Source organism: Pinus tabuliformis, chromosome 9, assembly GCF_031772625.1.
Source record: "Pinus tabuliformis cultivar Carrire ecotype Pingquan chromosome 9, CPIR1, whole genome shotgun sequence".
Taxonomy (NCBI): Eukaryota; Viridiplantae; Streptophyta; class Pinopsida; order Pinales; family Pinaceae; genus Pinus; species Pinus tabuliformis.
The window spans coordinates 555,303,370-555,366,635 of record NC_142307.1 but is presented as its reverse complement, the minus strand read 5'-3'; the positions used below and the strand labels follow the sequence as shown (position 1 = coordinate 555,366,635).

The 63,266-nt window shown below is 35.0% G+C and overlaps 1 protein-coding gene across 1 annotated transcript; it reads left to right on the top strand.

Annotated features, from left to right (window-relative positions):
- Positions 1-27,086: 27,086 nt before the first annotated feature.
- On the top strand, positions 27,087-56,639 carry LOC149149721 (protein STRUBBELIG-RECEPTOR FAMILY 8-like). The gene is given in 5 exon segments (XM_089442569.1): positions 27,087-27,536; positions 55,777-55,863; positions 55,985-56,118; positions 56,197-56,353; positions 56,511-56,639. Coding segments are annotated over 5 exon segments (957 nt in total).
- Positions 56,640-63,266: the final 6,627 nt, after the last annotated feature.

The following is a 63,266-nucleotide window of genomic DNA, read 5'->3' as shown; positions in this document are numbered from 1 at the left end:
TTTGAAACCCATATGCCTGCTCCTGATCCTTCTCTATTGATAGCTATATCAAATCTTAAATTCCATAAATGTTCATTTTGTTTATCATCTTCTATCATATATGCTTTTCATTCCTCAACCTCACACAAATCAATTTATACATTGGAAATTTCTTCATGTATGTTTCCATCATTGTACAAAATAAAAGAATCAAGGTCTCAATGGATTGAATATAAGGGATAATTGTGGGTTTTATCCTGACTAGTAACCATAAATTTCATAATTTTTTCCCTATATAGTCTTCTTTGCTGACAAAACACTGGAACAGTAGCATAGGTCATATCCATTTGGAGGGTCCCTTGGAGTTTAGCTCTGCATGAGCAAGATAGTAACATACCGTATTTAGGAGGTATGTCAGCAACAACTATGTCCATTACCAAGCTCTCGGCTGCTATTTGTACCAAGTTGACACATAAATCCTTAATGAGCCCAAGGCATTTTACTTTTCTTGAATCAAACAAATATAGATCCTTGTATCATCTAGTGACATCTAGTCCGAATTTTTCCATGATAACCTTAAACATGAGATTGTAAGAGGCCCCTGAGTCAAGAACTGTATCCTGTAAAATTTTATCATGAATGTTTAAATTAATGTAACAAGCAGGTACATCTCCATCTTGGATTTTTCCATCAACTTCAGGCCCAAACATTATTTATGGATGATCATCATATACATTGACTATATCTTCATCTTCTCCTATATTTAAGCCTTGCATCACTTGTGATCTGTATGAATTTTTATTCATGAGTTCTCTTAGAGGAATGGATATTTTAAGTTTTTCTAATTCATGTTCTATACTGAATGATGTTTGAGTTTTGTTTAAATTAAGGACATCTTGTTTTTCAACCAAATCCTTTTCGGAAATATATTTTTGTTTGCTTGGAGAGGGACTATCAGTTTGAGTTGCTTTGACTATAGTATTAGATGTTTTCTGTGTTGGAACATATGCATTCCTTTTAGCAAGAATGTTAAGATTTTTCTTGGTAGGGGTATAAGCTACCTTTTTATTTGGTGTATTAGAATTCTTTTTAATAGGATTATCAACCATTTTCCTACTTGTTACATTAATTTTCCTATGGACTTCCATAATTTCATTTTCAAAACCTTTATTTTAGTTTTGTTATTCCTCGAGATATACTTCATCTTGTGATAGTAGGAAAAGGTTTTGTTCCTCTTGAGTAATAAATGTAGAACCATTTTCATTTACTCCCGTTAAATTTATTTGAGTATCATTCACATCTTAATCTATTTGTCCCTCCTCATCTATATTTTTTTCTTGAAATGGTGGTCTAACCTGCTGATCTGGACCTTTTTGTTCCCTCTGTTTGATCTCGGGTGGATTTCTCCTAAAATTAGGATTTTTGATTTGAGGAGAATGTTGGTTTTCTCTAGGAAGTTCCCTATCCATTATACCTATCCTATACAACATCCTCTCGATGGTTCTAAGTAGATTATCTATTTTATAACTAGTTGCAGAGGAGGGGGAAGGTTCCTCTTTGATAGTGACCCTTCTTTCCGTTATTAACATTTCTTTTTTGGCTAATAAATTAGCCTCAACTTTAAGGGCATTAGCTTGAATTCCCTCTAATGTAGTCGGGTCTCTCTCTCTTCGCTGATATGCCATATCCACATCAAATTATTCAGGTAAATGAAGAAGGGTTAAGCCTGGTGGAGGTTTAATAGAAGGTGGATTTACATTATAAAATTTGTTAAACCTATCATAATATTCTTCCACAGTATCATTAGGTACTACTTTCAAGTTTTTAAATTCATTCAGAACTTGAAGAGGATTCTTTTTTCCCCAAATATTTAAGAAAATCTGATGAAAGGCATCAAGATCCGCTATACTAGCTATTGTTAAATGTTTAAACCATTTTATTACCTATCCACCCAAAATTTGGGCAAAAAGTCTCATCTTTACATAATTTTCATCCACCTCCTAAAGATCGAAGAAATTGTTCAGTTTATCAACATGTTTTTATGTAGTGATGGCACTCATGGCATCAAATTGAGGAATTCTAGTGCAATAATCTTAGGGCATATAATGTAATTTCCCAGGTAAGACCAAGGGAGCATAATGAGCAACTATGTTGGGTTGAATAATAGATGGTCTTATAGGAGGTATAGACGCAGGAGTTCTTGGGATAGATTGGGTCATTGTCTGTGATACTATTGGAGAAGTAGTGGAGATTATAGAAGGGGTGGGACTGACTAATATATATGAACAGATTGAGAGGAAATAAAATATGATGCAATAGTTAGGGAAGAAAATGTCAACAGATTGCTAAATATAGGCTTGATATATAGCTTGATCAACTACCAATACAAGATCTTCTAACTTAAAAATGTTTTGGAGGGTTTGTTGATCAAAATCAGGTTCAACAACTTGACCTGTGGATTTATAGGGTTGGAGTAAGGATTTACCAATTACTATTTCATATACAAAACTTTCAAAATTAGTCCTAAATAGACTATGTTCTAATGGTAAGTCAAACTGTATATCCTGTATGGTGAAAAAAATTTCTCGAAGAGAATTTTCCATAGAAAGGGAACTATTACTTCCTTGACTTTCAGCTAAACTTCCTTTCCTCATCAAATTTTCCAAATCATCTAAGATTTTGGGAGGTTTAGAATTAGGATGAGATCCACCATGAACTCTTTTTGGAGCCATATCTTAAATGTTAGACCCACCATTCGATTACTTACATATTTTAAAACCTTTGAACCTATATTTCTAAAATTAGAATCGTTAGTTTTACTGAAAAAAGTTTTCTAAAGTAGGGAAATGAATCTTGTAAAAATGAAATGGAAGTTTCTTCGTGTCTCTAGTATGGTGGCTAGAATGTTATCAATCTGTAATTTATGAGATTTTTAGAGAAACTACAAAGGTAACCACGAAACCACTTTGGAAGCTAGGATCTAGCCCTACTAGCTTCAGAGAGGGATCTCTTTGTAAAATTTAGATTTGTTTGTTTGTAGATCTCAGGATAGTTAAAAAGATTAAGGTTTGATTGGTAAAGTTGTTTGTATTGTATGGTTGGTTGATGTATACATTACCATTGAGCTATGGAGTCTCTTCATTAAAGTATGGATCACTTTAAGTATTTTGCAGATAGATTCCACAGGGAAAGGTAGCCAAACTAATTGGATCCTTTAATTTTAAGTGAAATGAATAAGAAGAAGAGAAAATATTTCAATTAAGTAAAGAGAAATTAAGAATTATTTTACCTAATCTCAGTTGAAAGCATTGAAATTATTCATATCCATAATCAGAGTGTACATCTAAACAATTTTTTTCCTTCAACTTTCTATTGAATAATTCAGATTAAAAAATAAATGTGTATGGTAAACAAAGAAAGATAAACACATAAGATGATAAAGGGACTTCACCAACAATCTGACACATGAATCCTATGAAGGAGCTTTATGTATTACTAATAATTCCACTAAGGGATGAAAAATATACAATGGATTTCTTCTGTACAAAAAACACCCCATAATACTTCAAAAGTAGAAGAATTTATGAGTTATTTACAAAATGTTCTATCAAAACTAATCAGGATGTATTTTACGAACTTCTAAAACAAATTCTATCTAGTTGTTACAAAATATAGGAAACTTAAAACTACTTATATTGGCAATGCTAGCTTTGTGGAACTACTGAATATCTGGCCATTGAATTTTTGTTGTGTTGTTGGTCCTTTGTTGAAAATAAGATCATCTTTTTACTCCAGTAACTCACACAATTTATCACAATGTTGATCACTTGGAATAGACATCTTAAGTACTTTTCTATAGACCTCAGCCACTTCATTGTATTTGGAAAAATTTCGCTTGGAAACAAAGATATACTTAATTTCATGTTGGATGTATAAATCATGTGCTAGTGCTTCTAGAAACGCATTCCTTGTTATGTTGTCCTTTGCTACTGTAAAATTATTATTGTATTTGGAAATGGTCATCAATTTCTAGCCATAATCAGGGCATGTATTGAGCTTGTCATCTATCACTAGTAAGTTGGGAAGTCCCTTTTTGTACAAGACTTCCAATTTGCTGAAGAACCTGTGTACACCAATGTCTAGAACTTGATCTTTTTCTTCCAACTGACTAATTAAGTTTCTCTTGTTTAGCACGTTTTTTACCTCTAGTATTGTCTCACTTCTATCCTTGATTTCTAGTTCTTCTAGCTCCTGTATATTTTTGGAATTAAGTAATTTAATAAAATCTGTAGCTTCAGTTGGTTTATCACCTAACTTGTCTTTGATTTGTTCAATCGATTCAATAAATCTCTCAATTAATTCCTTCTGCTCAAATATGATCTATATGGATGGCCACATTTATACCATGGCTTCATTTATCTTTTTCCAAATGTTATCCTTAACTTGGGCCAGGGTATTACCCATGGCAGTCTCCTTCTCTATTTGTTGCATTCTTTGGGTAAGTCTCTGGGATTTCTACACTTCTATTAGGAGATATTTTTCATATTTCGTTTTCTGCTCTTGTAGGGTCTTTACATCCTCCTGCAATTTTTTGATTTCTTCTCCTTGCATTCACATATTTTCCATTGAATGGACTAGTTTGATATAATCATTTGAAGTTGATGCAGGGGGTGTTGTATAGGTGGATACTCCTGTTGTTGTAGTTGATGTAGAAATGCATTTTTTAATTATTGATGCGAAAGGCACTGTATAAATATGTACTAGAGAAAGTTGAGAATTCTTCTTTGTTTCTTAGATGAGTTTTTCCATCTCTGCCTTCATTTTTGTTACCTGAGCATTATGTTCCATGATGAGCATGAGTATATTTTCTTTCTGACTTTCAACTTCTCATGTTTCCTTAGCTTGAGGATCTTTAGTAGGTGGAAATTTTAATTGTTTTCTGAGAGAATCTGTGTTAGGATGCTTCTTTCTGATGATTCCTTCTACTGACTTTATGTTACTTGGATCATACCCTTCTTTGATAACTATATCTTCTAAGGATTTTATCATATTATCCTTAGCCAAAGAGGATTTGTTTTCAAGTTTTAGCTGACATTGAATATTATTTAAAGATACTGCCAATATAGAAGTAGTCATTATAGTATGTGTGAATGTCGAGTAAACAATCTCTCTGGTTTTCCTATGCATGACCATCTGGTCCAAATGCTGGACATCCTTTGCTTCAAACTCAAATGTGTTTTCTTATAATTTGTTGCTAATTGAGTATGGGGGACCTATGCTTGCAAGAATGCCATCTACATTCTTCCTTTTCTATGTCGAATGCTAACATACACCTATGCTAAGTGGTGGAAGTTTTCTTCCAAAACTGTGTGTAGGTGTTGTGGTTAAGGGCTTCATTTATTCTCTTGATCTATTTATACTTTTCAAAAATGTTTAAATCTTTCTGCCTCTGGATAATTTATGATGCTAGAGAGGTTTCTGGATTGGCTTGTGAAAATGATGAAGTTAGGGACCCTCTAGATATATCCTCTGAATGTGATGGAAACAGTGGACCTTTCAAAACTATTATAAATGGTCCTTGTCCTTCTTCTTCTATTGAAAACCATGTTGTAGGATTCTTCTTGGTTTTGTTTGTATATATTTTAAACTCCTTTGATGAGACCTCTATGCATGAAGTTCAATCTTCTTCTCTTGGTATTTTCTATGTCTTTTCTTGAGGAGCAAAAGGATGTGAAGTGGTTCTCCAAAAAAGTTGTTCCTCTGCCTCTTATAAAGTTTTTTGTTCCCACTAAGCCTAGTTCATATACTTCTCAATTCCTAGTCTTTGAGTATGCACATATGGTGTACTCTTCTGCTCCACCTTAAGATTTGAAATTATCTGAAATGGGTCATATGACTAGGTAAAAATTAGGGAAATTTCATCTTTTTTAGAATCTACTCTCTTTCCTGGCCTGTTGTCCTGCTATTGTAGATAAAAGGTTCAACCTGTGTTTTTATACTGAATTGTGATTTATTTTTGGCTCAAACAAAATGAACCTCATCAGACTAGATCATTTTTCTTATGTACTCCAAGGAAAATATCCTCATTAGGAGATATCTAGGTAGATTATAAGGTGGTAATTCACACCCGTATACTTTGATTTCAGTGTAGTTTTGGTACATGTACCAGTTTCTTATCTTTACTTGCTCACAAGATGCAAGATCCTCTAGATTCCTTGACTAACTCTAGGCTTTGTGTGATCAGTCAACAAGTAAGTAGCTAGATGCACAAACTGATCTATGAAGTCCTTGAAAGCATATTTCTTTGAATTTCTTCTTAGAATGGTGGTCCAAAATATAACTGAGTGTGGCTCCGCCTGCTTATTGAGTTTCTGCACCGCAAATGGGAATTTGTCTGCTTGGAAGAATAGAAACATGTACATTAAAAAATAAGCATATATAAACATTCCTTGAGTTTGGAGCCTAATAAATTGTTCATGGATCCTATCAACAACAAATTGGCTAAAATTAAACATAATTGAGGGTTATTATTTAGTGGAAAATATGGACAGAAAACCTAATATGGGTTCATCTACTCATTCATCAGAATACTAGCCTAATAAATATGAAAAATATCAGACAGGGAGGGTTTTTCTTATGTAATTATGTATCCTCATCGAGAAAAATATGAAAAATCCTATACCTTTGGGGAAATTTTAGCTTTTGGTATAGTTCATTTAGGGCCTCTTTTGAGAAAGGAGAGGAGGCACTATTTCGAGGAATGTGCATCATTTGTTGGATGGACTAAGGGGTAACTGTAAAAAATGCCTCACCGGTGGGGGATATTATGGCTCTCTGATTAGGTATGTAGTTGACTCTACGTTTGAGAATAAATTTACGAAATTAATGTGTTTGGGAAACATGTAAAGGGATAAATTTGATTCCTAGAGGGAGATTTCATCACTTTGGTCAAGGTGAATATCTTTGAGCCAATTTTGCAACTCAAAAAAATCGAATTCTCACTTTCATTATGAAATCCTATAATCTTTGTCGACAAGGGGTATGTGATCCAAGTCATTGGGTGGAGGGATCATGGGGTTCTCAGCACTAGTGTCAGTCTTACTTTTAGGATCCATATCAAGAAATTTTTGGAATAGAGAGATAGAATAGTGGACAAAATTGATTAGAAAATCCTGAAAAGAGAAGGTTGATGGTGATGGTGAAGATGATATGGTAGATGGTAGTCCTCTACTCATATTCAGTCGAATTGGTTTGTTAGTTGTGAATTGTAATGATTGCAAAGTTCATAGATATTAAGGGGAACAATGTGGAAAATTACGGCATTCCTATAGTTGGGAATGCGTCCATCGTAGGCGTGGGCACATTAGAGGGATTAACAGTAGTTTAGTAGTGGGAAATAAATCTTTTAATAGATAGCGGATAGGGGGATGGGTGTCGCGGAGGGAGTGGTAGAATGGGTATGGGGAACATTGGTGGGAAGGAATGGTGGTTAGGTAGTTTTTCGAAGGGGGGCTGAGTGGTATGTGGTATGGTAGGTGGGGTGCGAAGAAACGAGAGGGTGACATGTAGGCGTGGGGTCAGATGAGGAATCAACCTTTTTAAACCCACCCTCCATTGATAAATATTGACAAGGTGGGGGGGGGGGAGGAGGTGGGTGAGGTGAAAGGCCTACAATGTTGTCGATCCACTTGCAAATGGCGATCCATAGCCTGATCATTGTAGAGGTTAACACTCCATGACAAGCAATTTTTTTTCTTATGATTTTATAACACGAGCTCCAAAATTTGGATAAAATGTATTTTGTGCGAAACCTAGGATGATCCAAAACATGAATTTTGTTTATTTCAACCTCTTTCCTTTCCATTTTCCCCTAGAGCAAGGTTAATTTTGACTGACAAAGGTTGCATTTAGAGGTGAAGACCCTTGTTTTATTTATTTAAAAGGGAAAATTATATAATCCAACTGCAACCTAACCATGCTAATTCATTGATCCAGATTAAACTGTTGGATCAATTTATTCACCTAATCTACCTAACTATTTTTAGCCAAGTTCTAACAGTTTGGAAAAATTATTTTCTCTAATCTAACATCCGAAATTGATATTTGTTTGAACATGATTAGACTATATGTTTAAAACAAGGAATGATGATTGTGGCATTTCTAATCAAGCTGCACACAACATCCTAATTTTGTTACCAAAACAAACTATTTCATTTCAGTGGCATTTGAATTTGCATCACTTTCACACATTATTTTTTTATGGGGTTATTTTATCATTCCTTTTTTTATTCTAGTTTCTCTTTCCTTTTCTTTTTCACATAACCTCTTTTTATATATATATATATATATATATATATATATATATATATATATATATATATATATATATATATATATATATATATATATATATATATATATATATATATATATATATATATATATATATATATATATATATATATATATATATATATATATATCCTTTGCAATATGCAATATTATTTACAATTGAATATACTAAAAGAAATATTCAATTATCATTTGATCCTATGAACCATAGGACCCTAAAATATAGCAAGATAAACAACACAAAAAAGTTGGAGGCTCAGTCATCAACAATCACCCTTAGAAATAGGGCCAACAATTCCAGTAGTTTGAAGATTTCTAAGTTTCTGTACTTTTTTTGTAATTAGCTATTAGATATTTTTAGGATTCTATCTTGTAGATATTTTTTAATAATTTCTATAAGTACTTTTTTATCCGAATTATGAAGCGTTGGGATTAGTTTTGCAGAAAGGAATTATGTTTTAAAGAAGCTCACAAAGATATCATTGATCATATTTTAGTAATACATCACAAGAATCACATCATTATTCTGTCAATTTCATTTGTGAAGTGCATCTTTCTCTGTTAAATGTTTTCATTGTTTTTCATATGTGTTTATGAAATCTAAATTATTCTAATAAGACTATCAACAAAATTTGTTTAAAAGTACACTCGGTATCTGGCTTATGAATAATTTCTACATTTTGTACTGAAAATTAAAAGCAAAATTCTTAATTACTCTATTTTTTAATTGGATCTCTAAGTATTTTCCTCTCCTTAACACCATAGATCTTTAAGGATCCAATGAACTTTCCTAACCTGCGCTATAAGTTTAGCATGTAAACTCTGCATTTGATCAATCTAGTCCTGTGACCCTATTTCCCAATGGCCTAATTCCACTATCCCAACCCACACAACACAAAATACCTAAACCTCAACATGATAACTAGCATAATATCATCAGTAAAGCAAAGCTAAATCATAAAGAGTGATCCGTCTCTGACACTAGAAGGGATGGATTCCTAGTTTCCAAAGTGGTTCTAAGTGTCACACGGAATAAGTCGATCTTGCGGACAAGATAGACCTTCCTAGAATCTAAAGAAGACCTAATGACAAGCAAACCAACCAGACACTATCTTTCTCTAAATATGCTTTGATTAACAATGGCAAACAAGTGTTTTTAGGGCCTACCTTAGGTCCAACGCAAGCTTGTGGATGCCCTCGCTCCTTCGATCCAAATGAGCTCCTTTGTCGCGAATCTGCAAACACAAACAAGGCAAACAAATTAAATAGCACCTGAAAAGCCAATTGCATAAAACATATTTAACATGAAAGTCAAGGAGTCCATGAAATAAATAACATGAGATACTTGTTGAGAAAAATGAGTTTGATTGTATTAATTCAAAAGAAGAAGAACTTTACAACCTTTGCCTTGATGCTGTACAAGCTCCTCCCAGGATCCAGCAAGAAGTCTCATCTACTTTGACAAGTTTCACTCACTCCCCAATGAAGCCAAAAAGGTATGTGATCTCTCCTCTTAAGCTCAACTAGGAAGTCTTGATTTCACCAGCATTTACCCTAAAAAATGTTCAGCTTCTAACCTCCTCAGCAACCAGCCCAATGCCTGTATTTATAGTGCAATGGAGGGAGGTTACTAGGTCCTCCTTCAAAGGGATAGCTCCTCTCATCAATGGATTAGCTCCTTCTCTTTTGGGATGCATGAACCACCTCAGAGCGAACAATCCACGTCAAAATTCCTTCTAGAAACCTCTAGAATTAACCCAAAGTGAGTTTTTTAAGATAAAACTTGCGCCTTTTGACTTTCACAGGGGTCCGCACCTACACTGTTAGGGACAGAGCGGGCAGGTCCGCAGTTTTTGTACACAGAAGGTGTGGGACCGAAGGTGACCGTGAGAGAAAGTGTGGAACGAGAGTTACATTGATTTTTAATGTCTTTCTCTCATTTTCAAAGCTTGACTTGAAGAGTTGAGGTCTGAGACTTGCTTAGGAGGACAGTACAAGTGATGATAGACCCATACTGACTGCAAATAATCATGATGACGATATTTTTGTGTAACAGATTGCCCCCTAAAGTGCGAAGTCTGTAGTAGATGAGGATTTCTTATCATTTAGGAAGAGTGAAGTACTTTATCATTTCGAGGATCATCTTGTGGAGAGCCTGGTTGGAACCTGTAAAAACATTCAATGCAAGATATATATATGAGATCATATCATCGCTGAGGTAGGCATTCCCATACTCAGATCAAAACTGACTAGAAAAACTAACTACTGCTCTGATATAGGAATGATCTTGTAAAACATCACAAGTAAAGACTCATGTGGACATAGTATGGACGCAGCCATCTATTTATGAATAGTCCATTATATAATGAATACAAAATTCTTCGCAGCCTGGATTGTGGAAACTAGATCCAGGGTCTTCATTTCTACTTCCCGAAACAGTACGATTCTATCCATGCGAATGAATGTGTTGATGTCGAACATGGTAGAAACCACTTGATTACCAGTCAATGATGTAAACTGTTAACAAGTGTGAGAGAAACCACCAGTGATGTCAATGGCTCTCAAAGTACCCAGTACAATCCATGAGATGTGAATAAATGTGTTGATGTCGAACATGTCACGGAATCCTTTGATCGAAAGTCAATGATGTAAACTGTCGTCAAAGGCGAGAAACCTGCCATTGAGGCATGCAGATCTCAAGGTACTGACGATTCCTAGATCATCTTTCTGGATAATGAGCTGAGGTCGATAGAAAGCGATCCGTCATAGGCGAGCCCACAACACGAAATCATAGATCAAGTTGAAGAAATTTAGTTTCAAGAACTGACTCAGGGATGGTCAAGATGGATGACAAATATTTTGCAGATGAATGGCTTATTAGCAGTGACCTCTTGAACACATAACGACACGACAGATGGCTTGGTGACAATTGACCCAAAGTTAATACCCAGAAACCGGCTGAAGACTTTCAATGTGGTTTGAACAACTGTTAGGCAAAGGATTTCCCAACCCAGGTGAATAAAAGTGTCGTGTTCAAGAGTGGTTACAAAGTATGACAAACATGCTCATTTTTCTCTCTTTCCCCCCACCATTTCTGGCAAGTACCTCTTTATTTTTGACAAGCTTGAGGAGGATAACATTTGCTTGATTATAAGCTCATCCTTCGGATGAGTCCAACTTAGTTTAAATTCAAACCCTAAGAAGGAGTGGTTCGTTCCTGTTTGTAATTGAACAGGTCCTTTACTGTGAAATTTTAACGAGTCCAGTATAGGAGAAACTCTGCGTTTTTCAATTTTAGAGAGTCTGAAAAAACTTAAGAAGACTCCAGGGTTGACCTTTTTTGTAAATTTGTGTCTTCCAAGCCCGAAAAAGTATAAAATAATACTTGAGAGAACCGCTTGATCTTTACGACCAAGGAGTACTTTTCGTAATTAGTGCCCTTGATCCGAAAAAGTAAAAAAGCGATCAATGACACGTCGTTTTATAACCGATATCGAATTTGAAACGACAAAAATCCGGCAATCTTTTCATGGTTTTACGGTCGGAAAAGAGTTGTAAGTGGACCGTCTTTTTAGTTCCGTTTTAACGAGTTTAAAAAGAAAAACTCAGCGATCTTTTCATGTTTTAGGAGTCAGAAAAGAGCTTAAAGGTGACTCTAAGGTTTCACTTTTTCGTAAGTTTTAACGAGTTCGAAAAAATGATAAAAATGTACTCATGGTTTCCATTTTTTCATAAGTTTTAGTGAGTTCGAAAAAATGATAAAGATCTACTCATATGGCCGACTTTCAATTTAATTTACGAGCAGGAAAAGACGGAAAGAACTCGGCATTTTCATTTGTTTTACAAGAATGAAAGATAGCAAAATAATCTCGAGATTTTCATGAGTTTAACGAGTCTTGAAAATAACTGAAATTGACTCGAGATAGGTTTCATTTTTACAAAAGCTTGAAACGGAGAAAAACTATGCTTCATAGTAGTTTCATTTTTTCATAAGCTTGAAACAGAGAGAAAACTGTGCTTGATGCCCCCTAAGCGTAACTGCTAGAGTGCATGCCCCCCAGCTTCATTTCATTCAACTAAGTACACTGCTGGTAATTAATATCTGGATGGAATGAAGGTTCATTTACGAGATCATTTGAAAGACTCGACCTAAAACTGTAAGAAAATTATGCAAAAAACTGAAATAACTAACCTAAATATACAACTTAACATTTATGAGATCTAGTCAAACTCTCGACTCAATTAGAGGAGGATGTGTTTCATTTTCTAACGAGCTTGACACAGGAAAAGCACTATGCTCAAGACTCCTTGTTTCATTTTTTAACGAGCTTGACACAAGACAAGGAACTATGCTCGGATCCAGTTTCATGTTTACGCAAGCTTGAAACGAAAAACTATGCTTGTTATAAGTTCGCATGCCCCCAACATAATGACACAAATCAAGGTACATGCCCCCCAAGCTTCATTGCATTCAACCAAGTGGATGAAACGAAGGTTTACTTTCGAAATCTTGGAAATAATCGTGGGATTTGTTTCATTTTTTAGTGAGGTTGACACAGGAAAAGAACTATCCTCAAAACCCTTGTTTCATTTTTTAAACGAGGTTGATACAGGAAAAAAAAACTGTCCTCATAGACACTGATTCATTTTTTAACGAGGTCGACACAGTAAAAGGAATTTTCCTCGAAACAACTGATTCATTTTTTAACGAGGTTGACACATGAAAAGAACTGTCCTCATGACAGCCTGTTTCATTTTTTAACGAGGTTGATATAGGAAAAAATTATCCTCGCCTCTATTAATCATGGCTTCCAACTGGAAGAAAGACATGTCAATGGACATACCTTGATCATGGCTTCCAAGAGGTCTTCATCAGAAGGAAGAATAGTTCTCTGGAAGGAACACATGTCAAGGGACTCAAAAGGGATAAGAACATCGCATTCAAGTAATCCCATAGAGTTTTCCATGTCAGTTACCAGATCTAAATCAAAGGAAGATGAGCAAACAGTGAGAGGCTCACTTACATCGGTAATTGAAAACATGGGACCAGTTGCCACATAATTAACCCGTGGCGGGATAGATACCACTTTAGAATCAGGAACATTTAGGGGTGTCATATTATTGGTAGTTGAAACAAGACTAGGGAACGAAAGCTGGTCTACAGTCACAATATCGCCATTGTGAGGGAAAGACATCACGCGAAAGAGTGTCGATACGACAACTTTCATTTCATAAACATAGTCTCGCCCAAGGAGTAAATTGAAATCCAAGGGACCTCGAACTACCATAAGATCAATACAGATAGTTTTACCTTCCAAGTTAATAGAAAACTTAGGAAGGATCCCTAAAGGTTCACTAATGGTTCTGTTAAAAGCTTTCAAATTCTACGTAATAGGCGCAAGCTGAGGGGAACCCAAAGCTTTCCAAGCAATTGAGGATAAAATACTAACAGAAGCACCTTCATCTACCTGTGTGCGATGCATGTCCCTACCACCAACCTTGACAATGATTTGGAAAGGGATGGAGGAAGGAAGACGAGGTTCTGTCAGTCTATTCCAATCAAAGGAAAAGACCTCAGTACTTGGAGGGGGTTCTAAAGAAATAGGTGAAATGCCCCCCGGCATAGAAGAATCTGATGTAACAAAAAGAACTTGAGCGGTATGAAGTTCACTCTCTAAAGGGAAAGTGGGATGGACCAAATGTGAAATTGAATCGATCGCTTGATCAACTAATGGATCATCAACCTGAGTGACATGAGTTTCACTCTCCAATGGAAGAATGTGATTGACTCAATCACTCCGTCAGTTGACGGTAGGTTGGGAGAAAGTTTACGGTAACCAGTTGGAAATTCTTGCTGTGGAACAGTAAGGTTTTCCAACAATTTTGAGGCTTCATCCATGTGAGGGCAAATGTGAGTTTGATGACTCCCTTTACATAACTTACAAGGAAACCTAACTTTACTCTTTTTCCCAGGAACCTGACTATCACTGGTTGATGGATCAATGGAAAGTTGATGAGATTTTTCTGACCATACTTCCAAGACCTTTGGAATACCAGGACAATTGATAAGGAAGTGGTCACCCTTACAAAGCCTGCAAGGGTATTTGGGTTTATGATGCATGTCAGAGTTTTCCTCAATACAACTAACACTTACAACCACGGTTGGTTGGTTGACTTCTTTCTTATCTTGCTTCTTCTTCTTCTTCTTCTTCTTCCCTTTCTTCTTCTTCTTAGCCACCTGGTTACTAGCATCAAGGCTTTTACCAAGCGAAGAGGAAGAAATGGAGGAAGAAAAATTAGGCGAAGAAGGTAAAGGGTCAACAGAAGGTTGGTGATGTTGAGATGGTGAACTCTGTTGAGGTGAAGCATTCGGTTGAGGTGGAAAAATTGGAGTATTTGGGGCCAACAAAGTTGAAAATAACCATATCGGTAAACCTATTGTGAATCTAGGTAATGACAAAGTAGCCATGTAAGGAGGACCAACATTTCCAAAGTAAGGAAAAGTATTAGAATTCTCGTTAAGAGGGGTTCCTTGGTTGGTAAATTCCGGAACATTTTCCATTATATTCAACTTCAGTGAATTTTATTAACAATTTAAAACTAAAATTAACAATTCGCAATTCACACTTAACAATTAGAATTCACAATTCACACCTATGGTCTCTAAAAGTAAAAACAAACAAATTAACATGCACTATCAAATCTAGGAGTCAAACCACACACAAACAGTAACTTTCCATACTGAAAACACTAGTTGGTGATGAAATCCAACGTCGTAGAATTCAATACAGAAATGGCAGTTGGAACAGTTACCCCGACAACCTGCTTAATGAATAGACTGGCACAAGTTCCTCCACTAAACCGTCTCGAGTGAAGAGAACCCCCCAGAAAATCCAAGTGAGTCTAGCCGACATCTGCTCCAGGTACAGTGGGATCTTCCCACCACTGTCACCTCAGGAAGAATCCTAAAGAATATGGCCACTAAGGTTACCAATTGAAACAAATATACCTGGGGGAACAGTCTACAATCCGATACGCACGCAAGGGCAGAGTAGCAAGCTCAATCCACTTGAAGGCTCCTTGACATAATCCAAGGTTTACCAACAAGTGACCCTAGGCTCCTCGACAATGGTTAATCCGAGGTTTACTTTTTTTAATACATGAATATCTGGCGTCGTTCCCAATGAGGAAGGATTGATTCCCACACTGGTTTGGACACGATCTCGTGCTTCTCCTTTAAGAGGAGCTTTCCTAGAGCATAAATGCAACAATTGGATTTCTTCCCTATCACAAGATACAGCTACTTGTTTGTTTTTACTGTCTTGGAGAGTTAACTAAAACCTATTCCAAGACACTAGCCTAAGCTAGATTGGTGGAAAGAGCCCTAAAAATGTAAAAATTACTAGATGAATTTTAATTAAGCGCTGTGTTATTTAGGCTGTTATTACTCAAAGGGGTAAATGGATATGAAACCAATGGTGTTATGACCCGACTCAAAACTGAATGCAATCGAATATGATAATGTAATCCTTTCAATTCAATGAATCCTAACTAAAGTAAGGGGAGAGTTTCCATTCACTTCCAACAATGCAAAAAATTGATCACTAAGAGAAAATATAACAAATTCTCTAATGCACTAATTTCATCAAGAAAAACTAATGCAAATCAATTCCAAAAGTGTTTTTTTATTTTTATTTTTGTGTAAATTCAAATCAAAGAAAACTGATCTAAATCTACAATTGATTTTTCAGAATGTAAACTATGCAATTGTAATCTATGCACAATTCACTTGAAAAGTATGCAAATGTAATCTATGCACATTTTTCATTCATATTCTGAAAATGAGAATTCTAATTATGCAAATGTGATCTATGCAAGAGAATTCTCAAACACAAGATGATTCTAATGTAATCTAAGAACCAATCAAGTGCAAGTCGAGAAAATTGGGTGAGAGTTCCAAAGATCAAAAAATAAAAACACTCAAACACGATTAACACTCATACACAAAAGCAAAAAGATGCAAAATTATGAAAAGACTGAGACAAAACTCCAAGTAATGACCAAAGGAAATCAAATTAAGAATTTCTCAAAAAAGAGACTCAAAACACCCAATTGATAAAAGCTTAAAACAAGAATGCCAATGGAATTAACCTAAGAAAAGTTTCTAACAAGTCACATGTAGGTCTGGGCAGGGGAAAACAATACCTAAACAAAAACTAAGCTGACTAAAAGAGAAAATATTAAGTTTTCCAAAATTTTGACAGGGTCCGCAGGCCCACAGTTCACACAGGTGCGGTACCGCACTGTGTGAAAAGCAAAAGTGCAGATAGGTCCGCACTGTGTTGCAAGCCGAGGGTGCGGTCCTCTCCCAAAGTTATGAAAAACAAAAAATAATCCTAGATCTACTAAATCTACCCAACTCCACACACAACAAGCCAAAAAGAGAAACAAAAACACAGTTTCTCAGGTCAAAGTAAAAATAAGGAAAAGATCAAGTCCCCAGTGGAGTCGCCATTTTGTCACACGGAATAAGTCGATCTTGCGGACAAGATAGACCTTCCTAGAATCTAAAGAAGACCTAATGACAAGCAAACCAACCAGACACTATCTTTCTCTAAATATGCTTTGATTAACAATGGCAAACAAGTGTTTTTAGGGCCTACATTAGTGATAGCTCCTCTCATCAAAGGATTAGCTCCTTCTCTTTTGGGATGCATGAACCACCTCAGAGCGAACAATCCACGTCAAAATTCCTTCTAGAAACCTCTAGAATTAACCCAAAGTGAGTTTTTTAAGATAAAACTTGTGCCTTTTGACTTTCACAGGGGTCCGCACCTACACCGTTAGGGACAGAGCGGTTAGGTCCGCAGTTTTTGCACACAGAAGGTGCGGGACTGCAGGTGACCGTGAGAGAAAGTGCGGAACCAGAGTTACATTGATTTTTAATGTCTTTCTCTCATTTTCAAAGCTTGACTTGAAGAGTTGAGGTCTAAGACTTGCTTAGGAGGATAATACAAGTGATGATAGACCCATACTGACTGCAAATAATCATGGTGACGATATTTTTGTGTAACACTAAGGTTACCTCTCTAATTTACTTTGCAGTGTCAAAAACTGCGAAGTGATAACATCCTAGTGAACATACTAGGGAAAAACATATCTTCATTTTAAATTTCATTTCCCTCGTTAAAAAAAACTTTATTTCAACAACATTTAAGACTTATTTTCAGAAATACATGTTTTCAGGCTGTAAAATTTGTACATATTTGAAATTTTTTGTTTAATACTATATAGATTTAGCTGCTAAAATAATTCACACTAGAGCTCATCCAGATCTGAATCCTCCCAATATCCTAGATAAGCCTAAGAAATTGATAAGGAAGAAAAGCTTGTCTGGAATTCAAGGAAGTAATAGTCCTCTACCTAGAGCCAATTATTTTCCATAGAGTTTTGTTACCATAGAAAATATTCATTTTAATCTACCCTTTGAACTCAGCTTGTTTAGAACTAAGCCTGAATGCTATGCAACTAAAACTGTCATTGATGAGTTGATGTTAAGACCATACGTATCTAAAAATCAATCTATAGACCAGGATTTTGACAAATAAGCTCTCGAGCAGTTTGAAAAATTATAAGACCTAGTGATAGACCTTCACCAAGCTATCCACAAAGCCTACATCTAGAAATCAGTTGAACTTTCATCTGTATCATTCTTTTCTCTTCTCCCATCACAAAATATTTACATCATGTTTCCACTAGTTCCACCTCCTAAACAATTTCCATTACCTCCCCATCAACATCACAAAGTGTAATACAAAGTGTCTTAATCCGTTCCACATGTACACCTCACACAGGATCATCAGTTGTTCATCCCCATATACCAGTCATGGCAGCTTGATATGCTCCCCTAGTTTTACCTACCCAATTGCATAACATGCCTCAAGGATATCAAAGTAGGGTTCCTCAATTTGATGGCACTGGTTCCATCACTACACAATAACATGTAAATAAAATGAATGACTACTTTTACCTTCAGGAGGTTAATGAAGATGATGTGAAGATGAATCATTTTTCCAAAAGCCTTAATGGAGAGGTAAGAAGATGGTTTAAATATTTACCAGAATCTACCATTAATGATCTTGCTACCTTTCATCAGTCTTTCCTTAACATATGGGAAATTAAAAAAAAATCCCCTCTCGGTTTTAAATGAATATAAAAATATAAAAAGAGGGTCTAATGAGATTGTTGAAGAATATTGTGATAGGTTTAATCGAGTTTATAATTTGCCATTCCATCTTCTATAAATCCCCCACTAGGGTTATCCCTTATTCATTTCCAAGAAGGATTTGATGTTAACATGGCCTAACAATTAAGAGAAAGAGACCCTACCACACTTGTAGAAATGCAAAGTAACATTGTCAAAGTAAAGGCTAATTTAGCCAAAAAAGTAAAGCTTAAAACTAAAAGAAGGGTTACCATCAAGGAGGAACCTTCCTCCTCTTCACCAGACTTAAAAATAGACAACCTAGTCAAAAGCATGGAAAGAATGATGCAGAGGATGAGAGTGGTTGATAGAACCCCTCCTAGGAATAGCAAAGAAAATTCTCAAAACAGAAAGAAAAATCTCAGGAGAATTCCACCTCTAATAAAATAAAGAGAATAGAGGGGCCCTAATGATCACCAAATTAGGCTTCCTTTCCAAGAAAACTATGCCAAAAAGAAGTGGAACCAAAAGAATATTCAAAGGAAAACCAAATTAATTTGTTTCGGGAGACATAAATTGATCATATCTTTTTTATAAAGAATAGAAAAATCAATTTTGGCTTTGACAGCTAGAAACAATTCCATTAGAGTATGAAGAATACAAACAAGGTTATCAGAATGCCATAATGGAAGTGGATAGGAAACATAACCTTAGGAGTATAAAAACGTTTCATACTCCTATGAAGAAATTCTCTTATACTCCTTCCAACAAGACTATTCATAATCAACCAATCAAAACTTAGGTTGATATCCCTTCTTCTAGTCAAACTAAATATCTTCCTTCCTATAGTCAATCCAAAGAAGATAATAAAAAAGAAAACCTGAAAAAAAAAGGATCATAACACCAAGGAAATAGAGAAGCTGCAAACCTCTTTCAACATAGAAAATGAATTGGCTAAAGATAAAATTTCAATCGTCCTCACTAAACCGATGAATAAGAATTCATACAAGACATAAGTAATGAGAGCCTTAAAAGTAGCTGAAGGAATGCATGCTATAAACATCATTGATGACAATCCTAAATTGTTGTTTGGTCCAGAGGTAGAAGGTAAACCCTAATATGGAAGTGTTCTCCCTTTCTACATCAGTCTCAATATCCTTTATAAAATTCTTCACGCTTCCATGCTCAACTCTCATGCTTCACAGAATTAAATGCCCTAATCCATAATGGATAAATTGAATCTTGACAATACTGGGCCATATAAAGATTTGTATTCTTTTAATTCCACCAAGATAAGGTGCCTTGGACTCATTGAAGACCTTTGTTTCACCCTAGAAAAAATTCCCGCCAGCAACATAGTCATGGATATGGTAGTGGTAGTCATATGCCCAAAGTATGGAATGCTACTCTCTAGATCATGCGGGCAAAATATGCAGGGAAACCTGCAAATGGATATAAGATATTTACCATACCTGATTTTGGTGAGCCTAGGAGACATTACAGATAAACCCCAATGAAATACATGGTTAGAAGTCAAGATAGACCAGACAACAATCCCTTGTATTCAGTCCATTTAGACCTAGACTCTTTTATCTTGTATAATGATGGAGTTATAGAAGAAAAATTCCCTAACCTAGAAATTTTTTAGTGTGAGATGGAATAAAATAAAAAGATATTGTAAAACTTGATGAAGAAAATGAGCCTTTATGGAACATGGATTTTGATGGGGTTGTAAGCAATGAAGGATTAGGAGTAAGTGTGTGGGTTTTCAGTTCACAAACTAGAAAGGTTGAAGGGCATTCATATAAATTGAGATTTTAATGAAGCAATAATATAGCTCAGTATCAAGCCTTAATAAGGTTGCAGTTTTGGAAAAAATTGGGTTCCAAAACAATTTTAGTTCATGGAGATTCTGAACTCAAAATTAAACAAATGAAAGGCAAATATTCAGCTAAACATCTAAGGTTAAGAGCTATTAGGAATGTTGTTCTAGATTTCTTTGAATGTTCTGTTGAGTATGAGTTATTTGTAGTTCTAAGAGGTCAAAACATCATAGATGATGGTCAGGCTACTTCATCTAATACTTGAAAAATGCCTTATCTCCTGAGTCACCAGTGCACAGTTGAACTTAAAAACAAACTAGATGTCCCAGATAATATCAGGTATTGGAAAATTTTTGGTAATGTTGAACAAATTGAATGTTTTTTGTAATCAAAGGATGAATTCGAGTGTGCCAATATAGACATAGATTTGGATGTAGATAATAATGTACATAAAACAATGAATAAAGTTGAATTGAATGAATAGGATAAAGATCAAGAAGAATCATTAATTTTGCAGTTGAAGGAAAATGTTTTTCCTAGAGGGTTTGTTCCCTCAGAAGAGTTATTTGATTTTATTGATGTGGGGAAAAAATAAAATAGAACCTAATGGAGACGATGTGGAAGAATGTAACATAGGAACCAAAGAAAACCCTAAAATAGTTAAATTTTCCAAATGTTTGCCTTTAGCTGAAAACTAGAAGTATATAAAGTTTTGCAAAGAATTCATAGATGTATTTGCATGGAGTTATGAGGATTTAAAGTCCTATGGCAACACCATTATAAAAGATAAAATTGGTATAAAGGAGGACCATAAACCTTTTTAATAGAAACTCATAAGGATCAACCCAATGCTTTTGCCCCTAGTTGAGAAAGAAATCAAAAGACTATGTGATGCCAAAATAATTGTACCCTTGCAGTTTTCAAAGTTGGTATCACACTTAGTTCCTACTAGGAAAAAGACTGGAGAGATTAGTCTATGTATTGATTTTAGAAATATCAATAAAGCTTCTATGAAATACAACTATCCTTTGTCAAAAATGGATCACATCATGCAGAAGGTAGTTGGATCAACAAGAATTTCCTTATTAGATGGATTTTCTGGTTATAACCAGGTTCTAGTATATCTTGATGACTAAGAGAAAAACACATTTACAACACCATGGGGCACTTTCATGTATGTGAAAATGCCTTTTGGTTTGATGAATGTTGGGGCTACATTCCAAACATAAATGGATTTTTCTTTTGCATATTAATTAGGTAAGTTTATAGTCATTTATTTAGATAACATCATTGTTTTCTCAAAGACAGATGAGGAATATTTCCTCCATTTAAGGAGTTTTCAAAAAATGTACAAAATTTGGTATCTCTCTTAACCCTAAGAAAATGTTATTTCACATAGAAGAAGGAAAATGTTTAGGAGATATCATCTCAAAGTATGACATAAAAATTAACCCTAGTAGAGTGGAAGAAATATTGAAAATAAATCCCCCTAGGAACAAAAAATACGTCGAATTCTTTATTAGAGAAATAAACTTCCTTCGCAGATTTATACCAAATTTGGTTGGAAACTTAAAATCAATAAATGACATGTTAAAGAAGGATGCTCAAATCAAATGGCATAATTACGCAAATGATTGTTTTACTAAGGTCACTAAAGCTTTAACAATGACACCCATTTTAGTAAGTCCTAATTTTACAAAACATTTCATGATATTCTCTTTTGCATATGATCATAAAATAGTAGTTATGTTATTGCAGAAGAATATTGAAGGACATCAACAACCAATTGCCTTCTTTAGCAAATAATTGAGAGATGCATCTCTGAAATACAACATTATGGAAAAATAAGCATTTTTTTTTTTCTGTGTAAAGACTAAGCTATTGTATTAAAAAGATGAAAAAGTATTTACAAAGAGGACATAGCCTCTGAGGATGCATAAGGCCACCCTCTCTCAAAAGAACAAAGCAGGTGCGCGTAGCCACCTGAATTACAAAGATAGAGACCATAGAAGTGAGCATAGGCGAAACAGTTGCAGGTGGCCCCCTGACTTACAAAAGAGATCCCTTCAGCAGAACAGCAGTAAGCAGATTTGACGAACCATTGATTCATTGCTTGCATCTTGTGGCTTGCTGCTGGTAGCATTGTAACGTAGGAGAGTAAAGAGACCATTGTTTCCAGAGTTCTGGAGACACCACGAACTCTGAAAGGTCCCCTACCCAATAACAAAAAACTGGGCGCCGCGGATAGAGATGAAACCCCACCAAAACTCCAAAACATGACCATTAAACAGCAGAAGAAACAGGAATTAAGCCTTCGGAGGCTCACCTTGTGCATTGTTGTCGACTTCTGGCGGGAGAGGAAGCCAGTCAGACATGGCAGCGTCTTCTATAACTTCCAGGCGAATTTCCGGTGGATGAACCGGCTGCGGATGCGTGTCCAGACCAACAACAGGCTCCACAGGATTGATGTCGTCTGGAGGAGGATCTTCAACATTACCAACCTCCGCAATCGCCCGGGCATTACGAGTTTGAACATGCTCCCCATCGTCCTCCTCCTGGCTGGCAGAGTCCTCCTCTTCCTCCGTAGCAATTACAGTTATCAGGAATGAGACAAGTGATTGATTTCGCCTGCACCTGAAGGTGAAGCGGGAGGTGTGAACTTGGCTTTCAGAAGGATCCGACTCCTCTGAGGGAGAAGAAGGAGGCGCGACTATGGCGAGCGGCGGAATTGCTCTGGCTTGAGCCTCCTGCCGTCTTCTTATCCCCCACACACCCCCTCTTCTCGGGACTCCTCTTTGTCGCGGTGCCATGAGCAGGGGAGATCTCGGGCTATTTACACTGAAAGGCAAAGTGCCAGTACGCAAAGCCGTGACTCTTCCACACAGGACAACCTTAAGAGAAGCCGAGACAGAATTATGGAACCTCCCGATCCCCTTCACAGCCGAGAGCAAAGAGAGCGCACTCTGGACGGAGGTGAAACCTCTGCAACTCCTCACAAAGCCAGAGATTGGCTCCTCTCCACCCTTATCATCAAACATCATAACAAAATTCCACGCATACCAAGCCTGGAGCCAATGCTCCATTAAATAGACCTCTGCTTGGAACAATCTGGATCCAGACAGAACAATTCCCATCGAATCAGGGTACAGGGCGCTTAAAGTCGCCTTGCTTGAGCCCATCTCCCACCTGCAATGCCGTCTCCTCAGCATTTAAAGGTTTTAATGCTTCGCAGAGCCACCGACTGATGCCGTCCTGGCGAGCCACCGTATGACGCCAGCTACCCAACGCAACAAGCTCAAGCGATCCTCAAGCTGCCACCCACATCCGGGTGGAAAAATAAGCATTTTCATTGGTAAACACAATTAAATATTTCAGGGTTCATGTTTTGCATTCACATATTATTTCTTTTGTCCCAAGTGCAGTTTTGTTGTGCTTGTCAACAACACCCCCATTTATTAATGTTAGTAGTAAAATATTACTTTAATAAATAGGGACCCTTTCAAAAAATGAATATACCCAAAAAATCAATTCTAGCATGTAAGTATTTCTTTTATTTTTCGAATAAATAAAGATATCAAACAAAACCTATAAAACCATTAAAATGCTACTTTTTCTTATTTAGCATGAAATGCATCACAAACGATACCTTTCTAACCCACCAGGATCTACGATGAAATAATCAAAAAAGAAAATCTATATTCAAAAAACGGTCATAATGTTAGAAAGTACTTAAAACTTCTAAAGTCTCGCATCACAAATTATAAAAGACTTCCCTTGAGAGGTTACCCTGAAATATTGCAATCTAAGAGATTACGATCTACAAAACTTCGATGGTATAATAGCCTTCTCGCATGGCATTTCAATCATACGACACAAGCCTCAACCTATTATATGTCGATATTGTGAAATGTGATGTCAACCTAGACCAACCTCTTAATCTTCCCACCAACACATGCGGAGGTCCATTATTCGTTAAAAAGAAGCTCGACAAGTGATGATGCTTGTTTCTCGCATCTCGCATTTCACACAAACTTAAAAAAAATGGTAAGTTAAACAAAAATGAGTTATGCGATATTGCTTTGTAAATCACAAAATCACTATTAACGCAGTTTGAAGGCTCACCACCCTAGGAGATTGTTTCTCGATTTACGATGTGAATATTTATGGATATTCAAAGGATAATGGATAATTAGTAGCCATTTATGAAGAAGTAACTGCATTAATGTGTGAAAGGTATTTAGAGTGATTTGATATCTTTTTACGTGATTTCAAATAAAACACCTTTATCACTTTTACTGGTTTTCTTCATCAATTCATTCCTACGTTAAGTATCATATTTATCCAAAAAATTGTTACTCTTGAAACTTTTAGGAAAAAGCCACAGAACATGGACCCGAAAGCAATGTTGAAGAAAGGGAAAGCAGTCGCCTCTGAGAAGTTGAAAATAAATCCTATGTTCACAGATACTACATATAATAGGGAAGCATGGACGTCTACGTGGGGGGCTATGTATCAGTTGCTAGAGGAAGAAAAACCAAGGATTCTTGAGATAACGATTATAGTTTATGGGTGCGATTCCTCTGATTCCCATAACTGAGCTTACATGCTCATTTCTGCACCGAATAGTCACAGGAACAAAAATAATCCCATATATCGACATGGTTAAGTGGGTCATTGACGACGCTGATATATATGATAGAGAATTAAAGATAGGAGCCGAGGAAGTTATGGGATCTTTCACTCTAGATAACCTAAGGCTTATGTAGCACTTACCAAAGCCATAGGTTACCTACAACAAGAAATTTGTTGAGAAATTCATCAAAGAAAATGAGGACCTGGCGGACTGCACAAAGGATTGGTCAAATAATGAAGAAAGAATCAAGAAAAATAAAAGCGGTATATACGCCACCGCATCTATTTGTTTCCCTTTTTGTGTTGCTGCAACTATGCTCTGTAGACTATTTTGCAAACCCGAGAGTAGCAAACTCTCCTTAGATTGATTACCCTTAATAGATGTGACCGTTAATGCAACAATAATAGTTTGGGAAAAAATCCTGTCTGATAATTTAGCTAAAGCAATTATAGATTATAGAAGGGAAAGGAGCATTGCTTCGAGAGTTTACCCTCCATTTTTCATGTGTGATTATGTTATGGATGCTATTTGTTTTGGTACTAAATTCCCTCTTATGGGATGGAAGTGGACTATTCAAGATCCACTTCCTATTCACATCCACCACAAATACATGTGGGAATCAAATTTTGAACCACATTTTTTCAAGATCTGTCACGGGGTTATGCTTCCTATCCATAAACGAATTTGTAACATTGATGCCTCTAGATTCTCCCAAGAAGCCAAGATAGACATCCTCTCGGTAGCCTAATGGTTTAGGGAAGAGACATTTACATATATCAGAGTATTTGGTAGCATTGCCTCTCCACATGTTCTGCCTTTCTATGTCCCAGATAAATTAATGGCCAGAGAGATAGCCTATCAGACATGTAGCGAAGGAGGGATGAGCAAAACATCGAAGGAGTCAAAGAAGGCCATTTGACCTCAATTTTCTGTATCACGTGGAGTATTTTCATTACGTGACCTTGGACATGCGTTCAAGGAACTAGATAATATATTGTGTCTACGATTACATAAGTTCCCCGGAAGACAATACGACCCATTCGATATTGTCAAGGATTTTACTACTATTGTCAAAATAAAGATATTCAGCCATGAGAATGACACATATGATCATGTTATTGTACAAAAGAACACCTTCAAAGAAGTGAACCATATGGCCCAGATACTTTTTGATTGAGAGGGTTTTGAAGCATTTTATAGCTACAGAGAAGAGAGATTATCAAATGTCCCATTTGACGAATTGTTAATTGAACCAATTAAGGAGCCCACTCCCAATGTAAGCCTAGATGGTGACTCTAAAGGAAAATCTAAAGCTAGTTCTGAAAAGGAATCCCGAGAGAAATCTGCAAAGGGATCTAAGAAGTCATCAAAAAATAAGGAAAGTAGGAGCAAAGAATCAATCCAGGATACAACCCAGTCTACAACAAAGATAGATGAAGAGACTTCAACCATCAAGCAAATTGAAACCCATACTCCATCTATATAGCTGATAAAGCCTGAGGTAATTAATTTGTAAAAGGAGTGGGATAATTTCAATAGAGAACTCAACACAAAGGAAAAAGCGTTGGATATGCAAATAACACATCAAGAAACAACTCTGGAAATTATAATAGGGGGAATTGTGAATACTCAAGAAATAGAACACATTCTTGTTACCCCCACCTTTGAGATTGTTTTAAGAATAGAAGAAATTCCCCCTCTTGATTTATTTTACAGCCCACAGCACAAGGCCTTTGTTAAGAGACAAAGAAAGAAGAGAAAATTGGAATCCACAACTGCTATCACTCTAGACAATGATTTGATTGATGTCCTCTGGAAAGACTCATCCATCAACCCATCGGCCAACCTCACTAGGCTCTCATAGTTCACAGGTGCATATGCTACGACAACCATTGACAAAGCAATAGAAGTACAACTATTTATTAAAGACAAAGAAAACAAAATTTTGTCACTAGAATAGCAGTTACAACAAGCCAAAACCAACCAATAAGCAAAAATAAAATTGGCTAAGCTACAACAAGAGTTCCAACAAATGAAAATAGAACAGTAAAGGAGCTTGGCAGGAAAGGAAACACAGATACAAATCATAACAGATATGCATAAGGACGACCCAAATATCGATCTGTTTGTCATCGAGGCACTCATCCTCAACTCCCATCTCACACACCAAAAAGAATTGCTATGCCAAAAGATATTGCAGTGGAATTCTCACTACGAAATAAGCGATAAGTTAACAAGCGAAGTTGTGGAAATGCGACTTGAATATGACGAAATTATTAAAAAGGTTTTAGATTTCATAACTTGGCCAAATTCTAAGAATGGGAGAAGAGCCGACATGCCCAAACTAGATGAATCACATAAGATCTTATTTGCAAGTTGGAGTTCTCATCTCAAGGAGGCAGAACATGCAACAGAGGATGCAAGAGTAGTGGAAAACAATGTCATTAAAAGTGTAAATGAAAATTTGCATAGTGCTAATCTTGTGGCAGAGACCACTCCTGATTTCCTTCGAAATAAAAAACAACTTGAATTACAGTGGAAACAGGTAGCAGAAGAAAGAACAGAAGAAATTAGGCAAGTTACCAGGTTAAATTGGGAGACATATTTGAAGTAGTTGGTAAAACCACACATCCAATGTATGACGCTGAAATGCCTAATTGTTTCTACCAAGAAAATGGTGCTAGCGCTCATCAATGCCTTGTTTACAGGACAACTGAAAGCTAAAGTCATCGAAACTACACTCATCAAGTCCCTGCTAGATATTTGCGATCTGAAGGATCAAATGTAGGATTAGGCATTATGCACATTTCTATTTTGGTTAAATTGAGGCAAGTCGTTTAAACCTCCTCAATTTTTTTTGTAATAATCTATTTTTAGTTTCATAAGTTAGTATTTAAACCCCTCTCATGCATTTAGAGAGGCGCTAAGAAATTTTATCAGAAACATTCTTCAAAACATTCACTTTTGTCCCTTTGAGGAAGTTCTCGTGAAATTAATGGAACATGATTTATTTTCTACTTGAATTTGAAATCTTCTACTGAAATTAGACTTCTTTACTCTTAGAGGATGTTAGATGATTTGAAAGTAGATGAATACTCTTGGAGAACATGAGTAGAACATATTATAAATGGTACTTTTATCTCTTAATCCTTTTTTACTTATGCACCAAGAAATACATTATATTCAAGTTATTTATGTATGAAAGTGTGAATTTATGATTGCCATTATTGCACTATTTTATAATGATGTTTTATAGTTTATGCTAAATACATGGATGAATTTTTTATGCGATATATATATCTCATATCGTTTCGGCTAACTTTTATACGAAACAATCATTTTTAAATGGGTTCACTTATTATTGTAATTGAATGATCTTTATTATCAATTGCTTTAGGACATTATTTTAGAATGCATATATCATGTTACTCCCAAGATAATTATAGTTAGAAAAATATTCATGATTAGGATAAACTGCATTTTATTATTAGTTAAATAGATTAGTTTAAGGATAAGTATTACTACAAAATCTCAAAACATCATTCTGTTAGCACAAGCATAAAAATAGATTGCGAAACTGGTCCCATCATCCCTAGTCAGAGTCACTATTTCGAGTGGAAAACGAGTTATCCCAAGGTCCGAACCGGGTGGTTATCCTCCTTGTCCAGGCAATGATTTCCCAGCCTTCAACTAATTGGCACTAGAAGGAGGGCCATGACTATGACTGGCAGGTAAATCTAAATCTACAGGCCACTCTCAGAGTAAAACGCCCTCACCATCACCTCCAACTTCTCATTCACATTCCAAATCTCCTATTCCTAATTGAGTAGTTGAAAAGAAAAATACAGAGCCCACTGCTGAAATCCTAAACAAGCCAGGCAATTCTTCTTCTGAACCCCCTGAAGTACAATCTTTGATCCACAAATTGTAGGGGATTTCATTACCTCAAGAAGAATCTGATTTATCCCAAGGTAGTGTCACTTCTTAATATACCCCATTAGAACTGCTAACTATAGAAGAAAGTGAAAAACTTGGAATCCCACCATTTTAATTCCCTCTACCAAGTCATAGAAGGGTTAAGAAGACACCATCAGAATCTCACAGTGAGGTTCTTTCATCATCATCATCCATTCCATCCATATCATTGCAAGGTCACACACCCACTTCCCAACTCCAGATCGTGATTCACACAAGTAGAAGACTTGAACCATCCTCTACCCAACCAACTTCAACCACTGCTTCAACCTCTTCTACGAATATCCGAACAATGGCACAAAATAAACCACAAAATCAACCTCAACTAAGGCCATGGGCCAACATAGGAGCTATTAGAATGGCTGGACCTTTGTCCAAATTTCCAGCACATCCAGAAAAATGGTTGCCTAAATTTAATCCTGATAATGGTATGTTAGATGAAGAACATATAAATAATTTCATGTTGTCCATTAATTTTAATCGAGTAGCAGAGGAAGACCCAGTTGTAAGATTATTCCCATATACTCTACACGGAGTAGCGTGATCATGGTACTTTTTGTTACCATCAGTCTCTATTAATACCTGGGATACTTTTCAAGAGAAATTTTCAACTAAATTTGGAGATGATGGGTCTACAAAAACTTTGATAAATGACCTCTCCAATTTGAAAGCGGACCAAAAGAACTCATTAAGGACTTCAACTCTCATTTCAATAAGTTATTGAGTAAAATACCTACGATGTCCAAGCCTAGTGATGAGGTCCAAAATGAATGGTACATTTCTTCTCTACCTTCAGACACAACCATCATCATTGATAGCGTTGCCAAACAAATGTTAGTAGAAAATATGAAAGAAGCAATGGCTGTTGAAAAAGGTATCTTGGACATAGAAAAGAAAAATGCATTAGAGGAAAGAAAGTCCAAGAAAGTAACCTTTAGAGATGATTCTAGGAAAAAACCACAAAAGGATCCTATTTATCTGGAAGGGTTACAAAAAATCCTCAAGACCATGTCTCTGAAATGATTGACATAAAAAAACATGTAGCAAAATCTTCTTCCAAGAAACCTTTTAGGCCATATAAAAGGAATGCCCTAACTGACACTAAACCTCCAAATGCTATATCGAACACTGAATCAGATGGAGATGAGGAAGAAACCTCAAGTGAAGAACAAACAGATGATGAAGAAATAGTGGAATTATAAGGAATGTGGGATTTTATCCTTCCAAATGATGAAGATCAAGAAGCACTACCTGTTGGCACTAAAATCAAGAATCAGCTTGATCCACCTCAATCAAGTTCTAAATAGAAAACTTCAATGCCACCTTCCAGAGATAAATTCGTAGGTAAGAAATCTTCACCAAAATATACTCAAACAAATCCTAACCAATCAGATTCTTCACCTTCATCCAAAACTCTGATAATTCCCAATGAAATCGAATCCAATATTGTTGAGGATATGTAGAAAACTATGACAAACATCACCTTTCATGATCTTAGTAAATTAAAACATCAGCAAAAGCTACTTTTCAAAGAACTCAAAGTAGTTCCCACTACCCTACTTCTTGCCATAGTAATATCACAAGCAGCTCAGGAAATGGGAAGCCCCCTAGTATTTCTATAAACAAAATTGATCCAATCGACATCGCTCTAATTGGATGAATATCTAAATCTCATACTCCGCCATTTCTCCTTACTTTTGAAGTCTCTAATAAAAACTTAAATAGATTTTTAGTAGATTCTAGTGTTTCATCTAACATTTTTCCTAGAACAGCCTGTGCTAAGTTAAACGTCTAGCCTCATAAATCTGTCATATGAATGGTACAATTAGATCAGTCTCAAGTCAAAGTTGTCAGAGAATTTAATCAAATAACCATTAGAATTTCATCAAACCCAAATTTTTTTCAAGTCATTAATATACTTATAGCTGATATTCCTGAATTCTATGGCTTAATCCTTAGTAGGGACTGGTCAGAAAAGCTCCATGGTTATTTCACAATCGACTGGTCCCACATGTGGATTCCTTATAACAAGAATCCAAATCAGATAAGGGTTGATCGAGAGAAATATCAAAAATATATAGTGACAGAACTAGAAGGACAAGATGAGTCGGTAGGATATAGAAATAATATATTCAGAAACTATTTTGTTGAGTCATTCCTAAGGAATTTCAATGCTCATACTTCACCTTTCTTAAAAAAAATTGTTGTATCTCAAATAAAAAATTATTCCAAAACAAGTACCTCTAAATGTGTGAATTTTGTAGATAAACCTGTACACAAATATTTATTTTGGAAATTATTTTTTGATGGATTGAGATCCAATGACGGAGAAGGGGCAGAATGCATATTAGTTAGCCCAGAAGGAGAAAAGACTCTACTAGCATGTAGAATTGAATTTTATTGCACAAACAATATTGATGAATATGAAGCATTGGTTCAGGGTTTGCACAAAGCAATTGGTCTTAATATCAAATGCCTCCAAGTGTTTGGCAATTCTAAAATTGTCGTTAGGGAAGTAAGGAATATTATACATTGTCTATTAGGACATTTGAAACACTATCAATCATTAATCCAAGACCTGACCTCACATTTTACAGCGTTCAATATTTCCACTATCCCAAGACTCCAAAATGCTAGTGCTGATCTCCTAGTTAATGCGGCTTCCAAGCTTATTCCACCAGAATATTACATCCTAGATCGATTCTCCATTGAAAAAAGTTTTAGGCCATATATTCCTGATAATACCACCAACTGGAGAGTCTTTAACAATGATCCTGATATCGTAAGCTCCCTTAGTTTAGGAGGCTCGTGTGATGACTAGATAGTTGATGAATACCAACTAAAGCAAGAAACCAACAACAACACTACACCAAAATTTGTAGTTAAATTGGAAGATTTATACGATCTCAAACATAGACTAAAATGATCTACTAATTCAAAACTTCAGAGTTTAACTCTAAGGTATGAATTAATCAATCTTGGAACTGACATGAAACCACAAAACATCAATTTAGGTCTCAGACTCACATTGGAAGAAAAATCAGCTTTTATACGTCTATTGAAACAATATAAGAATGTCTTTGCTTGGAATTATGACAATCTTAAACCAATAACACTTGTATTATTCAACATAATATTCCTATGAACTCTAATGAAAAACCTGTTCAGTAGAAATTAAGTAAAATTCATGTTAATCTAGAAAGCCAGATTAAATCCGAGTTAAATAAACTAGTAAAAGCCAAAATTATTTTTCCTGTCAAGCATTCCAGGTGGGCCTCCCATCTCATCCCAGTTTGAAAGAAAAACAATGATATTCATATTTGTATAGACTCTCACAATCTCAATAAAGCCTACCAAAAGGACACTTTTCCTTTGGCTCCTATGGAACAGATATTACAATCAGTTGCAGGCTCAGAACTAATGTCCTTTTTAGATGGTTTCTCAGGTTACAATCAAATTTTAGTCCATCCAAATGATCAAATGAAAACTATGTTCAGAACAAAATGGGACACTTATGCCTATCAAAAGAGGCCATTCGGACTAATTAATGCTGGTGCCACGTTTCAAACAACCATGGACATCGCCTTCAAGGGTTTAGTAAATAGGTGAGTGGCAATCTACTTAGATGATATAACTATATATTCCAAAAAATGTAGTAATCATCTAAAAGATATAAAACAAATCTTTGAACATTGTCAAAATTATGGGATTTCCCTTAACCCCAAGAAGTATTTTTTCACGTTAAGTGAAGGAAAACTCCTTGGATTTATTGTTTCCAAAACAAGAATTCATATTGACCCTAAGAAGATTAAAGAAATTTCTGAAATACCTTTTCCTGATAATAAAAAATCGATGCAATCTTTCCTTGGTCAAATAAATTTTGTCAAAATATTTGACCCAGACTTCTCAAGAATTTTATTACCCCTTCAAGCCATGATAAAGATAAATTCTCTATTGAAATGGGGTCAGTTGGAACATGAAGCTTTTAACTTGATAAAACAAGCAATCATAAATGCCCCGTCTTTAGCAATGCCAAATTTTTTTAATCATTTCACTTTGTACACTTTCACTTCCCACAAATTATACAGAGCCATATTGACTCAAGAAAATCAAGACAAAGCCAAAGCCCTAATTTCTTTCTCTAGTTCTAACTTATAGGGAGCTAAATTGAATTACTCAGATGTTGAAACATAAGCTTACTATGTTTTCAAATCAATAAAACACTTCAAACCTTTCTCAAAACTCACACCAAGGTTATAGTACCATTCCGAGGAGTAAGAAATCTTCTAGTACAGGGGATGTGGGTGAAAAAAGAGAAAATTGGGTAATGGCTATTCAAGAATATGAGATTGAAATCAAACCAGCAAACATTATGAAAGGTTAAGGTTTTTGCAGGATGTTGGCAGGAGCATCGAATATGTCAGAATTACGGCATTTAGGTGATGAGGTATGAATCGATGAGGTAAGACTTACTAACACTGAATCAACATATTTTGATATAATATTCTATTTAAAAATTGGATATGCTCCTCCACATTTGAATTATAGGAAGAAAAGAGCCTTGAGGTTTAAAGCTAAACAATATCAAATTACCAACATTGTGTTGTTTAGAATGAATTATGATTCTATTTTTCTTAGATGTCTCGAGAAATTTGAAACAGAGAAAGTATTGCAGGAACTTCACAATGGATTGACTGGCAGTGACATTGCAGGAGACGCTACAGCACATAAAATTCTATGTGCAGGCTATTACTGGCGAACCCTATTCAAAGATGCACATAATTATGTAAGGAAATGTAAGATATGTCAAACAGCTGTCGGAAAACAAAAGAAGCTAGCATTACCATTACAACCATTCAACATTGATCAACCATTGGAACAATGGGGATTGGAAATAATAGGTGATATTGTTACTCACTCTTCTAAATAGCATAAATATATCCTTACAACCACTGATTACTTCACCAAATGGGTCGAAGTAGTTCCACTCAAGGTAGCCAATTCTTAGAATATTATTGAATTTATAGATCAATTTATCATCACTAGGTTTGGTTTACCTTTTGCCTTAATGTTTGATAACGGATATTACTTTTCAGGCAATGTTATGATAGATTTTTCTCTTAAAAGAGGCATTAAATTTAAATACTCTACTAATTATTATCCACAATGAAATGGGTTAGCCGAATCCAAAAACAAAACCCTATCAGGATTATTAAACGAACTATTGATCAAAGTCAAAAGAACTTGCATAAATCTTTAGTGTTTGCTCTATGCGAAGATCGAATAACTCAGAAAACCTCCATCGACACTTCTCCTTTTAATCTGGTTTATGGGAAAGAAGTTCTCTTACCAACAAACATACCTATTCCCTCGTTTTCCTTAGTTCAATTCATCGAAAAACTCCTTCATCGTCTATGAAACTTAGACAATTACAAATCCTTAAACTTGAGGAGGAACGAGAAAAGGCTAGAATCACCCATGCACATCATCAACAGTTAGTCAAAGCATCCTTTGATTCAAATTCTGTATCTTCAAAAAAATTTCAACTCGGAGACTTAGTGTTGAAATGGGATAAAGTCCACGAACAGAAAGGCAAGCATACTAAGCTCGAACGAATGTGGCTTGGCCCATTCTAGATTGTCGAGCTAATAAGCCCATTAACTTTTCTATTACAAGATTTAGCAGGTAAGAGAGAACCTCTATGTGTTAATGGGCAGGACCTATAGAAATATTTTCCATAGAGGATAATCTCTTCTGATCACTGTATAGAATATTCTTTAGTTAATTTGTTTTGAAATAATAACACAAGTTGATAACATTTGCGTTTGGTTTTACTGAAGGATAGTTTCACTTTTTATTTTTTTTTTATTTTTTTTTGTATAAGTAGAAATGGTTATGAAAATTAATCTTCATTCATGAAATAAATAGTTGAGTGCCCGGCACAAGCAATCCAAACTCTAGATAAAATTAACAGAGCCAAATTGCAAAGTGAATCCATTCTTCAGATAAAACCTATTTGCAATTGCAAATTCTTCAACCAGACAAGTATCGATAAAACCTGTTTACAGATTACAAATTCTACAACTCGGCAATAAAACATAGGATAAAATAAAATATTTTTGCACAACATTAATTAAATACATCGGTCAACACAAATTAATATAAATTCAACATCGAATCGATCGCTATAGGGTCGCAGTGTGGATTTACTGTGCGCAGTTTCCGCATCACCATTTCACACATATTACGATATGCAGTTAATAAGCAGCGGCGAAAAGGGATGGGGATGAAACGGATGTAACATTCATTGAGATATACAGGTCAAATTGAAACAACCGAATAAGTCAAATCACATGACTTTAGACAGAGTGCGGAGGAATCCATGATTATTTGAAAAACGACCACGAGAGCCATCATCATCAGCGTCACCATTTGAAAGCAACGGCGTGTAGTGGCTGTGCTCGTAAATCTAACGAGGAGGCTGCATGGATGATGGGATGAAGGGAATGATGCCTATAAGCCCTTCCACTATTCCCTTCACACTTATTTTAACTTCAACTGCCCTTAATCTATTATAATTTTAAGTCTTCCTCGTATATTAATTACATTTAATAATATAATTATACATATAATTAATAATTTACTATTGTAATTGTGATAATTTTAAAATTGATATAAATCGAATTCAATTATTTTTCTTTCTAGTTATGGTTTAAGATAACATTGCTCCAAAAAAAATTCAATGACTGCTCGTCTTTAACTATGTCAAAGGGACATATCATTACGTTTACCTCACGAAGCTTGAAAATGGTTCAACTCGTCGTCTCTTCCAAATTATATTGAAGAAATAGAAATTCTTTCCACAAATGAGAATGTTTCGCATGATGAAGGGAAATTTCTTTTTATTACATAAATAAGGTGGTACAAATCTCGGTGGGAGAAATTCAGCATGAAATTGTGGAGTTTAGTCTCCCAGGTATTAGCTAACAGTTTTTTTTTTTTTTTTTTCTCACTTCTCGTAAATTTTGAATCCACCTTTTAATAGGACACTCTATATTTGGGAGGTAGATAATCGTGTAAATATTTTGTTTTTCCATCCTTTTACTATCATCTTTTTTGTATCTGCGTGCGGTTTATTTGCAGACATCTTCAAATATAAGTTATGATTTGAGATGGTACTTGGTCTTATTCTATCCCATTGGGGGCTTAAGATTTCATTGTGTACTACAGGGATATAAGTGATATCATCAGTGTCTATTTGATATATGGTCTCCCATACACTATCTGCCCTATAATGTATATTCTCATCTTATATGAATATAATGCAGCCTTTTTTCTTACTGAAAAAAATTATTAAATATGCTTTATAATTGTGTATTTTATTTTTAAAAAAAAAAATTTATAATTCAAAATAAGAAAATGTATGATATTTTTTTTTTAATTGACACCCAGGTTAATATCCATAGTAAAAAGATTTTATTAATAAGTGAGCATTTTTACATCGAAGCTGATGTTTAATTTTATTAAGGTTTGCTGCCAAATTTATTCATGATATATTTGAAAGCAAATTAATAAATAAAAAGTTATTAGAATGTTGATTATAGATAAAATAATATATTTAAAAGTAAATTAATGAATAAAAAATTATTTTAATATTGATTGTAAATAAAATAATTAGTAAATACTAAAAAATTATAATAAGTTTGAAACACTTATTTTATAATAGATTTCACATTATTAAAATTTAAATAATAATAATAATAAATATTAAAAATTTATTTTAAATTATCATTATTATTAATTATAAAAAAGAATTAATATATGAATATAATATATATAATTTTAAAAATAATATATAATAAGAAAAATATGGTAAGGCGATAATAAATAATAAGAATGGTATATCATAGATACCGAAACACTTGTAAAAATGATCTTTTTTCCAATTATATTAAAAATTGAAATACTTAAATCTCCACTATCTATATAATAATTATTAATAATTAAATTAAAATTATGAAAATCTTATTTCAAAATCAAATATCTTTCATAACATCATATTTCAAAAATGAAAAATAAAATTATATCATAAAAATATATAATTATTTCTATATTTAACATAATATTGACCTATAATAACCAAAAACATTAATAAAAAAAAATATCAATACCAATTTTAAATAAAATATTAAAACAATAATCTTAAATATAAATATTATTTTTTTAAATTATTTTATTAAATAATAATTTATATATATTTCCTCCAGTATCCTTTAAATTTCAATTCCAACTTTCCAAGTAACAGAACATGAGCAAAGAATTGAAATGAAAACTACCATATACCCATATGGATTAAGGTAAATAAAAACGTGATAAATTAGAAAATATTTATAATCATCTACCGCTTCCATAATAATAATAATTATAAACTCTATATTTTTTTTGTAAGTTGAGTAAGACTCACACCAAAAAGATTATAAACTTTATATTAAAAAAATTCAAATTAAAAATTTTATATTAAAAATATGTAACTATTTTCATATTTAAAATAGATTTTATAAATAATATTTAAAGATATTAACCCAAAAAAAAGGAACAAGGAAGTTCATCGATTACTACAGGTGTTACTAAGACTCACACCAAAAAGATTATAAACTTTATATTAAAAAAAATTCAAATTAAAAAATTTATATTAAAAATATGTAACTATTTTCATATTTAAAATAGATTTTATAAATAATATTTAAAGATATTAACCCAAAAAAAAGGAACAAGGACTACAGGTGTTACTGCGCTTTCTTATATTTCGCAAATTCCAAATCCATTCCCTTCGTGCTTCCATTTCCAGAACCTGGCCGGGACTACATTGTCCGGCTGAATTCTTGGTCTGCTGCAACACGCAGTGGCAGAGCATGTGCAGCGTGACATGACATGTCTCGAGTCGTTAAAAAACCTTTACGGTGACCATCCGTGAAAGAAATGTAACGACAATGAGCATGTGCATCAATTTTGACGAGCTCCTTTCATGCAAACATAGTTTTGTTTGCTTGCTTGCCAGCTAGTTAGTGTTTTTAGATCTTGTGGTAATGGTTTCACATGATGAAAAGTATGTATTGTGGTAAATCAATGTGATTTATTAAGTAGTTTGTTTTTCCATTTTTATTATTTTGTTTGAGAGATACACAAAACCTCTTATAGAGTAGGGTAGAGTAATGTAATTTAAATTAGCGGTTTTCATTGTAGTTTTAGTGCTTTTGTTACAAGGATGAGGAAAATTGAGTATTATTTTCTTAATGATATACAAGTGGGTTAATATTCTTTTATTGTTTTTAAGTATTTCTATCATAATTTTTTGTGTGCTTTCTCTTCTTTTGCACCATTGTAATATCAACAAATTTAACCAATCATTGTGTATGCATGCCTAAGCATCCATGATCTTGCTAGCTTCCTTAGAGTGGGGCAAAATCATGTTCTTATATCACTGCTAGCTCACTTACAGTTGGCCAAAATCATGTTCTTATATCACTATAGTGTTCCAAATAAAAATTTACAGCAAATTACAGAGACACAAGGAAGTAATGATAATCAAAAAATTTCAAACATGCACATCAAAATACACATGAAATTGAGCCAAACCACTCGACCATTTTATTAATACATAAAACTAAGTACATAAATGACAAGGAATGATAGAATCCAGGGTTGCTAAAGCAAGCATGCAATACCTAGGGGAAGATCTAAGCAAACTCTAATTGAAATGGCTCAATTAGTCACAATGCATTGCCCATAAAAATTCTATTGTTTTTGTTGCTACTGGAGATGAACTGTGATTTATACTATTATTTATACCATCAAATTTGTTCCAAAAATTTGCAAAACTAAATAGAGGCTTCTCTCACCCAAATCTACCAAACCTAGAAAAATCTTGGGCTAATTCTGGCTGCCTCAAAAAGCCCCAAAATGTGCAAATTGCCCAGAAAAAATATTGTTGCTAGAAAAATCAAGAAGAATCCAGAAGAAGTTTGGCCTAACTCCAAGCCAAAATCAAACCCACAATATGATGCAAACTGCCCACTAACAAGTAATACACCCTACTATAAGAATGTATGGTTCTGGCCCCAATACTACTCGGAAAATTTTGTAAAATTATCTATAGACTCCTCACACCCCAACGAACAAAACCTAGATTTTTTTGCGCTGATTCCAAGTGACCCATAATGCCCAAAATAGAGAAAACCTCTCAAATACACACTTATGCACCAAACTAAAAAGAAACTAGTGAGAAATGATAAAACTCTCCTGCAAATCACTGGGAAATTGTGCACAAATATCCTCTAACAAATAGTTATTACTCCCAACTAAAAATTCCCAACAAATATCAATCCCAAACACTCACGAAAAACTTTGTTTTCCAACCCCTACACATGCTCTATAAGAGAAATTTTAGCCCAACTAAAAAGATACATGAACACTTCTGAAAAATGGTGCCAAAATTTTAGCCCAACTAAAAAAATACATGAACACTTCTGAAAAATGGTGCCAAACTCCTTTAACTAGTAGAAAATCTCCTACAAATACCTGAAACTTGAAATAGAACAATGATGCTTTAAATAACTTCTAGAATTTGTCTTCTACGCTCAGAGATAATGAAGTTCTAAATGAATATTCTGCAATAAACTTTCAAATCCTCTCCTAAAGTGACACTCGAATTTCACCAAAAGTAAAAGTAAAATTTCCGCTTAAAAATTCCTTGTACTAGTTGACTTAACTACGCTAATAAAGAAACATACATTTCGTTCACTTTGCTTTCTTGGTATAAGTTGGTTAATTAAGAAACTTATATTTAGTTATCTTTAATATTTGCTTTGCGATCACGTAAGCTGTGGTTGTGATTATATAAGAAGTTTGAAAAACAAGCACACGGCCTGTCGGCCACATTTATTTAGTTTAAAAGATGGTATGAGTTTGTGCCTATTTTAAGGCTTGCGGAGGGAATCGTCGTATGAAGAGGGTTCACCATATTTTTCTATGTGGTTATTATTTCCTAGTGACACGATTAAGATAACATTGCACTAAAAGGATTCCATTAATGCTCGTCGCTAACTATGTCAAAAGTATATGTGACGTATATTTTACTCGCAAAGCTTGAAAATGGCTCACCTCACCGTCTCTTCCAAATTATATTGAAGAAATACCTTTTACATAAAAGAGAATGTGGAAAATTTGGAAATCCAATTCCAAAATCAACACTAGGATTAGTATAAATATTTGAAAATGAAAAAGAGAAATATTAATAAAGTTAATAGATTATATTTAAAAATATTGAATATATATGTATGTATGAAGTAGGTTAATATTTTTATTTATAAAAAGATATACATATTGTTCAAGGAGATTTAATGGTTAAAAGTATGTATTTTTTTTAAGAAGTTATGGGATTAAAATCAAAGTGTAGAGTATTTATGCCTTACTAACCTTAGTAGTCAAATAGTCAAATCACTAATATAGAGTCTCATACAACAAATGAAAATAATCATATATATATCTATATATATATATATATATATATATATATATATATAACTCTAAAAATGTTAACATAATTACATAAAGAATCTCATAGTTTATCTAAATACTTTGTTCTAATAAACATTAAGACATTAACCTAATTTCAATGATACATTATATATTGTCAAAAATATTAAAAATAATCATAAATTTTTACTAAATTATAATTTTATTTTAATTTTGATTTTTTGTTTGTTTATTAAATTGTGTGAGTCTTGAGATGATTACATGTTTAAAATTTGGCTTCATAAATCTCAACTCAGAGGCATTTAAGTCATAGCTCTAGGATCTCATCTCCCCTCGGCCACACCAACACTTAACATGGTTGGATTTTTTCTAGTAAATCTAATTTAGAACAGAAGACCTTCACATCATAAAATACCTTAACAATACAACCCATCTCCATCTATTATATACGGGGAAAACTTTATTTTAAATAATTATTATTAATTATTAAAAAGTTATATATTCACAATTAAAAAAAATAAATTTTTTATAAAAAATAAAAATAAATGAAAATCAAATTTAATAATATTTTCTTAATTAAATTGAAAAGAAAATCATTACTATTATTATCCACTTAATAATTTAATTAGTAATATTTAAATTAGAACTTTGGAAACCAAATTTTAAAACCAACCTAATATTTTAAAATTAAAAAATATTATTTCAAAAAATATTAATGAACTTAAGATCTAGTATCTTCAACAAATATTAATTAAAAAAACATATATGCCCATGAATGAAAACATTATTAATCACATGTTTGAACTAAAAGTAATAATTATAACAGGGATAAAATATTTCAAAACTAAAAAATGTTGAAGAGATATGTAATATGTTAATATTCGGTATAATTTTTTGGTTAACTATTTTCTCTAATTATGGTTTTTTATTTTAAATATGTAAAAAAGATTACAATTTAGATTAAATATAATTTAATTAAACTAAAAAACAATAAAGATATAATATTTCATAACAAAAATAAAATAACTAATAAAATATTATATTGTTGTATGTTTACAATATAATCTTCATCTTTTGACTGAACCTGCTCATTGGCTTTAAAATGATCATTCATCCTAGAAGCCATGGTGTCCACAAATCGATTCCATTCTAGACAAGAATTCTCTAAATGTCGTCCTTCGTGGAACTTACTAAAGTTATCCTTCACAATTTGGTCTGTTTGGAACACAACATTAGAACTCTGCATAGATTTAACTAGCTACCTACTACTGCTACCTGATGTCACATTCTTCTTATGCACAATTCTGGGAGGCCTGTTGTTCACTGCTGTCTCGGTTCTCCGTTGCTTGAGTTCTGCTACTTCAGTTGTCATGGACTTGAGGAGATGAGTAAGGGTCTCAATTTCATTTGTTTCTTTTTCTTTACCTTACTCACAGCAGTTTAAGACCTCCTGCTCGTGTCTTTGGAGTCCTTAGTCGGTTCATAATCTAAAATGACTCCAATCACGTGCAGGTCTTTCTCCACATCAATTTCTTCATGGCAATTTTCTAAAAGTGTTGGTTTCGTAGCTTGCTTGATGAACTGCGCAATGCTGGTCGACAGTGCAGATGTTTAGTAGTTGACTGTGATGGAGTAATGAGGTTTAGTGTCTACAGTGAACTTGTTCAAAATACGGTTAAACCTCTGGTTAAAATCATTCACTTTTTCTTTCTTCTCCATCTTAAGACTACCTAATTATTTCAACAACATGGCGGGGGTTTTGTCATCAGCAAATTTCTCAAGGAAAATTCTCTTGAACATCCGCGAGTTCTGAAGGGAGTTGAAAGGAAGGTTGTGGTACCATACAACTGCTATGCCATCTAAGGTACATGGAAACAGTCTACATAAAGCATTTTCATAACGTACCTCGAGTGTCTACAGATTTAGGTAGAGTGTGCCTAGATGGTCTTCTGCCTTCACTGCTTTGTCAGGGCCATACTTCGTTAAAATCTTCTCTGCGTATCTTAGCATCTTGTACAAGACACCTAGGAGTGCCAATGGGCCCTGTGTCATCCATTCCAGATTTTAATTAGCCATATTGTCCTCTTCTTCATACTCCTCCTCTTCCTTTGAATCAGACAGTTCAACCTCCGAATTTGTTGGTTCGTCTCCACCTCCGCCGAAACCTGAGCCAAAAAGTACGTTGTTAAATTCTTCTCCTTCCAAGAACACATGAGGTTCCTCTTCATTCTCGACAACTTCTGCCATCTCTTCAAGAGTCGTGAGGATTAATTCTTCAACAAATGAGACTACCACTCCTCTGGGTGTATTCTTTTACTTCCTCTGCGAAGAGGGAAGAATGTGTACTCTTGGAATCAGTCCAACGACTTTGGAAAATTGACGAGTGATGGGATGAACAATGCGAAGGTGATGATATGAAGTTTCTTGTTTGGGTCTGGGAGTTGAGGAGTATCCAAATTCATAGTTGCGCATGGGAGAGAGGGAGTTTGTGTTACTGCCTTGACCAAATGATGGATACATGGCGTTAAGAAGAAATTCAACCATAAACTACTGGTGGACCTCCTTCTAGCACCAGAAATGTTGACAGTGCTAGACCCACCAATATTTAAGGGATCTCCCTGGTATGACCTCAAACTGTTTGGTGTAGAAGTCCCATTTGGTACGATGGCCTGGTTGCCATTATCTTAGAAATTTTCCTTAGCTCTTGTTGTTCAACACATGAGAGTGTTATGCTTGTAACTTCAACAAAGTGAGGTGAGTGTGCACGGTGAGTGCGTGATGTAACTCTGTGTCTAGGTTCTCTTACTGTCAAAAGGGGGAAGTAAAGTGAGCCTCTTGATGAGAGGGAATAGTCCCAACCCAGGAAGAAACACATGCGAACAACAACAAGGGTTTGTTCAGCACCTAGCCGAATAGTCCACAATGGATGTGATAGTAGTGAAAACCAAAGTTCAAGGGAAAACACGTACACCGTCCAACGAGTAGTCCACATGGGTGTGACGGTCGTTAAAACCAAGAAAACACAAAGATGTTCTGTCTAATGTCTGGCGGAGTAGTCCACACAGAAGAGACAATAATGATAAACAATAAAGCAAATATTCAACAATGTAATAACTAAAATAACCGAAGTAGTTCAACTATCTTAGTACACCTTAAGAAAACATGCATTACACACATTTAAAGAATAGTCTTACAAATGGATAACAAACATGCGAGAAAATGTGCTCACTTGAGACAGGCTTCTGAATTAAGTAAAAGTTCCAAGACACATATGTACACCATACATCACTAGTCCCAGTAGTGGGACATTGGAGCCACTCCTTGCTCCTCAAAGAACAGAATTCAGACTCTCAAGGCTATGTGGGAGGAGCCAAGGTGAAAAATCCTTTGTTCATACAATGAGGGCGTATATATAGCCAAGGGGGGATAACTAACCCTTGTGACTCTTCGACTTCCCTCATGCCTATTTGACTTCTTATGAATTTTCAACTTACATGAATATTTAACTTCATATGTGCGTCTCTTGGACTTTCACATTACATTACATTTGATTACAACAAGTATGACCCATAGTAGTGATGTGGTCGAGACAAGTCATGACACAACCCGACATGACACTGTTGACATGTACTAGCTGACTGCGGTGTCTGTGTAGAGATGGTATGTTGTTGAGTGATGGTATGCTCTCTTTGTAACATGTCTTCACCTCCGCATGGAAAATTGTGCAGGGTCTTCTATGGTATTGGTATTTTCTTGATGGTGCATGTGTATGTGTCCCTTTCGCTCGCAGCTTGATGTGCTTCATGTGTTTGTTCAACTATGAGAAAGTCTTCTAGCATGCACTCCTTCTTCATCATGTTCGTCATTGTGCCATGTTTCATCAATGTACCTCTTCTTTCAATCACTCATGAAGAGACAACATCAAATCCAAAAATATTCTAGTCTAACATGATGCATTGTTTTTCGTTTCAGTGCAGGTGATAGGGAGAGGGACAAGGTACTGAAACTGCGTAGAGCACAACTCAAGTCGGGATGCGAGGCTCTGGAGCACTGTCAGGAAAAACTGTGTAGATGTCACTGGGAGGAAGATTTGTGCAATCCGAGACAATAGTGACATCTAAATGGCAGGACCCAACTGACAGGAAAATTGCGCCATTTCCGGGAGGAGGACTAGGCAGGGTGTCGGGGAACTGCTAGGTAATTCTACACATTTTTCAAGGGGAAGACTATGCAGGTCATCCGGGGGTCCATCTAGGGATCTGCAGAGTTTCTCCGAGGAGGAAAAAGCGAGTAGTAGGAGGCACTGGAAGATATTTCTGTGCAATTTTCTTGAGGAGGTTAAGATTAGGCTATAGGAGTTACTAGTCAAAACTGCACAATTCTAGGAGATAGTCTGGGACAGGCAGCGAGGGCTCTTGGACATAAACAAGCAGTTTCTGGGCTGAGTGTAGAGGGGGGAAGCAGGGAAGGTGACAGTCAAAACTACATAATTTTATGAGGGAGAGAAAAGCACACCAGTAGGGGGCCTGCTTGTTAGATCTGCGCAATTTCCTGGGATAGTACAGTAACATGTAACAAAGGCTTGTCCCACATGTTTGTGCAATTTTTGCAGGCAGTACAAGGCAGGCAGGCTGGAAAATTTCTGCGTAGTTTTTGAGATCAGTGCAGCCCTGGGTCACAGCTCAAGTCAATTTTTCCAGTTGATCAGAGGGAGGTTTGATGGGTGATCTTGCAGGAAGCGCAGATTAGAACGGGTTTTGGGACAACTTCTATGCAGTTTTGGGAGACAATCGGTTGGATCACTTCTAGGATTGCGTAGTGCAGGTTTCCCTAGAGGACGAACTCAAGCTCTGCACAGTTCTGGGTAGCAGAGCAAGGTCACTAAGATCGACGTCCAGTTGAAGGAGGGTTGTCTAGTTGACAAATTTTCAGGAAAATTGACTAAGTGTGAAAACATGGGAACTTGTGCATTCATGACATTGTGATTACACACTTAGCATGACTCTACAACAAGACACCTCAAACCAACAATACAAGCATGTGCTTAGTGAGACTGACTCGATGGTTAAGAGTGACAAGTGTGACACTTGAGATAGATCTTCGAATGACCGTGATGACACTTGCGCGAAAGTCATGAAACTTTGTGTGTGAGTACAACTGATGTTCACAAAGCAAAAAAAACTCATGCACACAAATACAAACCTTCAAAATCACCAGAACAAGATCGCAAGCATGAAATATCAATCAAAATGCCAAAAGACGAATGGGGGTCGATTAAGAAAAAAGGGTGTAAAAAATCGACAAGAGCTCACGGGATGAGCCCGACTGTTTGCAATCATCAAGGGGAAAAACAAAGGAAGGCTCTAAAATTTGGATGCAGGCCAAAATTTTTGAGGGTGCTGCAGTCGCTACAACATAAGCCTATGGACACACCTGTAGCTACAAATTGGAGGATGAAGAATACTACTTCAGTTGAAGAGGTCGATGCTACCATTTATAAACAACTTGTGGGGTCTTTGATGTATCTTGTGAACATAAGACCCGACATGTACTATGCAGTAAACAAGGCTAATCAAACTATGGTGAGGCCTACCAAGCTGTATTGGAAGGCATAAAAGAATGTTTTACGGTACCTTAGAGGCACTACAGAGTATGGATTACAGTATAGGAGGACAAAGGGAGTGAAGCTTCAAGGCTTCACCGATACATATTAGGTAGGGATTCCATTAGACAGGAAAAGTATTTGAGGTGTTACCTTAAGTGGTGGGTCTGCAGCTGTTTCCTAGTACAAGAAGAAGTAGAGGTTTGTGGCACTTAGCTTAACAGAGGTTGAATACATGGATGCAAGTCAAGCAACATGTGAGGCCATATAAATGAGGATAATGCTTGTGGGTATTTTCAGTCAGGAGATGGATCCGACAATGATATATTGTGATAATCAGAGTTGCATTAAGCTCTCAGAGAATTCGGTATTTCATGTCAGGTCCAAGCACATTGATATCAGATATCATCATTTGCGAGACCATGTACAGAGGATAATTATGTTGCTACAGTACATTCCAACTGAGGAGAAAGATTATGACATCTTGAAAAAGGCATTGTGAAGAGGTAAATTCGAATTCCACAGGTGGAGGATAGGGGTGGTGAAAAATCCGTTTTTACTAAGGGGGAGTGTTAGAAAATGTAGCAAGAAAGGCTCAATTTAAGTTTAGCCTTAGTCAAATTGAGTAAATCAAATTTCTACTTCAACAAGACATCTTGGAGGAAGTTAACTAGTGTGACATGACTCTTATAACTCAATTAGCTTAGTAATTTTGAGTTAGGGGTTTGGAGTTCAGTCACGCATGTGTTGATTTCTAATTTTAGCAATCTAGTTCAGTAATTTTCAGTTGTATTTAGTTAACTCAACTCTAACTATTGATAGAGTCAGTTGAAGGTCAGTTGTGCAGTGGGACAATAGTCTAACTTAGAGATATGCCAGTTAACTAATCAATTAGCACAAACTAGCTCATATATGCATGGAATTTGAATTGCTCAGCTGAGGTGGAGAAGACAAGGCTAGTGTAACATGAGTTGTATACTAGTTGAGTGTACGATAGTTGCATGTAGTCAGGAGATCAATTCCTTGGGAATTTTACTAGGAAATAGGGCCTTCCTTATTGTTTAGCAGCTCGAATTTGCTCATTTTTGTGCAAGGAAATAAGAGGTCGGTGGAGCAGAAAATTGGCTAAGTGTCGGCTAGAGGCTCTCATTCAGTAGAGAGAACAATTATTCTTTTGTAGGTTGTGCTCAGAGATGGAGAAAATAATTGTAATAGTTTCTCTATTCAACTGATTAATGCAAAGAGGCTTGAGGGGTTTTTCCCATTTTTGTTCCCCTAGAAATCACTGTGTACTTGTGGTTTTTATTTTTTCATGTCTATGCATGTTTTTATGAATTGTGATTTCTATTCTACAGCTTAGTAGAGTAGAATTGTGTCTCTTTTTTTTAGTTCAAAATATTGAGCATTTACAATTTCTATCAAATTTCTACAGATTCAACCAACCAAGTTATTGGATGTTTTAGTATGCCTTGAAAAGGCTAAAAAATTATTCATTTGTCGTGTCACAATATTTAACATTATTTATATTTTACTTCTTTTTTATACTTATAAATTACTCATCCGCATTATTGGATATTTTTTGTTATAGATTCTTGACTGTTTCACAAAATTTTGGTTAATAACTCTTTCATTTCATAGTTTTTTTAATATACTTTGGTTTGAGAAAGTTAGTTTGAAGAGGCATAAAGGTTAAACATTTTCATAGTATGTTGGGAAGCTATAATGGCATGTACAAATATCTTATTATTAATGTCACAAAAATCATATCTCTAAATAAATTTGGAAATTTTTATTATACCAATATATATATTTATAAATATTTATTATAGTATTAATAATATTAATTTTAAAAAGTTTTACAATATTGGTTTCTCTTAACAATTAAGTTATCCTTTCAAGTGAAATACACAACTAAAGTTACCGTTTTTTTTAATTAAAGCATTTATATTACTAAGAAAACATGTTTATATAGATATTCCAAAAGGCGCGCTCATGGGTTTGATATTTCTTCTCCAACTTTTACAAATGAGGGACAAGATTCTAAGACGAAAATGAAAAAACCAGAAGATAAAAAATGAACTAAAGTATGTGCCCAAGCCAACACCAATATGTTCACTCAATTCCATTGTGTTCTTAGCCTAACCAGACATGAAAATATCTTATATGAAATCAAAGTCAATACATTACAAAAACACAAGATACAAACACCATGATGCCACTATTAATACATCAAATACAAATGCCACAATGAAAAAGGGCCCTTGGCTTTCTATCCAAACGATGCCTTATGGGTTACCAAAAATATGCGAAGGAAGGCCTATGATAAACCACAAATTAACTATAATGTTAAAAAAAATACTACCCAAAGTAAATAGACATTAGAATTCTGCCAAAACTAGTCAAGGAAAAGGCCACAATATTCATAGTCACATGCCATGAACAAACATCGACAAGCCAAAGGTAAAACACCGTAGTTCTTACTGCCGTGCCTAAAGACATTGGCCAAAAAATTAGCCATTGAAACCATCCTGCATTCTCACTGGTTATTTTCAAAGGAGAAATTTGGAGGTACCCTTGCACTAGAACCAGGGGGGTCCATCAATTATCCATTGTTCAAGTTGAAAATGATATGATTTTTTATGTGTTTTAGTTGAGAATCAAACCTATCTAGACAAAACCTTCAATTCTTGATCATCCTTTTGATGTCTTCCAGGGAGGAGAAGACATGATATCTTTCTACTTGCTTAACTTTCAAAACGAGGCCCAAGAGGGTCTTCATCATAAAGTATAGATCCACCAAATTAACTATTGCTTCTTCCTGCCCCTAGTATGACCAAGGATAGGAACCCATGTCGACATATATTCCATAATCTCTAAACCTGAATGAGATTGATGTTCAATCCCTTTCTAAGTCTCCAACTTGCATATTTCTTTATTGGTCTCTAGAAGAACTGCATTGAAACCGATGGAAAACGAGTGATGGGAAAAGAGTCTAGATCCTTGCTAACTGTGAGTAGTATTGCCACCTCTGCCCCTCTTGCATCTCATTCTCTGGCTCAAGGACATGGCTTCTACCATTGCAACACACCTTGAGTAACTACTATAAACTCCGTTTTCTATAAAGAAACAAGAGAAGGAATTAGACTCTCCAAGTTATAAATTGAACATGGATAAAATTAGTGTTTCATTTATTATTGCCTTCAAATCTTTAAAATACCGTTGCTATTATCTCTTGCACTCCCCCCTTACCCCTCCCACAATTGTGATATGAAGTGGTGTATATATTATTAAAATCAAGACAAGAAACCCTTTGAAATATTTGGTTACTTCCATGTTTCTTGCCTATCTTTTGCTAGCAAGAGTCAACCACATATGCATGGATTCAATATTCACTCACTCTATCTTTAATTGTCCTCCATTGATGATATGTTTGAGTTAAACCAAGGACTACTTATAAAACCCACACCTCTTAATATTATCCAATTGTATTCATTTTGAGTGTTCGTAGAATCTATCATAGATGTGAGAGAGACTCTTCCTAAGTAGACTTGAATATCAATATGTCTTCCACATAGAATTCCAATAGTTTAAAAATGAATACAACACAAAATTTATCAAAGATATAAAAGTTCAAGTGCATTACATAATCCCAAAGGGTAAATTGTGTGTTCATATGAAACCTATCATGTTTTCAATGTTCTCTTCCATGGTTTCCCTTTTTATTTCACATTTGGTCATAACTAGATTGGTGGTCCAACTTTGTGAAGTATCTTCTCTGCTCAAATTGGTTCAATAAGTAATTAGTGTTTTCTAAGGGATAAATTTCTTGATGGTTGTATTTTTGTAATGTTGGTGGAGTATAACACTATTACACTATAGTGTTTTTACATCATAACTTTGGGTTATAAATGCATTATAAATATCAACTTACAATATAGTGTTTTTACATCATAAATTTGTGTTATAAATGCATTATAAATCTCAACTTATGAATTTTTCTTAGCATTTGATAAATAGTTGTTTCTTTTGTCTCATTTTTTCCACTTTGCGTTATAAATTTGTTGCAAAACTCAATTTTTGTAATGTTTTCTTAGCATTTGAAAAATATCTTTGGCGTTTGTTTCATTTTTGCAAAATTGGAGAATGCAAAACAATTGAACAATGCAAAACGCAAAAATAGTTGCAAATGTAATTTCCATTTTTCCACTTATGTGAACTTTTCATTCTAGCTACATCACTTGCATCTTATTACATCATATATATATATATATATATATACACACACACACACACACACACACACACACACACACACACAAAATATTATAAAACATGAGATGCACAAATATATGTTCCAATATCATATTGTGTTTCTATTTTTCTTATGTCTTTTTGGCATTATAATAATAATAATATGTATATATTTTTTAACATTACTACCAACTCCAACTGTGTAAGAGACTTTTTTTCATATATGTTTTAGTAATAATAATTGAGTCTAAAGGTGTATTCTACAATCCAGCATAGGGGTGATGCATGATTCCATATGTGTTCAATGTGGAGTTGACACATGTTCCTCTTAAAATAAAAATAAAATATTTTCTAAATAAAATGTAATATTGGCTATAGTCAAAAATAAAAATGAATATGCAATTAAAAGTATTATAAAACATCAATAATCTCACTATGGTCACCCAATTTGTTGTTGATATTACAATCCAATGGGGTAAAAATATTTCACTCACGGACTCTTAGTAATAAATAAAATATTTTGATGTTGACAAGATGTGGTATAATTTCATAACAAATTTAAAAAGAGATAAATTAATTACAGTTAAAAAATAGTGTGAGTAAGATGTTTAAACCTTATACTTAAAAAAAATCAACACAAGATTTAAATAAACTATTTGAAGATCTATGTTTAACTAATTTATGTCAATATCAACTTGGTCTAGCTGACCTAGAAAGCCCAAAAATGTGTAAATTATAGAGAAAATAATATTGCTCCTACTACTGCTAGAGAATAAATTGAAATTCTGACCCCAATAATGCCTTGATAGACCTATTGAAATTCTGACCCCAATAATGCCTGGATAGACCTGAGATAGACCTGAGATTGTAGCCATAGACTCCTCTCTTATAAACAAGTAAAAACCAGAAAAGGTTTGGCTTAACTCCAAGACAAAGTCAAACCCACAATAAGCTGGAAACTACCCCCTAACTAACAATACCCCTACTATAAGAATGTACGATTTTGGCCCGAATACTACCCGGAAAATTCTATAAAATTAGATATATGTTCCTGACACCAAAACCAACAAAACCCATAAATCGTTTGGGCTAATTCCAAGTGGCCCATAATGCCCAAAATAGAGCAAATCTCCTAGCTACATAATTTTACACCAAATCAAATAGAAATTGCTGAAAAATGATTAAAAAAACTATGTTATCCAACCCTTGCACATGCTCTATAAGAGAAAATTCGGCCCAACTAAAAGGTACATGAACATTTATGAAAAATGGTGCCAAACTCCTCCTCTAACCAATAGAAAATCCCCTACAAATATAAGAAACCTGCAATAGAACGATGATGCTCCAAATAACCTCTAAAGTTTGTCTTCTACACCCTAGGAGAGAATTTGAGAGTTTAGCAATAGAATGATGATGCTCCAAATAACCTCTAAAGTTTGTCTTCTACACCCATAAATAATGAATTTCTAAGTAAATATTATGCAATAAACTCTCAAATTCTCTCCTAGGGTGAGACTCAGTTCACTGAAGGTAGAGGTGGACAAAATTTTCGCTTGGAAATTCCTTGTGTTAAACAACACTAGTTGACTTGGCTAAGGAGCGCAAGCAAACTCTTCAAATTAGAAATGAAATCCCAAAATTAGAATGATCAAAATGAGGTTCTAGCCTTCCTTTTATTGTTGTTTTCCCTTCCTTATACCATAGTTTGATTTCTCTCACACTATATTTTGATACCATGGTTTGATTCTTCTCGTGGTTCAATTTCCTTTTCTATAACCTCCATAACAATTTATGTTCACTTTATTTTTTTTCCCTTTTCTAATTCTCAACGATTGTCTTTTCTCCAAATTTTATTTAGTACATGCACAACTTATTTTTCATAATTTTATTTATCTAAAAATACTTATTATTTGCCAAAATTGTAAAATTGAAATTTTTCGTTAACAAAATTATTAATTGAGAAAATTGCAAATTAAAATGAACCTAAACTAATTTACTAAAAACAATATGATCATGTATAAATTTTAAAAAAAATTGATGTTATAATTTTTTCTTTAGAGATTTAATTTATGTAACTTGGTGATTAAGATAGATTATAAGCGACATCTTGAAATAAAGACAACAGCATGTGGATTTACAGTGTGCAACGTACTCGTGACACTTTCATAAATATAATAATATGCAATTAAGAAGCACCTGCGAAAAGGGTAATACAGAGCTATGGCTAAAAACGGATGTAGCATTTATTGAGATATATAGCTCTAACTAAAACAACGGAAGAAGTCAAATCACGTTACTTAAGACAGAGTAAAAAACGACAACGAGAGACAAGATCATCAGCGTCACCATTTGAAAGCAACGGCTTGCAGTTGTTGCGCTCGTAATTTCTTGATCCAACAAAGAGGCTGCATAGTAAGAGAATGATGCCCGTATGCCACTATTCCCACCACACTTATTTTAACTTCAACTGCCCAACTTAATCTATTCAAATTCATATTCATCCCACTGATAGACTGGCTGGACGGAATAGTATGAGATGAAATCTTTGATATATATATATATGAAAAACATAATGTTTTCGCAATTAAAAAAAAATAAGTGTTCAATATTATAAATACAAATTAAATGGAAATTAAATTTGACAACATTTTTTTAATTAAATTAAAAAACAACTTTCATATGTTCTTCAATTGCATGGCTTCCCAACAAATCTGGTATGATTTTTTTAAGCACCCTAACTTCACTTCTGTTGATGTAGCTTTTGCCTGGTGGGGAAGACAAGATGCTATCAAACGCCCAATCTTTCCCACAACAATCTGGTGCCTTTGGAAATGGAGGGATTTAAATTTTTTTGAGGATTCAAACATTTCCTTCAAATATGTGCTGTCTTCTGTCTCAGCACTCTTTCCTCCTATCTCATGACTGCAGCATGTCTTGGAGGGTATTGAGTTTATATTTTTGATCCTGAAGGTTGTAATCAGAAATGTTGTGGGTTTCTTTTCCCATTCCTGAAGTACAGTGAGTCAATGGTGGTGATGACTTTTTCCTCAAGTTTTCAATATGTTCCTATGTGATGCGACAGCTCTTCCTTTTCTAGATGCTAATGTTGTTTTCTCCTAAAATATATGACCTCTCAGTGAAGGTCTTGTTTCATGAGACCCATCAGAATTATGATGTATATATTGCCTTAATATAAATATAATGCTTTTCTTTCTGAAAAAAAAATATTTTAAAATGGAAAAAAATATTTAAGAAAAATATTACAGGAGCAATATCATATGTTGAACATATAATAGGGGAAAGGGTTTTTATATTGATAAGTATAAAAAAATGGAACTCAAAGTCAATGAAAAAATATAAAGGGGTATAAAAAATATTAATGAAAAGATAGATACTTACAACATCTAGTGAAAATATAAGTTTTTTAAATAAGGAAGGTGTATAAGGTTCATATTGGTAGGGGATTAAATATGAAATTTTTAGAGTTATTTTCTAATATGTAGTCAAATTAAGGGTATTTTTTAGTATTTTTTACTCAAAGGTTGATTGAGTAAAACCCCATATATATATATATATATATATATATATATATATATATCTGTCCATGAATGAAAACATGAGGAATTGCATGTTTGAAGAATATAGTAATTATAACAAGGAAAATATATTTCAAAACTAAAAGAAATGTTTAAGAGACATGTAATTATGCTAAATGTCCTCCCCACCCATTTTCCTTATTTATGGGTTTTTTTTTAAACGAATATGTAATAAGGGTTACATGGTAGCTAATACTTGCAACTTAGCTTAAATATAGCTTAATTAAACTAAAAAAACAATAAAAACATAAAGATTTCATCACAAAAATAAAACAATTAATAAAATTTTGTATTGTTGAATGTCATCACAAAAAATTAAGAAATTCAATTAACTAGTATTATTTATATTAACATACATACATTTTAATATATATATGTGTGTTTTATATATATCGTTAAATTTATTAAAATATGTTTTTAATATAATAATAAATAGTCTTAAATTTAAAATATGAACAAAAAAAAACTATAATTCATGAAAATGAAAATAATAAAAAGATTAAATGAAAAGGAAATAAAATGAAAAACGAAAAACAAAAAATTAGAACTAAAATGAAAATTACTAAATAATTTATAATAAGATCTCAACCAACCAATTAATTATTATTATTATTATTATTTTTTATTTTTTTCGCGAGAAAAGCTCTAACTTTCTATTGCAAAACAAAAAGTTACATAGTATATGCTGTGAGCATTCAAGTCACTGTATCATTTGTGATCATAGATTTTGCCAGAGAAAGATCTCCTGTAGCCATCCCAAGTTCTGAAAAATCAGTTTGTCGATGTGAAAAATCAGTTTGTCGATGTGTTGTGTGATCGGACTTTCCATCACTTAAAGAGGCCCCAACAGAACCGATCCGTTCATAAGCATCGTGGCTATTTCCCATAACCAAATCAACCAATTAATTAAAAAAAATTAAATTTTTAATACTAAATTATAGATAAACAACATAATTTTTTATCCATACCAATTAATACAAAATATATATATATATAATCCCATATAATAATAAAGATCCATTTTTTTTTTCTATTTAGCTCCTAGCCACTAACAAATCCGTTTTTCTCGGCTGGCGTAGAGGTCTCTTGCTTCTTTGTAAAACCCTTTTATAATTAGAATTTATTTAATTATTGCGTCGGTTCCACGCTTACTCCATAAGTCGAGGATCCCGTCGATTTGTGCTTACCAAATGCGCACACCGGTTGTTTGGGCCCGGCTGGCCGACGACTGCACATACTCAAGTCCGAAGTTGGATTTCAGATGTTATTCGGGTTCAGATCCTTGCCTGCCACTCAATTCTTTGCCCCGACTTGCAGATTCGCGAATATCTTTTCTTTTAGTTTAATCAATGTATTTCAGTGGCAAACGTTTTCCATGTTCAATTAAATTATATAAAATGTATAACAGCGATTGCTCACCAATCTAAGTGTTCTGGGGATTAACGCTTCATCGAATCAAACCTGTGTTTCAATCCAAATAAACAGAAGTCAACGCATTCAACAGGGCGAGTCCAGGGATTAGCTATTCAAGCAAAGTTATATAGAGACACCTCATTCAAAATCGAAATCAAAACAACACGCTACAGGAAGGAACATCGCAAGGAATATCAACGGAGAAAAAAAACTTCTATTCTCACACACCATTACTCTTCTCCTTCTCCCACACCATGAGGTGATCATAAATATATATAAATATTTTTCTTAAAAATTATATATATATATATATATATATATATATATATATATATATAAAATAAAAAATCAATATAATTTATTGATATATTGCTCAACTCTCTCTTAAATTCCAACTCCCACTCCAATTCAAGTCCTCTAATATTTTGCTTAATGATGATTTCAACCCTCGTCTATCCGACAGTGGAATTGCTAGCCTCAATCCAAATTTTGAGTATCAGGTGTGATTCATGATGGTCTAAAATGAACATTTCCCTTCTCAACCTTTTCATGAGGGTCAGCCTTACCGGAGAGGACACTGAAAGCTAGAGGACTAAAATTATAATGATGTTTTGTTTTCAGGTTCAGGTGCTGGGTTCATTTGGGTACAGTGCTCCTAAATATGTCATGTCAGGAATCTATACAATGAAGAGTGATGTGTATAGTTTTGGAGTGGTAATGCTTGAGCTTTTGACAGGTCGGAAGCCCTTGGATAGGTAACTCTCTTATTTTGAGAGAAACTTGTGGGTTGTACCAAAATAAATACCCTTCTAATTCAGTTTCTCCTTCTGCAGTTCAAGAGCAAGGTCAGAACAATCATTAGTAAGATGAGCCACCCCTTAGCTTCATGATATTGATGCATTGGAAAAGATGGTTGATCCAGCTTTGAAGCGAAGTTATCCTTCTAAATCTCTCTCGCGCTTTGCTGATATTATTGCCCTCTGCATTCAGGTATTGTCTAAAATATCTAAATTCAAGCATAAATTATAAACTACATCCAAAGGTTGGAGATACTAATTTGTATTTGTAAGTTACAAGAGAAAAGGAGAAATGAACAGTATAGGCATAGGAAACATAAGTTCTGAAAATTCGTTGCTTGGCGTGGTAGCCTGAACCGGAATTTTGTCCTCCAATGTCTGAAGTGGTGCAAGCATTGGTTCGTATGATGCAACGGGCTAGCCTCAATAAGAGGATGACAGGAAATGAAACTGTAGACCGCGATCCTACAGATTATTAAATGAAGTGAGATTGCTTTGCTTGTACTCCAGAATAAAAGATTTAATTCTAAAAAGCTGGTACTGCCTTCTTTGGACTTTCTGCAACAGTTGAAGAGTGGATAACTTCATTATTTAGCTCCTAAGGCCTTCTTTGGACTTCTACAATAGTTGAAAGAGTTGATAGAAACATCCTTCGTTGGACTTCCACAACAGTTGAAAGCATTGATAGCATCATTATTTTCATAAATTGAATTTGTTCAAGATTTTCTTAGTCCACGTTGTGGTGAAAACAATGTAATTGGAATATTAATAATGGTTTGATCATTGTGTTTCTATCTTTATTTGCCAAATGTCTCGAGGCCTTGCGAGCGCGTAGAAGCAATAAGACTTAGGTTGCTCTCTTTTGTCGTGATTAGAATAGGAATTCTCTTTATTTATAGAAAGAATAGAAATGTTGAAAGGCCTTTAAATCAAGTAGTAGGGATTAGTAAGTCAAAGACTTTGAAATAGACTCTTATAAATAGTATTAACTTTCCTGGTCCTAATTTCATGTCAATGGATTGGCTTCAACCAATTGTTACCCATCAAGGTCCTCGCACGGGGAAATCATCTAACTGGTGTAGAAAATTTACCCATCAAGGTCCTCGCATGGGGAAATCATCTAATTGGTGTAGAAAATGCATCGTCTAGTTAGGGATAGATGGCTTGATGAATACATGGACGAGAGCTCAAAGCTCTGGGATGTGTGTCATGTACTTAAATGCGAGATTATAGGCTTTGAGAAATACTAGAATGTTGTAGAGAACGTTTCCATGACATTGACTGCAAATAGTAGCCCAATAAGTCAATAGTGTAGGTAGGTGATGAGAAGCACATCAGGGTGATGGAGACCATATGGGGTGAGATGATGTGGATCTCTCAGGATGAAAATAGTAACATGTTCCCCTAAGAGTCATTCCTTTGTAAGTGAGTCATCTAAAACTCAATTTGGTCCAGACGGCCTAATAAACCAATAGTGAGACATCACGAAAAGAGACACAATCTACTTCTAGCACTGTTGCAAAACCAATGGATTAGTTTCTGATATAATTCTCACGGGGTCCTTCAATAGTGAATGAAGTAAGAATTGAATTGAATGAAGTAAAAATTAGGTGGTATCATTAATGGTTGGAAGTTAAATATGGTCCTAACTAATTCATTTCCTATGATTATAGGGTTATGCACAGTCTTATTTAGCAAAAGCATGGGACAACTAGTTACTATGTTGAATGTGTATGGCCCCTATGAGGATAAATAGATCTTTTGGGATCAATATTTTTCTTTAGAGTTTTTAGAAATGGCGATGTTAGTTTTTGGGCACAACCAAACTTGGTCTAGTTTTATCAAAGGTTCCGCATTTTGAGGAGCAGAGTGCTCGGAGTCTGTGAAGTTATATTTACCAGGGGATGTTTAGGGGCTTTGGGGCAGGTCAAAGCCCCTCATTTTGTAATGGGTATTGGGTGTTAGTTCAGTGTTTTGTCAGATCCATTGTATGTGGACCATGGTCTTGTAGTAATGAAATGTATAGAAGGACATAATGTGCCTTCCCAAAAGTAATACAATAGAGGAAAAAAATAATAGATGAATCATTGATATTTTCTGTCTTTAGTGTGTATTATGGGCTTTAGGAGAAGGCTCTGCAGCTAAGTGCACGAAGGCCTTGAAGAGTCTGCAGCTGAGTGCGTAGACCACCTGTAGCTGGGTGTGTAGGTCAAAGATGCTGTATGTATTGAAGATCTATCTTAATAAAAGAAGAAGTTTAGGAAAAAGTTTATGTATTTGTATTTATACATATTTTTATGCATGCTTTTTACTGAATTATGCGAAAGACTACATGTTATACTATTTTCTGATATGTTTATGCAATAAGTGAAAAGTTGTGAAGTAACTCATCAACGCGAAGTTATTTATGCATGTGAAGTTGTAGATAGGTCTAAGACATAAGTAAACACACGGGCGCCACAATGCGCATATTCCTCTGGCTACAGAAACCTGGTTCTACAACCTCTCATAACCTCTTCAGGTGAGACTACGATATTCTTGCAGGTTGTTCCCGAAAGGGCTGGTGGTTGAGGGTTTTGTTGGTGCATATGACACTTCGAACTTGGGACCAAGCCCCTTGAGCCAACAAATGGTTCCCTTTAGCTAACAAGAGGTTTGCTAGTATTACTGAAGGAAAGAACCTCTAGAAATGGATAGAAGATCTTCAGATGAAGTAGTAGATCTTACAAGAAAGGACTCAGTCATGGCAGGATGAGGCCCTCCTAGTTTCGTAAGCAGTGGATGCAAGGATCAACTAGTTAAAGGAAAGGGAGAAAGAAATACTACAGAAGACTGTTGGTCCAACTACAGAGGCATTGCTGGAGGAGGTGTGCCAAGAGGAGAAACAAGTAGCAGAAACAATCCAGCAGTACAATGCTGTCTACAATGGTATTACAGTGAAGATCAAGGGTATCATAGCTGAGTGACTTGGGACGAGTCACATGTGAGTGTTTGGGTCCTCTTGGGCATAAACCAACTTTGTGTATTTTTGCTCAAAGGCTCCGCATTTTCAGGAGTGAAGCACACGAAGTTCGCAAAGTTATATTTAGCATGCGTTGTTTATGGGCTTTAGGGCGGGTCAAAGCCCCTGATTTTGTAACAAGTATTGGGTGTTATTTCATTATTTTTTTGGATCCATGGTATGTGGACCATGGTCTTGTAGTAATGAAATGTATATAAGAACATATAGTTCCTTGTTGAAAGTAATACAGTAGAGGAAAAAAATTTCATAGATGAATCATTGATATCTTCTTCCTTTAGTTCTTCATCTCGCAAGACCCCTCCATAACCAGCTTCTCCCGATTCCCTTTAGAAGCCCCGTCTATGTTGAATTTTAAAAATCCCTAAGAAGGGGGTTGCCAAGAAGACTTGTCTATTAAGGTCTTCCTGTTAATCTCCATAGAACCCTGAGGGGGATGAACCTTGAGCTCTAACTTCTCCAAAATTTTGGCCTACCTTTGACCGATGGGTTTGCTAGTAGCTACACCTCCTAGGATATGAACAGTCTTTTTAAGTTATTTAAGGATTAGATTAAGGATGATGCTTACCAAACTCGTTTTCTCCTTGAAAATCCTGTTGTTGCGCTCCTTCCAAACATTCTAGATTATGAATCCTGGGTCAGCATCTAGGCGGAGTTAATGATCTCATTGTCCGAAAAATTTATCCGCCAATTCTTCAATGTAATAGTGATATCATTAACATTTCTATCTGTCTGCTCAAAGACTTCTCCAACCCAATTCCACAGTATTGCGGTGAAAGTGCATCTATTCAGTAGATGATTTGTAGTTTCTTCTTGTTGTCTGCATAAATGACATCTTGAGGGGCCAACAAAACCTCTTTTTCTTAGGTTATCCCATGTTAGAATATTGCCCTGTTGAACCAACCACTTGAACAATTTTACTTTCATCCAATGAGGATTTTCCCAGATTTCTTTCCACGTCTTATTAGTGTTTGGAAGGTTTAGCCCTGCATCTATTCTTTTGGCTTCCTTAAGGTTGAAGAGACCTGTCTTGTTCTTTCCCCATCTTAGTTGATCGTTCAAGTTTGAGTTCAAGATTTGTCTCTTGTCTAAAAGACCTTGAAGGGTTGTAGCTTGAGTATGCAACATGCCCATTCCACTGTAATCTGGAAGTTTCCAAGTTCTCCATTTCTTATCATTCCTTGCTTGGTCCCAATAGTCACTTATCCACCTTAGTCCTTTGTTGATGGTATTGCTGTGAATGTCTGCTAATTCTTCTCTTTGGAGATTGTCCTCCTACTGCCAATTGTCCTCCCAGAACCAAGCCAGGTTCCCATTTCTGGTCTCCTAGAAACTATGGTTTTGGACTAGGGCCCTGTCCTCCCATGCCCTATTCCAAATTGCAGAACCTTTTACTTGTCCTGTCATTCTGATTAGATTTTTCTCCTGCCATTCGCTAGCATATTTGTGCTTCCAGAGTTTTGCCCAAAGGGCTTGTATTTCTTTTAGCCATCTCCACCAGATTTTGGTGCCAAGAACTCTATTTAGAATTCCTGGGTCATGAAGACCCAAGCCACCATGGGACTTAGGTTTGCATACTTTGTCCCATGCCACAAGGGCCCATTTCTTCTTTTCTTCACCTTTCCCCCAGAGAAAGTCTCTATGAATGTTTCTTATATTGGTCATTACCCTGGCTGGTGCTGGAATGACAGATAGCATATAGATAGGGATACTTTGGAGGATAGCCTTAGCGAGAACAAGTCTCCTTGCTAGATTTAGTGCTCTGTTTGTCCATTTGCTGATTTTATCTTTTAGCTTATTAAGAACAGGCTCCCAGATATCCTTGTGAAGCGGTTTGTCAGTGAGAGGAACTCCTAGGTACTTCACAAACAGTGACTTCCTTTGAAAGCACATAATTCTGGAAAGATTTCTTTGAATTGAAATATCTATATTGAAAAAGAAGATGTTTGATTTAGTTAGACTTGCCTCAGTGCCTGCTGTCCTAGCAAACTCACTCAGAATCTGTTTGAATGTTTGGCTTCCTTAACAGTGGCTGTGCCTTGAAGCATAGTGTCATCCACAAATTGTTGGTGTGTCACCGTGTCCCCACCACGAGTGAGTCTCAGACTCTAAATTCTCCCTTCCTCCTTAGCAGCCTTGATAGCTCTTCCTAACCCTTCCATCATTAGAATGAAGAGGAAAGGAGAAAGAGGATCTCCTTGCTTGAGACCTCTAGTAAGGCTTTAAGGTTTTGGAAGGAGCGCCATTGAGAAGAATTGAATAGCTGGCTGTGGTAACTAGTGCCATAACCCATTTAATCCAATTGTGATCAAAGCCATAGGCTTTTAAAATTGCTCTTATGTACGACCAACTAAATTTGTCATAGGCCTTGGCTATGTCCAGTTGCATTATCATTCCTGCCTGTTTGTTGGTAATGAGTGAATGAACTGTTTCATGTGCTTGAATTATATTATCTAGAATTTGTCTTCCTTCCACATAGCTTGTTTGTTCCTCTGGCACTAGGATTGGGAGGAGAGGTTTGAGATGATTGGCAATGACTTTGGATATAATTTTGTAGATCACATTGCATAATGCTATAGGTTGAAATCTGTCTGGAGAGGCGGCCTTCTCTTGTTTGGGGATTAAGGCTATGAAAGATTCATTGAGCGCCTTTAAGACTTTCTTAAATCTTCGAGAGTCTTCCACTACCTCCAGGATGTCCTGTTTCACTATCCTCCAACAAGCTTTGAAAAAGTCCACATTAAAACCATCCAGGCCTGGTGCTTTCCCATTTTTCATCTCTTTCATGGCTTCCTCAATTTCTTCCTCTGTTACTGGTCTATTGAGATTGAAATTATCTTCTTTGGTAACCAGTTTAGGGATGTACTGAGTGAATTTTTCTGTAAACTGGTATCTATCTTTCGAGGTTTCCTCAGCAATTTTCTGAAAATGCTGGAGTAGAACCTTCTCCATCTCTTCATGAGTGTTTCTCTCTATACCCTGTTGATCTGTAAGTTTCACAATTCTATTGTTGTTTCGGTGATCTATGGTGGATTTGTGAAAAAATTTGGTGTTTCTCTCCCCTTCTTTAATCCATTGTACTCTGGATTTCTGTCTCCAGACTATTTCCTCTTGAAGGCATCTGTTGTCCAACTCCTGCTGGAGTGACTCTGCCATCTCTTTCCTTTCATCTGTGTAGCCTTTTGTGATAAGAATCTGGTTTATTTCCTTTAGTTTCTTTTCCACCTCTCCTTTAGCTTTGAAGATGTTACCAAATTTCTTTTTGTTCCACTCTTTGAGTCTGCCTTTAATGTGTTTGAGCCTGTAGTGAAGCAAGAACATCTTTGTACCTTGAAGGTGAAGCTCTTCCTTCCACCATTGTTCAATATTTGTGAGGAAATCTGAATGTGTGAGCCAAGCATTCTCAAACCTGAAGGGGGTGTTCCTTGGTCTACCAAAAAGGGAAGCTTCCAATTGGATAGGCTAGTGATCTGAACCTCCAAAAGGTAGTATGAGTGCAGTAATGCTGCTTCCCCTAAGAAGAAGTTCCTCTGAAACCATAAATTTGTCCAATTTTGAGGCCACTTGGGTAGGGCCCCCTCTTTTGTTATTCCAAGTGAAGATTCCATTGCTTGTTTCCATATCAACCAATTTCATATTGGTGATGAAGTTCTGGAAGGCAATTGAGTCTCTCCCAAGTATTCTAGTGCCTAATTTCTTCTCCATGAGTGATTTTGTTATGTTAAAATCACCTCTAAGAATCCATGGTAGAGCTAGGTATCTCTTTTTCATATCCTCTAGTGTTGTGAGGAGTCGAAGTTTGTCCTCCATTGGTTGTGGACCATAGACATTAGTGATCATGTAACATTTCCTGTCACCCACCGGTTGGAAAATCAGAGAAAGGTGATGTCTAGATGCCTCCGCATCAATCACACCAAATTTTGTGGATCCCAGAGAGTGAGAATACCACCAGCAGATTTATTTGCCTTAACTTGAAGGTATTCATATATATTTCCCATTTAGTATGTTTTTCGCGGATTCTCTCCACTGAGCATTTTGTTTCCTGTATGAATACTATGTCAGGTTTTTCCTCTCTAATCCTTTTACC